General features: G+C 47.0%; 3 protein-coding genes across 7 annotated transcripts in view; 2 read left to right on the top strand and 1 right to left on the bottom strand.

Moving 5' to 3' along the window:
- Positions 1 to 17,921: 17,921 nt before the first annotated feature.
- On the bottom strand, positions 17,922 to 39,992 carry FUT10 (fucosyltransferase 10). Of its 5 annotated transcripts, XM_037374466.1 has the most exons (8): positions 39,864 to 39,992; positions 36,482 to 38,703; positions 35,976 to 36,261; positions 34,524 to 34,727; positions 34,229 to 34,432; positions 31,502 to 31,787; positions 26,513 to 27,348; positions 17,922 to 23,358 (listed from the first exon to the last, which is right to left on the bottom strand). In XM_037374466.1, exons 5-8 carry the CDS (start codon positions 34,304 to 34,306, stop codon positions 23,134 to 23,136), a joined length of 1,425 nt encoding a protein of 474 aa, XP_037230363.1. In that variant the 5' UTR covers positions 34,307 to 34,432; positions 34,524 to 34,727; positions 35,976 to 36,261; positions 36,482 to 38,703; positions 39,864 to 39,992; the 3' UTR covers positions 17,922 to 23,133. The 5 variants fall into 5 exon arrangements, with proteins under 5 accessions (XP_037230363.1, XP_037230361.1, XP_037230362.1 ...); XM_037374464.1 differs by having other exon boundaries at positions 36,482 to 39,992; XM_037374465.1 differs by having other exon boundaries at positions 34,229 to 34,429; positions 36,482 to 39,992.
- Positions 39,993 to 40,593: 601 nt separating this feature from the next.
- FNTA (farnesyltransferase, CAAX box, alpha) lies at positions 40,594 to 59,420 on the top strand. The gene is made up of 9 exons (XM_037374469.1): positions 40,594 to 40,843; positions 41,909 to 41,994; positions 42,597 to 42,711; positions 43,551 to 43,655; positions 44,394 to 44,520; positions 44,934 to 45,082; positions 47,046 to 47,108; positions 47,615 to 47,786; positions 49,311 to 59,420. Exons 1-9 carry the CDS (start codon positions 40,620 to 40,622, stop codon positions 49,437 to 49,439), a joined length of 1,170 nt encoding a protein of 389 aa, XP_037230366.1. The 5' UTR covers positions 40,594 to 40,619; the 3' UTR covers positions 49,440 to 59,420.
- A 9,220-nt stretch (positions 59,421 to 68,640) lies between these two features.
- The window catches only part of KCMF1 (potassium channel modulatory factor 1), a 50,284-nt gene continuing 48,407 nt past the window's right edge, over positions 68,641 to 70,517 (top strand). The window contains exon 1 of the mRNA XM_037373054.1: positions 68,641 to 69,426. Coding sequence (XP_037228951.1) covers positions 69,411 to 69,426 — 16 coding nt within the window. The 5' untranslated portion in view covers positions 68,641 to 69,410. The remainder of the gene's footprint in view (positions 69,427 to 70,517) is intronic.

Below are 70,517 nucleotides of genomic sequence, written 5' to 3'. Positions count from 1 at the left end.
CCAGGTTGTCGGGGCTGTTATTTATTGCAACTAGTAAAAATGATTCTCAGCTGTCGTAAGTCAGAGACATTCGAATGACTTTGGTGGAGCTGCACTCGCTTGCATTGGCGACCTGATGAATACCCTGTAATAAGAACTAACAATGTTGACATATCAGCTACTGTTGCAGCTGTTATCAGTGGATTTTTAGTTACTCAAGGGAGGAAAGGCAAAAAGGAGAAAGAAACCTTACAAAGACACTGAGCTAGCTGCCTGGCTCAAGACTCCAACACTGTAAATCTCCATTTCCATGCACCTTCATGTTCACATACTCCCTTTTTTTTATTTTTTCATGTAATCCATTAAGCAACCTGTGGCCACCAGTACTGACTAAACCCATCTTCCGTCACTATAGGGACCTAAGTCCCCTCCTTGGGTCTTCACAAAGAAGAACTAAAGCAAAGCCATGAGGCAGTTACCCAAGAGAGAAGCTGCAGTCAATGAAGGGGAAAGGGACAGTGATGTTAACAAGCCTCAGCAAACAGTGACCACTGTTAAGAATTGTCAGTGGCTTGATGCACAGAAGGGGCAGTCTATCACGTCCTGCTGTACAAATGCTTCAGGCTACTGTAAAGGTGACTGTTATCTGACATGTGAATTCATGAAAATTCAGGCTTTTCAGCAAAAGGTATCTGTTCTACTATATGCACTGCCAAAGAGAAGCAGAAACCTCTGAAAAAGGTTGAAATCGTGGCCAGGTTCTTCCCAAACCAATCAGCTCTTCATCTCAAACATTGTCTGCTTGTAGCAGGAGTACATAATATTCACACTGTGCCTAGAGAAACATGAGCTAAGGGGTGACCTAAGCTGTGACCTTCAGCTCCTTTGCTGCATGGAGCATTTGTTCATAGGATGTCGGCTGGCTGGCAGACCCTGAGCCCTACTGCTCAACCTACACCTGAGGTGCACAAGCCTGGGAGATAGAACTTTCCTGCACGTGTGCTTCATTCCTGGTCTAAGCAAAGACAAGCTGGCACTGTGTCTTTCTTTCTAGCTGTTGTGGGGGAGGTGGCTGATTCCATGCCTTTGCTGCAATGATTTCTCTTCACATAAAACGTTTCTCACTGAAAGAGCTAGACAATGACGTCATTCTTCCCCTTAAATAACAGAGTTCCCAGCTCTTCAAATCAAAGGCAATCTTTTGTGATACTCCCCCTGGGGTAGATCCCAATGTCTTCTTAGGCTTCATGTTTGTGCCTGTTGTTATTTCTGATTGATTTTTAATGCATTGCATTTAATTTATGTTTCCACATTCATCCTGGCAACCTGATTAGCCTGTTAAATAATACAAAACTTGAGGTGACACACCCCAGCAGCAAGTCAGGCCTGTTAATACTACACAAATATTTTTGTGCTCTACATTTTCTGACCCCAAGACTCTGCAGTGGCTGTGAAGTTTGGCAGTTGATCAGGCCATTTATTGCTTTTGAGATCTCTGCAGCCCTTGTGGACCAAAGCTTGACTGGTGTAGTTCAGTGTGGCTCCATTGACTTCAGTTAGGCAGCACAGGTTTCTGCCTACTGAAAATCTGGTCCTGCATCTTCCTCTCTCTCTCTTCTGCCTTCTGCTCAGAATCTCTGTAATGATCAGGGAGGCCAAGCCTGTTGAAGGGCATTAATGGGAGTAAGACAGAAAAATGTCTGATCTGTTTTGTAGATTTCAACTTTAATGTTTAGCAAGTGAAGTGGATTAGTTCCTTCAGTGCAGCAACAAGGACTTACCCAAAACCATCTTAAGTCAGGACAGTTTTGCATTGATTGGGCAAGTTTCATAACCATTGTGACAAGCTCCTCCCAGTCCAATGACTTCTGCAGGTCTTTGTGCAGCACGCACAGAACTGCCGGGCCTCTATCTCTTTAGTATGGATCTGACATGCTGGGTGTTAATAGACCTGACTCAGCAGACATCAAGCATTTTACTGTCTTTCTTTTTTTAATGTTAAAAAAAATTTCAATTGATTGTAGCTCATATTTCCACCTTTTATTTCACTCCTTGTGGTTAATACCACTGTTATTGGAAGAGCACATTACAGAGCCTGGTGTTATTTTTATATACCACATTTGATCTCAGGAAACCTTTTTATCCTTGCTCCACTGGTGTTTAGTAAAAAAAATTATACTAAGGCTTCAGTGCCCATGATGCCAGTATAGCCTTATGCACAGGCTGTCCATATGAAAAGAGGGGAGTGAAGTAAGTGACAGTGGAGAGGCCATGCCTCAGAGATCAGGATCTGAGGTGGCCATCATCTGTGTAATGGCACAGCCTGCAAAATGGACAGAATCATAGGCAGGTGACAAGAAACAAGTAAAAACAGAGCATAAAGCCATCAGGTTTTCAGAAATTCATATGGATAACAAGTAAATTAACTTTCCTGCTGCTCCCATAGTCCCACTAGTTGAGGATCGCCTCTGCTGGCTGAAGAGATACTGTCAGAGTCATCCCAGAGAGTCCTATTACACCTTGTGCCTCTGATTGCCCCTGAGGTTACGGCCAAGGTGCTCTCTTGTTCCAGATGTTACTAAATTAATTCAGAATGATAGAATCTTTTAGGCTGCAAAAGACCTTTAATGTCATCAGTTCCAAGTCTAACCTAGCACTGCCAAGTCCACCACTAAACTATGTCCCTAAGTGCCACATATACGTGTCTTTTAAATACCTGCAGGGGTAGTGACTCAACCACTTCCCTGAGCAGCCTGTTCCAGCTCTTTTGATGATTTTTTTTTTCCTAATGTCCAATCTAAACCTTCCCTGGTGCAACTTGAGGCCACTTCCTCTTGTCCTGTTGCTTGCTACCTGGGAGAAGAGACCGACCCCCACCTGCATACAGCCTCCTCTCAGGCAGTTGTAGAGATTAAAGTCCCTCAGAGCCTCCTTTTCTCCAGGCTAAACAACCCCAGTTCCCTCAGCTGCTCCTCATAAGACTTGTGCTCCAGACCCTTCACCAGCTTCGTTGCCCTTCTCTGGACATGTTTCAGCACCTCAACAACTTTCTTGTAGTGAGAGACCCAAAAATGAACACTGTATTTGAGGTGCAGCCTTGCCAGTGCCGAGTACAGGGGGACAAGCATGCCAACAAAACAGATGACATTGCTCTTGGGCTCTGAAAGCAATGCATCACTTCCTGGGGCATCTCTGAGCAGCAAAATTGCCAGCAAGGTGGGCCTGCCAAACACAGGCATAAAATGTGCCACCTGTGGTTGGAGATGCTGGTTCAGTATGGTTGGATGTGCACCAGGGAGTGGGACAAAGGACCCTTTCTATTTCCACTCCAGCAGCCTCGGGGCTGAGAAGTGATTCCTTGTAGCCGATGATGGTAGGGGGACAAAAAATGCCGCGGTGACATGAGGCAGCCAGCTGGCTTGCTGAGGGGATGTTCATCTTGTTAACCCTGGCTCAGCCTTGAGCAGCAGGAAGAAACAGTGACACCATTTCCCAGAAGTTTAGCTGGCAACAGCAGTGATTGCAAATGCTTAGCTAAGTGCTTTTTGTCACATTTTGCTAACAAAGCAGGGGGTCAGGTCCCTTCTGTCTGTTGGGATATAAATATCTTAATTAGATCTTTGAAAAAGAGAGAGAAGAAAAAAATCTAGAATCCTGGGAGGTTTTTTTTTTTGTATTAAAAGTATAACTCAAGTAGTGCTGGCACCAGGATGCATAATCCACTTACCAGGATGGAGAGGGCTCTGGAGCTGCACCACAAATGTATCATTTGATAACAGTAATGAAAAAGACACAAATCTATATCTGCAAATAGCATTAGAGCAGACTTGGTTTGGGGGACCAAAGGAAGTTGATGCTGAATTTATAAGGCAGAGATCTCAAACATTTAAGGCCTGTGCTTTTTTTCCTCCTTCATTTTGTTTCATTCTCCCTTACTTTTTTACTTTTTAATAACTTGACCCTTGGTTTGATTCAGCTCTTAGCCCTACAATCAAAACAACTTAGTCAAGAAAAGTCGTAGAGTGAAGTGGGCCTGCCTGGCCTCATGGGCTGAGCTGAACCAGCCAGCTCCTGCTTGTTCACCCTGCCCTGCAGGCTTTGCACATGGTCTGAGACACACACATCACATCGTGGTGTCTGCCACTGAGCTGGGGCTGGAAAAGCTACAGGGCCGGACAGGAGAGACCACATCCAGCTAACCACCAGACAGGATCTTCTCCAACAGGGATGTCCCAACTTTCTCCATCCCATGTCACACTGTCTGTCACTTTTAGGAGCCTCCTAAAGAAGAAGCAAGCATGTTGGAGGAAACATGAGATCTGGAGGGAACAGACATGGATAAAAGAGCACAATAAATGCTCTTCTATTGATGCCCAGCAGACCTCTTGACCAGTGCCCTGTCTCCAGTTGTGGCCATAGGAAATGTTCCTTAGGGAAAGACATAAGCCCATCCACTTACATGAGTTTCTTCAGTTCCTTTGTGAGACAGTCTGCTGTCACAACCTCCCAGGTCAGTAAGTTCCAAAAATTCCTTTTCCCTCTGTAGAAACAGTCTCTTTCTTTTCTGTTTTAAACCAGTCCCCTTGGCTCCAATACTGCAGGACTTGATGAGCTACACATCCACTTTAAGCTTGTCCTCCACTTCACTGATTTTGCATGTGCCTGTCTCATACTCTTCAGCCCAGTCCCAGATAAAAAACTCTTAGCTTCTTTACTGTCCTTGAAAGCCGCTTCCCCTTCTCTACTGGATTTTTTTTTTTTATTTGCTCTTTTCTTTCCATTCCCTGCATCTAGCATGTCTTTCTTGGATTCAAGAGGGACAAGACCTGCACTCTTTGCTCACAATGTAGGTGCATCAAGATTTTCCTATTCACACCTTTTACCAGGTCTTTGATGGATATGCTGATACCCACCAAATCTGGTACCAGCACTGATCTCTGAAGGATCTTCCATTGAACCCAATCAGGCAAATGGGGCAGTATACAACTCTAAAACCATACTGGTTTTTACTCAGTATACTGTTTACCCATGTGCTCTGTGACCTTAGTCTTGACTGTAGATTTTTATCATCTTCTCAGGAGTATAAGTCACCCATAGATTGGTAGTTGCTGCAGCCATCTCACACCCTTGCTGTTTGCAATGACAGGTTCTGCACCTCTTGCAGCAGATATGGAGGCTCACACCTACGTTCCCACTCAGCCTTCTAGTTAATGCCACCTGGTCATAGGAACTTGTTAACATCTTATTAACTGTGGAGCCAGACTTTTTTTTTTTTTCAGGCTTTCAGACTCCTGGCATTAGTGCAGACTGGCACTTGTACATTTTGCCCTCACTCTGTCTCCTGGCACGTGTCAAGCAGCCAGAATTGCAAGTAACCGAATTTTCTGTGTGGCTGTGCTCTCTATTTCTTTACTGATCCTTTTTTAGACACACCAAATGTTAGTCAAATACACCCCATAGGCCATGCCAGTCTGAACAAGGTGCTTTTGCCAGCTCAGAGCTGACAACTCCTCTATGACCTTTTTCCTTTCCTGTACCAGCAGGCAAGCTCTGTTAGGAAGAGGGATAGCCAGTCCTTTCTGCGTGGGTTCCTCTTCTCCTGAAAGGTTTCCAAAATCCTTACTATCTACCTCTCCACACCCTCACCTACTTCATCCACAATTCAAGGCTCTAAATTCCTCCTCTGGCTCCTCGGCCTCACACGAGACAGGGAATTTCAGACAGTGCTACCATCAAGATCACAGCTCCAGTCTCCAGTTTCGGCATTGAGACAGTAAAGTTTACCTCCCAAGGTGAGAGTGGCTTAGAGAAACAACGGTTCAAAGGAAAGACCCACTGCAGTGCTGCAGAGGGGTCTCCCTCATGATGAATGGGTGTTAGTAATGGCCCAGGTACCCAGGGACCTCCTGATAGTTCTTGATCCAACCCTGCTGATGGAAGTCTGGCCTCACAGATACTCTTTGCATTCAGTGTTTTGCATCTCCTAGCAGATTTCCTTAATTTCTTCAAGCATGCCCCTGAGCCATGCTGTCTGAGATGTTTCTGATAGGAGCTGGATGGGCACCTTGAGCTTTTTTATGCTGTGTGAAATCTCCCAGAAGAACAGCTTCTGGCCTCTTCAGCTCTGTAGCTCTTAACATCATGGATCACTTTAACAGGCTTTCTGGCAAACCTTAGGAGGACAGCTGTGCTCTGAATGGGCTCAGACAGTGGAGCAGGGCTTAGCTCCATGTCCCTCTTTTAAGGAACACAGGGTGCTGGCAGGACCCTCAAGGCTCTTGAAAAGTACGGGAATTGGGAGGAGGTAATTTTTCGAAAAACACACCTAAATGCCAAGCCTGTCACTTGCATTTATTTCTGTGATTCTTCCTCAGACTCCCATAATAAGCTATAGGAGGAAACTGCATCTCCAGGAAGCTGTCTGAGCTGTGCATGCTGCACAGTGCAACTAAGGAACCCCAGGGGTTACAGAGAATGAATTCCAACAGCAGGGTAGTGACATGGGGATACAGGAGAGCTTGCAGGGACAGAAGATGGGGCAATCCTGAAGAAACAAGGAAAAATACTGCCTCCAGGACAGCAAGGCAACTGCAGCAGCAGAAGTAACTTACCAGCCTTACGCTCCTACCTTGCTAAGGTACTGGCACAGGAAAGGAGTACAGACTTTCATGTTTAAAATAATCTAAAGCTGTGGGTTTGGGTTTTTTTTATTTCTGGTGTGTTTTATTTTTTCTGTTTTATTGATGGAAAGCTTATTTGATACTCTTGCTGAACTGAAACCAATTTTTTCTGCTAAGCAGCTGCAGTCTCTTGCACACAGGAGGGCTGCCTGTGGTCTTGCAGGAGGCACAAGCTGATCCAACTGTGGAGCTACAGAGCTACAAGCCAGAAACCATCAGAGAGGAAGAGGAGAGCTGGAGCACCTAGCAGGAACAGCTGAAGAAGTGCAAGTCAGCTAGAGCAAGCAGCAGCATTTACTTGCCTGGGAAGACAGTAAGCCAGTCCTAAGCTGTTACTGTTGAGAAAGAAGCAATCTGGTGGTTTATTGGCTGTGCTAAAAATATATATCCATACACACTGGTAAAGGAGTGACTGGTCTCTACAGTACCTCATTTTCTCTGTGCTGTCTTCCTTTTTTCTGCCTTTGATAAACTCATGTTTGTTAATCCATGCCCTTAAAGGGGAAAAGTTAGGTCATTAAGCACCAAACAGTTCAACACTTTTTTGTGTTTCAGTCTCACATTCTTTTATTGTGACCACTAACATCTAAAACCAGACATTGCTGCTGCAGTGAAGTCCTAGTGAAAAGACTCCATATGCTCTACACAGGAAGCTCAGCTGAAGTAAAGCTACGTGTTTCTGTTAAAGGAAATGGAAAAAATATTTTTCACATCCTCAGCTGCTGAAAAAAACTCATTACATTTTTCAAATTGCAGTACGTGTGTTCTCCCTCTGCCTGGGAGAAGGAAAGACTGTACCACAGGGGAGGTCAGGTTTTCTCTCCAACCTGATGTTCTCAAAACTTGTGCTTAAAAAAAAATATAAATGAAAGAAAACCTGGTGTTCTCCCATCATCCTGTGACTCCAGGGGCTGGAACACTGGCTCACATCTTGTGGCAGTACTGAGACAGATCATGAACTCCCCACCTATCAGCCCAGAAACAGGCCATGGTAGACAGTCTTTATCACCTCACATTTCAGTAAGGTTTGGGCCAGGAAGGTGTGATCTCTGTCACAAAAGCATATTACTTGTGGCCAGCACATCAAATGCCCAGGCTTTACAGCAATGTTGCTGCTGTCCTTGCCACACTGCTACTATGCCTTCCTCAAGCATCACTCCCACTGCACCAGCTCTCACAAGTGCAGTGAACATGGCCACGGGATTTTGATGACTTGGAGCATATCTTCAGCTTTGCCATTTATTGGGCTTGCTTCACCCAAAGCATCTCCAGGGTGATCAGGCCTGAAGATGGCTCAATGCCACATGCCACTGTCACCATCTCAGGATGCTTTGCTTGCTGCCTTGAGGGCAGCAGAGCTGTCTGCAGGCATCAGCTGTGTGTATTGCTCAGGTCCCTCAGTGGCTCAAAGGAAAAACATACCTGCCTTTCTGGGAGAGCACAGTTAGAGGGAACACCATCTTTCCTTCTTTTTTACCAGCAAGTAGAAAATAAATCAACTGCTTACCTTTTTTCATTTATGTACATGAAAACATAAGTAATTTTTCTTTATAATTCAAAATGGCTTAAAATCAAATCAGGTGAGCCAAGTTTAAAAATCTAGAGCTGCCTTTTGAAGGGAAAAGGAAACACTCAACCTGTGGAAATCCTTACTTGAGCCGTGGGAAAGAGGGTATTTTTGAAAAAGTGAAGTCAGATTGGGAGAACAGTCACTTCCAAAAGAGCAGAAAGAATATTTTCCTCATTCTGGAGCACTTACTTGGCTGTTCAGAGCTGAGAACTGGAAGGTAAAAGGAAGGGCAGAGAAGTTTAATTTTCCTTTTCTAATCTATGAATATAAACAAGATGTAATATGAGATTTATTACTGTTAAAATCTTGAAGGTAATTATGACCACGAGCTAAATTCAAATCACTGGCTAAGGATCGTATTACTTTTGTTTAATAAATCACTTAGTTTAAAATGTTGTATATGTTTTGATAAACCTTCTCTTTTGCAGTATGCAAAATATATAATTCTATATAATTACAAAGGAAAAAAGTAGAAATGTGATACCTCTATCCACACATACAAAACCCTAGCTGAAATGCTGTTTTGCAGCTAACTGAATCCCAGTTCTCTTCCAGAAGCTGTTTAACCGAGATCACTAGAACCACTAAGTAGAAAAGCAAATGGGTCTTCATCAGCCTCCAGCATCATAAAGAAAGTAAAAATTATTAATCTGAAGGAACATGTTAAACCTTCTGACCGAGCGAAGAATAGCTGTGGGTCCTGACTGTACCCCCAGCTCAGCCAAAAGATATGTTGCATTTTATCAGCAAATGAGAATCAGACTTTCTTGGAGAAGAAAAAAACCTGAAAGCCACCACATAGCAAAATGTAAGCAATAATTTAAATTGAAGCTTCCTGGGTTTTTTACTTAAATCATGATTAAACATGATGTTTTAAATCATTGTGATAAATTAATTTCCCCTCCTGTCAGGACTCTCCTTATTAAACTGACACATCTAAATTCTCAGTCAGAAAGGCTCAGCTATTAGTCAACACAGGTCTTCTGGAGGGATTTAAAAAAAAAACGCTTTAATCCTGCTTCCCCATCCCCCTTTTTCTCATCTAATTCAATTTTCTTCTATTGATTCTGGTTTTATGACATATACCCAGCTTCTATGTCATAAGGAATGTCATCTGTACTTAAAATCATGGTAATGAAAACCGAGATTACCCAGAGCACATGCTAAAGATGTATATTAAGAAAACGCAGATGAAGGCCATACTTCGCCTCAGTTTTTTAGGATCTGTGTCCATATGCAGTCTCCCTCCCACCAGGCCTCACTTTTCTGGTTGCTGTTTTGTGGTGCTCAGCGCAAACAAGCCTTGATATACCTGCCCAAGCCAACCATGAGACTTGTGGCAGAAAGTTCCCCTACAGCCTCCTTCCTCCCAGTGCCACCAGCAGGTCCCCGGTGTGGCAGCAGAGGATGGGTCCTTCCTGACTCATCTCATCATTGCCTGCACGCCCATATCTTTGAGCAGATGCTCTGCCAATTCCTTGTGTGTCAGGGGGGCAAGCAGATTTACTTTCTCCAGCAGTGACCTCAGAAGTCAAGCTTGTCTCAACCCTTTGTGCCTGATTTTGGGCACCACAGTGCCTGGGCACAGAGAGCCAGCTTACAGCACAGCACAACACACCAGCCCACCTGGAGACCCAGGTCCAGCTGCACAGCAGCAACAAAACCTGACTTCCCATGAAAGGGGGGACAGCTGCAGAGACGTTCCAATGCCCACTAGCTGTTAATGTCTGTAGGTGGGTTGCCAAACCTATAGGAATTTTTACCTTCATGCAATATCAGCCCAGTCCATGAGGGGCCATTGCAGAAAGCTCTTCTTCACCCCTGACTCCGGTTTATTCTAATACAATGCACTTCTAACAAGGTGCTTGTAAACACTGTTAAGTGTGCTTTAGTCATCTTTGTATCTTTTGAATGATTTTATACATGTCTGTCAGCAACCACACAAGGAGGTAATTCTCTAAGTTTTTTCTAAAACACCTTTTCCTTTAGTAACCTCTAATTGTCCATTTCTTAGAGGCTTTTTGTCATGCAGCTTCTGGCATGTTCCTTTTTTAGCTGAGGGTCCAGTACACTGTGTTGTTAATGCTTTTAAGTAACAAATAAGAAAACCCAAATTAGGAAACCCTGGTACAGAGCAGGCATCTTTGTTGCACATGGAGTGTTGATACAGTGGGGAGGAAGAAGAGTGATTGCTGGGGAGAACTGTGCAGATGACAATGACAGGCAAACGACTCCGGCAGCTGATGACTGAATTGATTATATGAAGGCAAAACTGGGGGTTTTGTCATTAACGAAGGCATGACCAGAAATGGGAGTGTTCTTCCCTGTGTAGATCAGGAAAGATGGGCCAGATCTTACTGCTTTAACTGCACAGTCCTATCTGCTGCCATAGGAAGTACTTTACTGCAAATCAAACTTCAGAAATGTAGAACAAGGATCAATCACGTTTCAGTTTGATCCTGGGTGGGATACCAATACAAATATCATAACATTAATAATGAGCTGTGGACTCCTGTTATAAAAAGGGAAGAAAAGTTACATAACATTAAATGTTTGCAAAGCAACATTTACCCATTTTCTTAATTTGTTTAAATAAACTGTAGTGTTAATATACTATTCATTTAGTAGTATAGTACTACTGACGTAGTATTATTAAACTGATCAATAAGCTGCAGATAACCGCTGCTGGGGAGTAAGCCTAGATGTTTGCAAATACAGCCTCTCACAATGGGGTGCATTAATAACATTGTACAAATTCGACATATCCCTTCTCCCCCTTTTTGTGTTTTCCTGCTGTCACTGACACTGTCATTTCGCAGTTAGTTTACTATGTAGTCAACCCAAAGAACCTGCAGTGGACTGAAAGTGAATATTACCATTAGTTGCTATTTCTTGGAGCATAATGCTTTTTAGGATGGTAAGAGAAGGGCCACATTCATAGGATCTTGGGTGCCAACAGCGCTGTTGAATTCAGTCCCCTGTTGTGTCAAGCAGTGCAGAGCAGATGTGTATCACAGACAGGACAGCAGGCTGCCTATGCACATACCCTCTACATGCTCCAAAAAGCTTCCAGACACAGCCTAAAGGACATGCAGGCTGAGGCACAAGCCAGAGCCCTGGGACAAGAGAAACAGTAGCTTCAGGTGATCCTAAAAGCAGATCACGCTCCACTGTACAGAGCAGAGCAGAAAGAACACCAACTTTGCACCACAAATCTGTCCTGAAGGGAAAACTGTCTTCTCAGCCCACTCTGAAGATCGGTGTTCTGTCTGGTTGTGTTGCAGGGATGCACTAGAAGCAACCCCCGCAACAAAAGGCTCATGCCTCACAGCACGAGGGCTCATGCTCATACCTGTCTCGACTGGTCAGCTCCAGGAGCAGTGTTGGGGAATGGTAACATTCTTCTTCCGTAATAATAATATTAAATAACACACAGTTTGTTGTGAGTTTGTAAGTAAACTATAAAATTGTTCAGGCGCTAACAATTCAAGATTCCTTGAACCTAACACAATGGCCATTTTCTCCTTCGCTGTACAAAGACCTCGAAGAGAGAGAAAGCCATCCACAAATGAAGTACACTAAAAGCCGTTCACTCATGCCCGCATTTGCCTGGGCTGCTTGCCAGTGGGGTACCAGTGAAGTTCAGTTCCTTCAGTCCAGAAGTCTGAACACTTGATTGACTTCTCATCCTCATAAGTATTTGGGCATATCATTCCCATGACTACATGTCACAGAAAATTAAACAGAGCTTTGAGTACCTCCTTTAAAGCATACTGGAGAATGCTTGTGCTTCATGCAAGGAAGCATGAAGGACTCCCTGGGCTGACAGGGCAGGAAATACAAGTGGCCGTGCCATAAGCTTTCTCACATGAAGGATCACGCTATTTTCGTTTTCCTGCCCAAGCACTCAGCCGAGATAGCCCCCTCAGCAAGGGCCAGCCCCTCTCTCTTCGCAGCCGAACGAGATGCAGAGCTCGAACCCCGCCGTGTGGGATGTCCACCCTTTTCCACAGGGGTGCGAGATCCCAGAGCGACCGACACCTCGAGGGAAAAGCTCCCCGGGGGCGGAGCGGCGGCGGTGCCCTGCCTTGCAGTGGCACCTGGTGGCCCCGCGGGACACGGCAGCCCGGCGCGGGCGCTGCCGCCCCCCGCCCCCGCACGGGCAGCGCCGGGGGCACCGCGGGGCTTTTGCCGGAACAGTGGGTTTTGCTCCTCGGGGAGGGGTGGGGGATGTTAAATATTGATATGGGTTCTGAGGATGCGGTTGGCTGAGGCATCATGGATGTGAATCCAGGCTAATCGACACAGGATGTATTGACCATGAAATGCATCCGCAGGGCTGAGTCAGTCCCGTCATCTCTCAAGGTTATGTTGCCCCATCTGTTAACAAGTATCTGGGACAACTTCACAGCCAGTCTCGCTGCTGCCTGGGGCACTGGGATGCTGATGCACAGAACAGTATTTTGGGTACCCACAGTCACCCTCACTACCTGTGGCAGACCAAAGGACAGACCTCAAATCTCCCAAAATTAGGCTACATCCACCCACCCACCATGGCTCATGAACTACAGCTGCCATCCAGCCCACACTGGGGCAGACCTCAGGGCCTCCTCTGAGCACAGCAGGTCTGTCACATACCGGGGGACACATCTGTCCCTGCCTGGCAGCAGGGAGGGGAGCCAGCTGCGGGTGTGTGGCCCTGCTCCATCCTGCTCCATCACATCCACTGGTTGCAGCATGGTGCCTGAATCTCTCCAGCACTCAGGAGCTGGGGTGCCAGAGAGCAAATCGAAGTTTTCACCAAGCAGTGTTCCCACCTACAGCAAGAAAGAGCTCAAGTGGGCTGCAACCATTTGAGGCATCCCTGACTCAAACGGTTTGAGGTGGGAGCTAAGTGGGTCAGGTCTTCCAGTCCCCCAGCAGCAAGTGGTGCCTGAGAAAAGAGGGAGCATTGCTCATGGTCCTGGGCTCAGCATTCAGTGCCTTTTTTGGGAAGACACAGTTCTGCCTCTACTTTCCTCTCCACTAGCAGCCTGGCACTTGCTCCTGATCCCTCTGCTCAGCCCTCAAAGACGCAATGTTTACGTTCCATGGGGAAATGCTGCAAAATCCCATGTTGCACTGTGACAGTCTGAGTCACTTCTGTGCAGAGCCACAGGTGACAGAGGGAAAGAAGGCATCGTCAGAGGACTGAGATTTGACCTCACACTGCCAACAGCTCCCTCTGAGGAAATAGTGTAACACCTTTGACCCTGCAAACCTGCATATCTGGGCCAAGCAAAAAAACCCAACCAACCAATGAATTAAACAAACAAAACAACAAAAAAACCCACCAAAATAACAACAATCACATGCAAGAAATGTACTGTTTGGTCCCCTTACAGAGAAACTCAGGGTCTCAGAAGTGGACTTCCAAAGTAGCAAAGTATTCAGAAGTTTCCATTGCAGGTGTGGAATTGCGCAGCCTCCTTTCCAAAGAAGATGTCCTTAGCAAGGGCTACTCCAGCAGGACATCTGCTTGAGTCTACAAAGAGCCTGAAAAGAAGCTACCAAAGATAATATTCTCTGGCTCCTTAGGATCTGGCCACAGACAGAGGAAATGTCCTCAGGAAGCTGAGCCCCTCCACTCAAATGAGAAATGCCTTTCTGGTGGCCTTTCCGTGAGTACAGGTATGAGTACCTTTACACAGCAGCTCATGACAAGGTATAAAACAGGTGCAGTACAGCCTCTGGATGCTCTCCACTGATTCTAGAGTGGACTTCAAAGGCAAAATACTGCCCTCAAGAGTGAAGAGGCAAGGAGTCATCTCTCTAGCCTGACTTCACAGCCGTATCTACTTCTCCATAAGAGTAAAAATTTCTATAGCCCTGCAGCTTTCCATAGTGCCTAAATCACTGTTGCTGCTCCTATAGGAAAAACTCCGGATATCTCCCCTGTGACCTTACCAGCAGCTGCAGAGCTGTTTTCCTGACCAGCTAGGAATTTTTCACTCTAGAGCAGAGCCCTGGTGTCAGGTAGCAGGCATGCATTTTGGACAAGTGGGAGACAGGATGCTGGAACAGCTGTAGCATAGGGCACAGATATACCCCCAGTAACCCTGCCTAACAAAAGTGGTTGGCTCTGCAGCCACCACCATCCTCCCACCATGCCACCCAGCATAACAATTATTTACAGTCTTCTGTGTCCTGGTACTCCCACCAGCTCCCACACTATGGGCCAGTGTTCCAAGCATTAAAGAGCCCTTACCCTGAATTTACATTTATACTATTCTGATGATATACAGCAACTTCTGAGTAGGATTAAATGCCCTAGCAGTATGCACAGGGGTTTAGGATCCAGTGACTCATGATTCCTTCACGCTTTATTTTCTGTTACCAGGTTACTGGACAAATTTCCCTGTGCTGCTGGATGTAGCTTTAATTAGGTTTGATTAGCAGATCTACCACAGATGGCACAACCTGGGTCACAGCTGCACAAGTGAGTTTTGGTATTTGTGTGAACAAAGTAACATCGCTACATACAGAGGTGGCGACAATGTGTATGTATGTAGCCTCCTACCCAGTGCAGGGCTGGTGTGGCAGCAGTTTGCACCACACCTGGTGAGTTTCAACAGCCTTTCCTGTGGCAGTGGGAAAAGACTGATCATTTCATTAAAAAAGGATTCTTAAATATCCAGTAATAATAGCAAAGTGTGTGGACATCACTGTCCATCATCTCTGAGCTGGGCACACTCCAAAAAGGTGAGTTCTTCTTCAGGAGCATCTGCATCTATTTGTTTCCTTGATTCTCTAAACCTAGGTTTAGGTGATGTATTTAACAGCATTTCCTACCTTAATAACTACCACTGACCTCCTTGTGTAGGATGCAAGAGGTCTGTTTTTCCACATGCCAGCCACAAGCCGTATGGCAAAGTGTGTGACAGGGGTAACCCTGACTGCAACTGAACTACACACACTCTAGTCACAACAGCTCCTTGCCTTCACTTGCATGTTTCCAGCTCTGTGGTAATCTCAGTTTTCAACCTCTATGGTAGTGCAATATCCCTCATAACAGGAGTTGGCACTCCAGACAGACCATGTCACAGGGGTTGCAGACATGGCCACAGCTGACTCCTAAGCAGGATTACTTCCTTCTGATGCCATAGGCACCTGAGCAGCAACCCCGCCGCAGACAGGTTCACGTCAGCATGTCCAACCCAACTTGGCCTACCTGAAGAACAGCTCAAAGCTGTCTTCCAGAAGTTTTCAGGTGTGTTATCAGCAAGTTTAGCTCAGCCTTCACACCTCTTGGTCACTAACTTCTCTGCCTGTACCAAACAAACCCCAAAAAGCAATACCGATTTACTTCCAAGCCACCACTGACAGTCACAGCAATGAGGCTGTCCCTGGGGAGCATCTTTGCCTAGTAGGAGCCAGCACACAAAGTTGCTCTGCCTCTCCTGGGGGACTTCTCCCCTTCTTGGGCAAGCTGACCCTGCCAAAACAAGAGCAAGTCTTAATGCTGCATGCCATGGGGCATCTTAAAAACAGCTCTGTGGTGACAACCAGTGTCCTTTAGGGCATGGGGCTAGCTCCTCTGCCATACAGGCTATACCTCTCCAACCTCACCTCTTTCAATCCTCCCTTCATCTTCTTTCCCACTTTCTTCAGTGACCATCTCATCCCACCAGAAGAAGCACCCTGTCAGACAGGCTGACCTCCTGCAGGAGTCTGAGGAGCAGGGAAGGAGGTCTATCAATGAAAGGGGGCAGAACTTCCCTTTCCTTTGGACCTGCCCTGACTGTCACAGGTGGTGTTTCAAGCCTTTGCTTCCTATTTTTAAAGAGTGGAGCCCAGTGAGCAAGAAGCACTACTGAGCACAGAGAGGGACCCTCCCTCAGTGACAACGATCCCCACAAAGCTGTCTTGCACACCTGTCCCCATGCCTCGAGAGCCCAAAGGTCTGGGACCAGTTTCTCTGTGGGGGCCACTCATTTGAAGCAGAGCAAGGCTTTTCAGCAAGCCAGAAGTGCCGTCGCTCTGTCACACCACCCTCTGAGTGACCCACAACTTGCAGTGAGAGTCAAGATGTCCCTGTGGCTGCTGCCTGCTGCCTGGATTCCTGGTCAGGCTTTGGCTGTGGGCTTTGACTCTAGTCATTAGGTCAGACAGCCTAATTCTGACCTCTCAGACAGAAGAAGAATGGGTTTCCTTTAATTCTACGATGAAGCTTTTTTAGGCAATGAAGGGGCCTTTTCTGATGAGAGTTTGAATCTACTTCCATTATTACAGGGGAGTTTGTGTCTACTGCTCCCATCCCTGGAATGGATCTTTTTGGGTTTCTGTGGTCTTTCCACAAAATACACAGCATGGGGGAGAAAGGATGTGTTTTTGCTGACTCCGGGAAAATGGCAAACAACCAAATGCATCAGTCAGGAACAGTGAGTAATAGCTTTAAATGCACACAACTGTTAGCAGCACATTTTAGTGCATTAATAATTTACACTCCACGGAAAGTTTAATTTATGCAAAGTGAGAGTTTTGTGGCATAGTTACAAAAGGCACACATGATCCTGGAGATAACAGATCTATAGTGAGTCTATGATTCCTCCTGGGGAGCTATACCTTGACTGCAAAGTCTCTTGGGTTTGTCACAGGTCTTGCTGGACGGTTTGTACAGTGCCTTTCTCAACACGCCAACAGCTGGGACAGGAGTGCAGTACAAAAGCATTTCTTCATCCATAAAGAAGAAAGGTATTCTTGAGGCCTACCCATGCTAAAGAAACACCTGGAACTGCAAAACATGCACACCAAAACATTCAGAAAGATTGCCAGCAAAGGGGAAAAGAATACAATTATCTTCCAAGTCTCATGACCCTGGAAGGCTTGCTGGATTGTTGCTGATGCACTGTCACTTCCACCTCCAGGCTGTAGCTGCTGCACCTCTAACTGCCTCCTGGGACCCTGCCCTGCCCTGAGGATTGCAGCAGCCAGTGTCCACCAGAGGTCCAAGGAGACACCCCCCCCCCATCCAAAAGACACTTGCTGTTTGGCCAGAAGGAGCCAGGCAGCACACAGCACTGAAAGGGAGATTGACAAAGCTGCCAAGCAGCCCTGAAGCCTGCAGCAAAGCCCACCAAACAGCAATGGCTTTGCTTAATCTTCCCCAGACCTGCTGCACCTAGCATGTTTTAGTCTTCTGAGCCTACTGCCCCACTTACTCCTCCTAGCCTGGGGAGCGTGGGACCACAGGCCTGCATACACAGGTGACCCAGAGCCCAAGAAAGGTGGCACTCAGAGCCCAGGAAGGTTGCTCTGTCTGAAGCCATCAAAAAGCAACATACAGCCTCCTGCTGTTTAATGGGGGGGGTTGCGTAGAGAAGACTAACAGAGTGGCAAGTCAAATGCCCCACAGGTTAGAGATGCCAGGTGTTTCCCCTGTGCCTGGGCAGAAGGATACTGCTTCTGGCTACATCTCTTTCAATGGTCCTTTTCCAGGTTCTCACCTCACTCCAGGTTCAGGATGGACAGCAAGTGAAAGGAAGCAGGAGGAGAAGGTAAGTAATTTGTGTGTGTGTGTGTCTGTGTCTGTGGTTTTGGGATGGGACTGAGAATCCAAAGTGGACTTGGTTTCATTGGCTTGGTGGTGCCCCAACTTCCCATAATATTTCAGCACAAACCCCCAGTTTTTAAAAAGACCAGTTACACAACTGTTCTGCACTCTGCTTTATTTTGCAACCTTAGCAATCTTCAGGGACTTTTTTCCCTGCAGAATATATGTACATATATTAAACAAGAATGCTTTCAAGACATTTGATTGATTAGATGCAAAATAGCTGTCTCCATGACCTATCTTTTTCCAAAGCCAGGGAGTTAAGAGATCAGCAAATGGCTGCAGGTTTTTAATAATTAATTCATTAACCCTGAATTTAAAAGACACACTAAAAACAAGGTCTGCACATGAGGGTTCTGTAACAATAGTTTAAAAAGACTTAGGGGGGAATATCAGACAAGCAAGACACAGCAGCACACCACTCCACACTACCTGGCCTTCCATCCTTGCTGCTGCTGGAGAAAGTGCTCCTGTGAAAAGCAATTCAGACAAGCTTTCCTTTTCCGTTAATTACACAAAAAGCGCCTGGCTTTAACCTCTCTTAACTGCCTGAGCAGTCTCCACAGAGCTGTGCAGTGCGTGGTTCTACTCTGCTGGCCATATGAAACCTCCCCACCCCTCATCTCATGCATACACAGCAGTGACATGCTTTTCTACAGAAGCACACAGCCACCCTCACTGTATTTCATGTCAGCCTACAGCCGTGCTGCTGACAAAGCAGAACATCACGTGCTTTGCAAATGTTTGTTACCAGCGTTGAGATCTTCAGCTTTCCTTAATGCCTTCCACAAGCAAGTGTTTGGCTTTGTTTCTCTGTAAAATGCTGAAAGCGGTAGGAAACCTAGGATCTGACCTCTGAAGCCCACAACGCACAGTTGTGCACCCACAGCATAGGATCGAGGCTTGTCTTGCATTGAAGTGAACACAGTCAAAGTCCTCCTTACATTTCTTTTCTTTAACCACTTCCCCAGTCATTGGCTTGCTGTTCATTTTCTGGGGTAAATACTGCATTGTGACACTAATGTATGCCGAGCACAGCAACCTCATATGATCTGCTTCCACCTGTGCTAACACCCCCACCCCACCAGGCCCTCCTAAAGAAAATGAAGCAAGACAAGTGTGTTTTGAAGCAAACAAATATGCAAAAATGAAACAGTCTGGGATAAATGGATCAAGTGGCCAGAGGAGGAATGAAATTTTGAACCTGAAGTCTGTGCACACTGGGGAACAAAGTGATGTACCAGGAGAGCTGCCATCACTGGAGTGATGCAGGAAGGCAAGGAGGAGGCAGGGCATGGCAGGTGCAGGACAGCCCAACTGCACAGCACTCTGCCATGACACAGGGGATGTGGCTGTCGAGGGTTTGCGGGTACAGTCAGGGAATGGGCCAACACCAGGGGTCGGGTGGGGGCATCTGCTGTGGACCAGCTCACCAAGAGATGAAGCAACTCTTAGACAGTTGGAGGAAGCCTCGTGATGGCAGGGCCAGATATTGCCAGGGGACTTTTCCCATCAGCAAAACCTTCTGGAAGGGCCCCTGACTGGCACAAAAAGTCCGCTGGGAGTGGAGCCAATTGTGCAGCATCCCCACAGGGGTGGAGAGGATGTTGCACCACAGGCTAGGCATGCAGGCAGGGCAGGCGTGGTGACAGACAGCAGGGCCAGCCACAGTTCAGCAATTGCCCAGCAGGTTCACAGGGACGAAGAAGGTCAGGATTGAGACAGAAGTCCAGAACATTGGTCAGAGTCAGCACCGTGGCCAGTCAGAACATGGCACAGCACAGCACAGACAAGGATCAAGACCTCAAAAGTAGCCCTGGTGTGACAGGGGAGGCCCCAGGTGAGGCTTCTGCCAGCTCCTTCTCACACTCACCTTAGTGGCTTCCCTGCAGCCTGATCCCAGGTATCACTGCACTGGTTAAGAGATGGCCTCAGGGACAGGCAGCCAGAACCCAAGGAGGACAGGAGGAGGATCAGGCCTCTGACACAGCAAAAATAAAGTGGAGAAGTGTGAGCAGACATTTGCAGTGAAAAAACAACCCCCTTGTGTTTTGTTTCCCTACACAACCAGATGCCATGGAGGATGGGAGGCACAAGGGCACAGGTATGTCAGGGGGAGCTGGTGGAAGGTAGTGAAAATAGAGAGGCCAGGGGATTGTAGTAAGAAGGATAAAAGCAACTCCTGTTCTCCTTTTTCCATGCCCCAGTCCTGATTTTCCTCGAGGAAAAATCAGGGAGAGGAAGAAGGAGGACTATGTCCATGGCTGGCCTCCAGAGCCTATTTCCCCAGGCTCTTCCAGCCCCATCAGCACTGCTGCAAATTCCCAGAGACACCTCCAAGCTGAACACAGGCATCTTCTGAAGGGGCAGACTGATCCTAAGGTTTTGTATTTCAGATGCAAATGCCATTGCAGGCTCAGAGGCCACTAATACGTATGAATTCCAGCAGAGCTGATAGATATGGGTTCAGAGGAATAAATGCAAGCCCTGTATGAGCTGTCTACGTTATAACCCACAACAGAGGAAATCAGAACAGCTTGTTACCACTATGCAAGAGGTTAGGAAGCATGCATTTACTCATCCAGAATCAGCTCTTGTTGCTGGAAATACAGAAATTTTCTCAACTGTTTTGCTATTGTCTTTCTAAGGCAAAAAGAAAACAAAAAAGAAAGGGCTGTGCCATCCAGGATATACATAAGCCTGCCAAACAAACTGGATTCCTCTCTTGGCTAGAATTACAAACCTGTACACGGCAGGAAGGCTAGTACATCAACTAACAACAACAACAAGAGAGGCTCGTCAACTGCTTCTGCTTATTCCTTTCCGGAGCAGTAGGGGGAGAAGAGAGATCAACTTAAAAGTTCACGACGGTCAGTCTTTCTTACACTTTATTAGACTGCACAAAATCTTGCCATAAGTCTCCCAGAGTATTGTTCACTAAGACTTCCTCCACCCAAAACAGGAGAAAAGGCTCTAGAGGGTGATTAAATACCAAGAGGCCAAATTTAGGTTGCTCTGGACTCTAGCCTGTGGGAGCCAGGAGCTTAATGTTCTAGAAAGGATGCATTGTGAGAAGATCTTGTAAGGCTGAGTGACAACTAGAGCACTTCAGCCAGCTGCTTTGGGGACTCATCTTTCTACTGTGTATAGCAGTGGATGAAGATGTTACTTCTGAAACGCCTGCTGCTGACCACTTGAAATTTCAGAATGTGGGTTGTAAACCAGTTACTTCAATCTTCCTTTCCCTCCTGCTCCACCAAAGTAAAATGAAGGATAATAACATGCCATAAACTGAGATAAATATGCCTCATCCCTTTGGATATCACTCTACCAGATTGCTCAGGAAGCTCAGGATCTGACAGATTCCACCCTGGAATCAAAATAAAAAAAAAATCTTCAGTTGTGCAGCTCCTGAGGTCTTCAAACAACACGGCTTGAGATTTTTGCCAAAGGAGGCAGCAGAATATCACCAAGAAAAAGAGGCAGTCTTCCATGCTGCAGTTATTAAGTGCCATCCTGGGGCAACAGGTGGGGATTCAGCAGTTCCCTTTGCAAATGTTGGGTTTATGTCCAGCTCTCAATTCCGTTTTGGTAAAGCCTGTAAGTCTAGTGTTAATGCCACTTTCTGGAAGGGTTTCATTTGTGGAGCTTAGTTATCATTTGCACTGTAGACCACTGGGGAAATAGCTTAAGACATGTCCAAGAGATGCTGTGTGCCACACTGGCGAAACACTAGTGGTGAGATATTTCAGTGGGACTGTTTTGCTTAATCAAAACTAAGTATGTGCTCATAGAGGCAATGACCAATACTACGTGGTTTATGGCCACAAAACTGCTCTTTCTCTTGCTAAACTTAAAAGTAATAAAAAAATTCACCATCTATTTGGTGAGAAAATTACTGGTGAGAAAACTTTTCCAAGGTAAGTAAATTTTGCAGCTGAATTTCGTCGTGTAAATGCTATTCACATCCTTCCCCATGGCTACTAATTCATAAAACAGCCAGATGGTTGACAGCAGTCTTAAAATAGCCTACTACAAGGAACAATTGCATGGAAATTATCAGACAGGTGAAAATCTGCCTTTCCAGCCATGTGAAGAACTCCATATTAGTAGTTATAACTGCCTGTGTATCTGCACATACATGGGCATGTGTATGAATGACAGTCTCTCGTCCTAATAGTTCCACCCAAATAATGCCATTTGGTGGACCCTGTGGAAGTTGACTCCTCCATAGACTGAGGATGCAAGATTTTGGGATGAGAACTGCAACAATCTGCAAGCCAGGCAAAGGTTGTGCCCTTTGGCAAGTGATGACCAGGATCACCAAGTTTTTTCTTTGTCAGTCAAAGTAAATTAGGGTTTTCTGTGTTGAAATAGGAAGGGTGCTTGCCTACCGCTCCTTGTGCCTATTGAAGACTCTTCAGCATCAGTGGACCCTCCATTTTATCCCTGCCCTTTCAAGCATGTAATTCCCTGTTCACACATGGTCCATCCATAACACTAGTCCACCATCAGAAAGGCAAGAAGGTAAATCAGATTAAGGCCAGTCCCACTTCTGGGGAGTGGAGATATTCATGTGCTATGCTTATTTTTAGCAAAAGATGGTGGGTAAGTCTGAGCCAGCACGTTTTTCATTCAATCTGTCCCTGGACACTAACAGATGGTGCTTTCTTGTGCCAAGCACTAATGCACTTTACATTGGCACTCGTGTCAGGACACAAAGCCTGCCAAGTCCCTGCTAAATCTGCTGATGCCAGGAAAATTGATAATAAACAGCTAGCCAGGGACACAGTCCCAAGGTTTTCCACTACCTCCAAAGCAGTACAGAAGCTGTACCAGTGCAATGGTGTCAGCTGCTCTCCAGCTCATGACTATCAATGCAGCAAAGGAGGGTCGTCGAGCACTGGGGAAAAAAGGGTCCTGAGGCTATCGACATAGCTGCATACTTAAAGATGGAGGGAGATCCATCTGTTTCATGGGAATTAGCTGTGCGCTTAAAACAGGGCTTTGAGAACCTTGACTTGTGCGTTAATGCTCAAACATCTGAGCTAATGACAATTAATATAAATGTACATATTACTGAACATATATATATATACACACACTCACACATATATATACACACATATCACCTGATAGGGTGATTCTATTGTTTAGCCTTCCTTAGTACCCCTTGAGTACTGAACAGACTACATTCAGTCTTACAGGTCTACTTCCTGTGGCTACCAATCCCACATATGATAAGGTGACCTACAAAAGAAAATTCTACAGACTCCTCTGAGGAGCTCACACTGTTGTGCAGGTGATTGTGTTCATTCTTTGAATACAAGCATCCAAAATTCTTGAGCTGTAAAATTCCTGTTCCTTTCCACCAGATGCCTCAGCGCCCAGGCTTCTTTCTTAGATTGCTCAAAGCTTGGTATCCACATCTCTTGGAGAGAAGTCCAACCAGGGTCTGAAGATGAGAACCTGAAAGCCTCTGGTTTGGGGCAGCTCAGATGGTTAATCTGAGCATTCCATCTCTGGGGCAGCCATCCCTGGCAATGGAGAGAAAATAAAAGGGGTTATTCAGGGATGCTGGCAGACAGAGAAGAAAGCTGCTATGCCATTAGTAAACTATCAAAGCATGTCAATGGCATTTTCCTTCCCGCTACAGGCTCTAGCCATGTCCCTGTGGGTGTCAGAAGGGAAGCTCCCTCCAGTGTCTGGGATGAGGCCAGTTACGCTGACAAAAGCCTGAATCTCAGATCAGGTTTGGCTGCGAATGAGCAGCACCAGCCCACCCAAAATGAAATGCTAATGCAAGGAGTTCTATTTCCATCATATTATTCTGTTTTCATCTTAAATACGCACACACTTAATGAGATAATTTTTTTAGGAGAAAAAACAAGGGATGCATAGACCAGGAGACCAAACTCGTCTTCATAATCTTCTTGACTAGAGAGCCACAAAAGCATGTGGAAGGGGTATCTGTATCTAACCTACTCTACACCTTTCCATGGTTGTATTCCTAACTCAAAGAGAGGACATCTGTCCAGATTTGCACCAGACTCAAACAGAAAAGCCTAGTTAAATGTATTAGCAGTTTGCTTTCCCCAGCACTTCAGCTCACCTTAGCAACTTCAAATGCTTTCTTCATCTCCCTGCTACTGGCTGACCATATGGTGTATTGCTCAGACTCTGACCAGCTGAAAGATGGCCTAATGGATATAGGACAGCTGTAGGATACTAGAGCCACTGACCAGTTTCATTACTGGAAAGGTGTTTTTTTTATTCATGCTGATAACTGAGCTCATGGAGAGTTTAAAAAATGGCTACTGACTCTTGGTATGTAAACCTGGAAACCTTATAGGAACGTAGCAATTAAAATGAGTATCCACCAGTTCAGAAATGTATGTGGTGAGAGCTTTTAGCTTCAGTTTAATTCCAAGTAATGCTCTGTTTATACCAGCCAAATCACAGAATCACAGAATGGTCAGGGTTGGAAGGGACCTCTGGAGACCATCTAGTCCAAACCCCTGCTAAAGCAGGTTCACCTAGGGCAGGTTGCACAGAACTGTGTCCAGGTTGTTTTTTAGTATCTCCACAACAAGCAGGCTCCACAACCTCTCTGGGCAGCCTGTTCCAGTGCCCTGTCACACTCAAAGTACTGAATTTTTTCCTCATATTCAGAAGGAACTTCTTGTGTTTCAGTTTGTCCCTGCTGCCCCTTGTCCTGTCACTGGTCACCACTGAAAAGAGCCTGGCCCTGTCCTCTTGACATTCACCCTTAAGATATCTGTAGACATTGATAAGATCCCCCCTCAGTCTTCCCTTCTCCAGGCTAAACAGGCCCAGCTCTCTCAGCCTTTCCTCACAAGGGAGATGCTCCAGTCCCCTCATCATCTTCACAGCCCTCTGCTGGACCCTCTCCAGCAGTTCCCTGTCTCTCTCGAACTGGGGAGCCCAGCACTGGACACAGCACTCCCGATGTGACCTCACCAGGGCAGAGCAGAGGGGGAGGATCACCTCCCTATACCTGCCGGCTACACTCTTCCTAATGTACCCTAGGGTCCCATGGGCCTTGGCCACCAGGGCACACCGCTGGCTCTTGGACAACTTGCTGTCCACCAGCACTCCCAGGTCCTTCCCCGCAGAGCTGCCTTCCAGCAGGTCATCCCCAGCCTGTGCTGGTGCCTGGGGCTGTCCCTTCCCAGGTGCAGGGCCTTACACTTGCCTTTGCTGGACTTCATGAGGTCCCTCTCCACCCAGCTCTCTGGCCTGTCCAGGTCTCGCTGAATGGCAGCGCAGCTTTCTGGTGTGTCAGCCACTGCTCCCAGTTTGTGTCACCAGCAAACTTGCTGAGGGTACACTCGGTCCCTTCATCCAGGTCACTGATGAGTCAGGTGAGCCAAACCAGACCCAGCACTGACCCCTGGGGAACACCGCAAGCTACGAGGCTCCAGCTGGACTCTGCACCACGGATCCCAACCCTCTGAGCTCTGCCATTCAGCCAGTTCTCAATCCACCTCACTGTCCACCACCCAACCCACACTGCCTGAGCTCACCTATGAGGATGTTGTGGGAGACAGTGTCAAAAGCCTTGCTGAGGTCAAGGTAGACAACATCCACTGCATTCCTCTCATCTACCCAGCTGGTCATTCCACCACAGAAGGCTGGTCAGGCATGATTTCCCCTTAGTGAATCCATGTTGACTACTGATAACCTTCTTTTCCTTTACATGCTTAGAGATGACATCCAGGATGAGCTGTTCCGTCACCTTTCGACAGGTGGAGGTGAGGCTGACTGCCCTGTAGTTTCCTGGGTCCTCCTTCTTGCCCTTTTTGAAGCCTGGAGTGACATCAGCTTTCCTCCACAGTTAGTAGCCTCAGGAGACTGAACAGCTCATGGTGCCTTTGAAATGGCCTTCTGGTGTCATGTCTGGCATCCTTGCAAGACTGCTGGGATCTCAGTGCTGGGCTTCCTGGTAAGACAGCCATTTCTAGCTAGTCTCTATCAGCATAATTTCAAGAGAATTAGACTGGGAGGAACAGGTCCAGTTCTGCTCACAAATGCACAACCTCAATGTTGTGCAAAAAAGGTGCAAACATCAATGTTTCAATGTTTAGTCACCAAGTGTGGCCACAGGCACTGGCATGTTGTCACTACAGGTTTGAATGTACCCAAACACATATGTAGACCCAGACAGTCATAGAGTATTTAAGTCAGGAGGGACCTCCAGGGATCATCTAGTCGAGTTGCCTCTTCCAAACAGGTCTAATCATATCTAATTGCCTAGGGCAGCACTGAGTTGAGTCTTAAGACATCTCCAAGGACAGAGATCCCACAACCCCTCTGGGCAACCTGTTGCCAACTGTTCCAGGTCATCTAAAGCATGTCAGCAAGTTAGGCTACTTTCTGTAGCCTGATAAAAACCTTCTCCCTGAATAAATCAAGCGTTCTGCTGAAATGACTACCAGCTCAACAGTCAATGTGTATGAGCTCAAGCACTGCAGCAGCATGAGGAACATGCTCTGGCTGAGCAGCTGTATCTTCTGCCAACACCTTTTGACAGGGAATGCACAACCCAGTGGCACCAATACCAGTGGTTGTAGGCTGCCCAGAAATCTGGTAACCAAACCTCCTGGGACAAATCTGAGCCTAGTGCCATTTTAAAGCCTCTCTGAGACACAAGGACAAAGACACACGTACCTTTTCTTCCCTTCTGATATTTTCCCACACTCTGTTACACACCATGCACTCAAAGGCATCTATGTAATTGTCCTGGGTGACATCTTGCACTCCCCACTTGCGTTCCTTCATTGCTGTAAGCAGTCTTGGGTTGGAAATGTCCCCTTTCAGCTTCCATTGTAGGTAGGACTCATATTCTTGATCGTTTGTATCCAGTGTTTTGATATAGTGGGCCAGATCCCGAGGGTGTGAAAAACTGGATACCAGGATTGCGCTCCTGTTACTAGGAAGCCAGTCTACAATGCTGGGAGACCCAAAGTATACTGGTACCACTCCCAACTTCAGCGGCCGCCAGAGTTTTTCAGTGATGTAATCTTCACAGATAGCATTTTCAAAAGCAAGAATGAACTTGTACTGTGCCAGTATTTTAGAGAAATTCCCATCATCCATGGCAGTTGGACTTCTGAGATGCTGGGGAAGGTCTCTGTTATGCAGACATTCCCCGTAAGAGTCTACTTCAATGTGGCACATTAGCTCACGCACATAGCTGTCCCGATCAGAAGGAGGGTTGCAGTCAGACTGCACATATACAAGTGGTGCAAGCCTCTTCCTCAGGCTGTTCTTCATCTGCACTGGGATCATGTACCTCAATGACTTCAGAACCTCTACACCCTCAAGGTACTGAGTGGTCAGCGGTAGGTGGGAATGGCGGCTAAAGGTTGCAGTGTGGTTGAACAAGGTGATGGTCGGTTCATGGAAGAGTTTGTAGTTGTTTTTTGGTGACTCTTCATGGAAAAGGGCCCAATCATGATAGTCTTTACGAGGGAGGGGTAGACTGTCTATACTCAAGTCAGTACCTAGACAAAAGCAGATTGTGTTTAGCCTACGCCTATCTATCATGCAACACTAACTACAATAACACAGAAGTCTAGTTTTAATTTAGTACCAACCCTACAACCATTGCATTTATGACATTATAAGGCATTATTGCAAAGAGAGCAATTCATGCAAAGACAGAGGAGTGTTACAACAGATAAAACTGAATTTTGGCAGCACAAGAATCTAGAGAATAGGGATCAGGAGTTAATATGAGAAATGGTTTACTTTCAGGTTGCATCAGTTTAAAGGCCTCTCATTCCAAAGGCTCACCAGGAATTCTAAATTTTAATGTACTGCAATGAGACTAATAAGATGCTTAATAATCCCCTGGTTCTGTAAATAGGGGAACAGATGGTATTGTCTCTATCTGTGATGTGAGGGAAATGGCTACTGCAGGGTTCAATTTCACTCTAGTAGCAAAACAACAAAAAGGATGCTAAAATATTGGATAGGGTTAAGGAGAAAAATTACAAGAATGACTTCAAGTCTTGGGAAGACATCGGACTATAGAGACTTTGGAAGGCCATCTATTTAGTTTATCAAAGAGAGAATTAAGAGGTAAAGTATCACAGCTGCCTACCAGATACACAAAGAAGTAGCTTCTGTCAGAAGAACGAATGCCAATAGTAGAAAAATGATCATGTCTGAACTCTAAAAACAGACACTACAGCTGCTTGCACCTCCCTGCAAGGAAAGGGAGCCTCCAGAACCACTTAGGAAAGCTGTGGTGGAAGCTTTAGTACAAATCTAGAAGCCTTTTCTCAAAGGCTGGTCTGTGCAAAACTGAATTCAAAATATGAGCTCATGAACCTGACCCTTGCTCACCTTTTATTACTGCTGAGCTACGCTCACAAGACTAGCCTTATTGCAGATTAAACGAAAAGCTGGTGAATCTCTGTCAAGATGCTTCCTCACTGTCTTATAATTGTATCTGGTTTTTACTTAAGTACAAGCACTGAATATACAAAACTTTTAACTGGTATTGTCAAGCAAAGGAGGTTCATAAACTGAAACAGTGATCAGCTGGTTTAGAAAACATCACAGATCCCTTCATTTTGGACAACATATTCTACCGTCCCAGTCACACTCATAAGTTTTCACTTTCTGCTCTACCCTTGACCTCAAACTACTGACAGGAAAAAAGAGGCGCTAGCAGAAGTCTAACACAGAATTTTGATATAAAACTAATATATAAAGAAAGGGGGGAAAAATGTCCAGTCTTTGTGGCTGCACAAGCTTGCCAAGGTGACTCCAAGGGTGACCTTATAACTGCTGCAGTGAATACAGGTGTTAGCTCTCAGTAACATAAAAACCTCCTATAGAGCAAGACCCTTCAAGAGTACCAGGTGGGTTTTTTAAAGGCTGCTAGGTATGTGACCTTCCATTTTCCACTGAAGGGTGGTCCCAAGCCCTCAACACTAAAAGGATGAAGGGCTGTGCCACCCACTGAAAAATGCTATTTGCTGCCTCTGTTTTTGATGTGTTTGTTATAGGGATACAAGAAGGTGAGGAAAACTGAAAGTCAATCAAATTCTCACAGGGAAGCTTATAAGGTCCATCTGGTTTTGAAAACACTTTGTTCTAAGTGATGCCCAGAAGAGAAGCAGCAGTGCGTACAGACAATAATGAAACACTTTTAATTGAAACCATAGCATAGCTCTGCCACTCACAAGGGTGCTCTCTCTTCAAAGTAGTATTGCAGGGAAGAGGGAAGGGCAGTGCAGGAAAGAATGAGACAAGGAAAGGGATAAGAGAGAGACAAAAATCTAACCTGTAAAACTTACTAAACAAGGACAGAATTAGGCAAACAGAAACAAAGAAAAATGTACTATAGATCACAGCACATCAGAATGACTGATTCTAATATCGCACTTAATCAATCTCAGTCCAGCAAGAAGACAAAAAGCTTTTAAGGAATAAAGGGGAGGTAACATCAGCATGTTCCCCACACCATAAGATGAAGGAAACAAAAGAGGTTTATGAGGGGATAAAGCACAACATGACTAAAATTATGAGCAATTTCAACTTCCAAACTATTAATTAGGAAATCTTAGATATGTGGCAAAGTGCAGAAGGGAAAGACAGATGCTGTCAGGAGAAGTTCTGCAGCTTAGGAGACATCTTTCATTCAGGATTCATACTCCAAGGACTCAACACTCCAGCACAGAAAAGTTGGACATCCTCCTCCCTTAGGAACAACATCCCTGAGGCTCTGACAACATAGCATCAGATCCAACTCATGCTGACTCAGTTGCATTGATAGCTCAGGCTACACACAAAACTCTGTGAAGTATGTGACACTGGAAAGGTGGAGCTGAGAACCCCTCCCAAAAGCAGAGACAAAATCTAGCAAAGTGGATGCCACATCTCACTTCCAGACAGGAGATGGTGGCACTTGACAAAGTAATCACCTACAGCTAAGGGCTTCCCAGGCCAGCCAGGACAGTAAGTCAGGACAAGCCACAGAAAAGAATATGTTCCTAGCAAAGCAGTTCTGCTAGAAACCATCTGTATCCCATATTTTTGCATAATATCTTTCCTAAGCTTTGGATTGTTCTTCTCTTGACTAGCTCACTGACCAAAGTTTCAGGGAAAATTAATGCAGTTTCTCTGGAAGGTAAAACGGTGCCCTGATCCAACCTTAGCAAGGAAATGCAGATGTTCAAATTTTCACTCAGCACTGTTTAGGGGAAATACTGGAACACCAAAATCTGCCTTTTTACAGGCCCGCAACTCAGTTCATCAAGGCCAGTGCATGTCTGTATGAAGCTTTTTCTGTGCTGATGCAGCATTTTTCCTCACCTTCCACATCATGTACCACCTTTGTCTTTGCAGGTTTTAGCATTGTGGGATCACTTATTGTGGTTTAAAAATAAGTAACATTTTTGCATATTTTGACACTTGTCTTTACACAGTCATAGCCAGCATCACCAGAAAAAGAAAAAAAAAACTACAGGAAGAGTCTTTTGCCTAATATAAATATTGCTTTAAAAACAAGTAAGTATACCACGTCCACAAACCTGCTAAAAAAGATCAATAATAGTCCTTCTAATCCTGAAACAAATACAATTACTATCAGAGACCAAAACCACCACACTTTACAGCTTTCATGTGATGCAAACCCAGCTTTCCTTGTCTTTAATTGGGTCAGCTTCTCATTCATTTGCTGTTATTCCTTCTCTTTCATGCTTGACCACTATATTATCAACTGAGAAAGCTGACCTACTTGGAGCTCTGAAAAGATTAGCCGCTACAAGTTTTTGGTTCACTGTTAACAACCAAGCTAAAGGCCCTTCTTTCCTATATTTCCAGTTCACACGTATCCGGACTGAGTGAATGAGATTCAGGATTCTTTTACTTTGTTTTCAGACAAAGCAGCTGAACCCACCAGTCACAGAAAAGCATTTGGCTTTATTTTTCCACCTAATATTCCACACATTTTTTTCTCTGAAAAGCAACCATGTGGGGGAAAAGAATAAAATTAACAAAATAAGGCCTACTTTTAAAAGTTGCATCTTTTGTTTTGTAGACTCACTTTACAGTACATGTAGCGGGAAGTTTCTGAGGCGGCAAAGCCAGAGCAGCTCAAAAGGTTGCACTAGCTGCTGCTCTCTGTGCAGAATCAATAGGTTTCTTTCACCACTTTCCATTTACAGTCTGCTAGCAATCTCTCAGCGCATGAGGAAAGGGAGCTGCACAGTTACCAGTGAGGGCATTATTTTAAGACAAAAGACTTGCACAGTGCAACAAAGGCCTTGCAGAACCTCTGCTATGGGTGACAAGCCAGAAGACTGTAAAAAGCTGGCTTGATCTCAGGCTGTCTTTTCATAACTTGGCAACTGTGGGAAATTATCTTTTTTTCCCATAAACTGGGAGCACTTGTGATTGGAAAGCAGCATGAGACAAGGCAACAGTCATACCACAGATGTGAACAGTCACTTTTCAGAGTACTTGTACAGAGTGTGCATCTCTGGATCTCTACTGATTGTATTCAGCACCAGGTTAAGTTTAGCACAATTTTTTGCACAAGTTTCCTGCTCTCAGTGATTGCCACCTAGAATACTTAACTTCTAAAGGAAAGTAACTGGGCAGGAGAGAAAGTTACTCCTTTAAAAAGAAACAGATTCTTACCATAGAACAGAAATGCTCTTGTCATCTGATTGTGCTGGTAGGTCTTGTTGATGGTAAAGAAGCAAACATCCTCTCCGCACTGACCCAATCTCCCTGTCTCACCAGTCAGGGGAGACCACCAGAGCAGGACAGGATAGTGATTTACATCAGACTGTGTCTTGAAGCTGCTGTGAAGTTCCTGCTTCTTAAACTGAAAACTGTGTCTCTCCACAGGTTTTAATGGGCCACTGCGTAAACTGGAGATTACTGCCACCTTATTCTCTGAACTGCCCAGTTCAGTGATAACCTTCAGGGAAATAAACATACATATCACAGTGCATCACTGTCATTAGCCGGGACATCTGCTTGACAAATCAGAGTTTAAGCATCAAGCACTAAGTCTGCATATGAAGTTTCTGTCAATCCAAGTGGATGCATTTCACTGACTGCAGCCACATCCGGGTGATCTTATGTCAGAACAGCAAAAATTTTAATGTGAATTTGTAAGGACATGGTGAGAAACACATTTCTATACTGAGATATGGCCACATCACATATGATTAACAACACAACTTCTGCTTTCTTCCTGGAAAAAGCACAAAACTGAGGATAGCCTGTCTGTAGCCAGGTTTCTTCTAGAAATCAGCTGTAAAAAAAACGCCACAAAGTTTTCAGTGTGGCCATCTGTCCTCACTCCTACTAATTTTTAAACCACTGACCAAATAAATTAGGTGCAGACAGGTCTTACAGACAATGTAACTACAACTTCATGGCTAGCTAGAGGAAAAAAATCCCATCTGTATGCAGAGAAGTAAAAGACCTACCAGTATGAACCATCATTTACAGATCTGAAACTCTATGAGGAACCTTAAAAACTCGCCCCTAACACTGCTCTCCATCTGCCATGAGACAGAAGTTCCCAGAAAACCTAGGGTATTTCTGGTGCCCGTGAAGCCACCACTCATCTACAGCTAGTACCTGCCATAAGTGTCCTGGGACAGAGCAGTCTGTTGAGTGAAGTGACAAGAGATGGTGCCAGCAGGTACTGCCACAGGATACATAGATCCTGCTCTTCGCTTTAGTGGAGCAAAGACCTTTCTGCTACAATGCACATGGGGGTTTTGTGTGCATCTTCACAGGCAGTGTATAATGCCAGGAACAGCTGCAAGAATGACAGGGGAACTCAAACTCACCAGACAGCTTTGACCATAGCACTTCCCCTTGTCAGGTGGCTCTGAAGGAGGATGTTGGAAAGTGGGAAAGCATTGTTTATATCAAGTTGTTTGAAAATATTTATCTTTCCCGATAACTTTACTGTACGCATCCATTTTGCTGATTTCTGTGTCATTCCCTCTCACTGTGTAGCAAAATACATTGATTGTAGCTGGACTAAATAGGCTGTGTGCAGCATGGGACACTGGGACAGCACACACAGGAGGCTGTGCAAAGTGCAGCTGTACAGAAAAGTGCAGAAAACACTCCTGTGTTGGCAAGTGGATAAGATACTAGCTGGGGAAAAGATGCATATGTCTAATACTATATAACTGCAGCAATGTAACTGAAATAAGTCTACAACTACCTCATAGTCAGGTTTCTCCAGGAACATGTTCTTTCTTACCCTGGCAGAATTTAAGGAGCCTCTATATTTGCACAGAATTTCTAGTAGCTCTTGTTGAATTCCTGGGGGTTGGTACACCCCAACTATACTGACAGCTCATGTGCTAAAGCAGTCCCAGCACCATTAAGTGTCACTATTCAGTGAATACTCCGAGATAAGAACCCCAGCTAGGCACAGGGAACCTCTAATCAACTCCAAACCTGCTAAGCTGTGGAGGTGCAGCAAACTCACGAACTCTCCCAATAAAGGTCCTAAAAGACTTGCTAGCAATGCTCCTGTGCAAGGGCAGCCATATCACCTTTGTTTGCCTTGTTCGGGGGAACAGAACTGAAAGTGACCATCCAGTGTCAGTGACCGCCCCCAAGAAACCACACCAATTTGGAGCAGGAAGCTTGCATGGGAGAGCTTCACAGGGTCTCCTCCTCCTGCTGGCTCCATGGTAGTGATCTGAGGTACCAGTCTGAACCAGAGCCTCAGTTCAGAGCACAGGCCAAGAAGAAAGACAACTCTAGGGCAGATCCTGGCCCTCTCACAGCTGAAGTCTCCTAAAGGCTCATGACTGCCAACCAAGGCTGATTTGATTTGTCTAAAAGTTGTTCTAACAAAAATCTAGGGTAATCAGCCACAAATTAATATGCCTCCACATTGATTTTTCTCTCATGCATTTTTTTAATGACCAGTTACCGGATTTCCTAAGAATAGCCTTTGAGCCAGCACTGATGGACAGATTTCCATCACAGCTGCTGATGTGTTCAGATTTCCCTGGTCCATCTGCCACTTTAGAACGAAATGGGTCCAACCTTGCCTCCCTGCCTGATGAATTCAAACACATGAACAGAGGAGGCAATGCTGGATGGAGGCAACACAACATGACATGGTATTATACACTACTCCTGAGAAACAACTCCAGGAGCTGAGGAGCCACGCAAGAAAGGTGTTCACTGTATAATGTCGCTTCAGGAGACAGCTATTACCACCAGGCCAATGCTGCTGATAGTTTCTTTAACTCCTCTTACAGCACTTACTTCTACAGAAAATGTCTGTTGCCTCCAATGCTCTCTCTCACCTGCCAGAATTACATCATTCTTTGAAAGTGATCTCATGCATACCCCACACCCTTGCCCCTGTACCTGGAGTGTCACCATAAGGAAAAAGGCAGCTGCAAAGCAGAAGCAAGACGCCCACAGTTTCTTCTTCATCTTAATCATGCTGCACTGCTAGGCCTGCCAGAGCGGTCAGCTCTAGGCATCAGGAAGGCCAGCTTGGCTAAAGTCTTCAGCCTTTGCTGCAGGACTTCCCCACTCTATTCTTACTCCTCTTCATGGTGACTGCTGCTGAAAAAGGGCACAGCATCAATACAGAACACTCCTCTGTATTTACTCAAGCTCTGTGTTATTTAGGCTCTGTATTTAGTTTGATGTCTACCTGTAGCTTTCTGTAGGTGCCAGAGCCACATTTTGAGCCAGGTATCCAGAGAGCAGCCTGCACAGAACAGCAGGCTCATGCACAGCCCCAGGCATCTACTCTCTTTCTGGTCATCCTGGGCTTGGGCATCCTCTCTAAGCAGGGTCACACATCCTCTCATCCTTGTAGTCAGCATAGAGAGACGCTGATTGGCCTGGCTCCGTCCTGTGTGGGAAGGGGAAGACGTTTTCCTGAGTTTCAAATGGAAAACTGTGCTGCTTTTCAGCAGACTTACAAATAGGTGACCAGTAAAGGACTGTCCTTCTCTGGGCAGCCCTGAAAATGCTCATGGGGGAGGCACACAACTATCTGCTCTTGGGACTTAATATATTGCAGTCTTCTGGGACTTCTGTTCACCAGTGTATCTAGCCCAATGCATAGAGAAAGTAACATAATATAGCACAAAAACACAGCACAAACACAAACTCTCTCCACACCTTAAAACATTTAAATCTACCAAGTTCCCCTTCCCCTGTAATGTGTATCAGCGTTGGTCTGCCTCTCCTCAAATAACACTTCCCCATCCCTGATGGTTTTTTTTTTTAGCTTTCACGGTGTTTTGCTACATGCTGGATGTTGCTGTGTGAAAATCCTAACTCCTGGCAACAGGAGTAGGTGCAAATTCCAGCTTTGTCATAAAAAAAAAAAAAAAAAGTTGGGAGAAAGATAAGACTTTATTTCTCAATGTAGAGGAGTAAAGGTTGAAAATGTGGGTATTCTGAAAGCTCAGAAAGCAGAAAGACACACACAAAAAATGCTTAATAAACTGTTATTTTATAACTCATCTCTTTCAGAGACATGCCTCATGTAGTTCAGGCTGGGTTTCTATGAAAATCAGTTGGATATCATTGTATTGTCCCCATGTGTGTGCACCTGCCAGCTTTCCCCCCATCCTAATCCCACTCACAAATTTCCAAAAACCTGACAAAATGGGACAGGTCCCAAAACTACTGCCTGCCAAGGTACTACCTCTGTGGTGCTGGCAGCCAGAGGGAAAAAAAAAAGATCCTCTTTCTGTCTCCACCACAATGTGAGTTCATATCTTCCCATCAACCGCCAGAAAAGCCTTTTAGTAAAACCTCACACAAAACTATGCTGGGAGAGTTCTGCTCTGCACAGGACAGAGTTTTTGAAGGTTTTGTGTGGGCATGAAAGTGCGCAGCTGCCAGCTGAGCGCTTTTCACGTCAGGTGGGATCTTTTATAAACCCCTTGTATCTTCTGTGCCTCCTGCATTATAGCTAAAATGGGGCACCAGGAGGGGAAGGGGCTGAATTCTGTGCACAACTGTGTTGGCAAGATCTACTCAAGGCACACCCTGGAGCAGAACAGTATCTCTAATACCACATGTCCTACCCTGCACACGGCAAAAAGTAAGACTCCGATGACCCACTGAACGCTCCCCTACAGCCTACCCTGTGGAAAAAAGTTGTAGCGATCATTCCATTTTCAGGTATTCCTCCAGAAGGGGAACTGCCCACGCCATGGGTATGCTGTACCAGCCGCCCCAGGGTATTGCGCTGTGTCACGGCTTCATTCTTGCACTTGCGGTGCCCAACACTCGGTACTTTTAACCAGCGGGCCGATGCGCTCCGTGCTTGGGATGGGCCACACAAGGCTCCGTCCTGTCCCAGCTCTGCTGGCAAAGGTGAGTTCACAGCGCTCTCCCACCTCGGCCAGGCCGAGCGGACGCCTTGTGGGCTGGAGGGAAGAAGCATAAATCACCGCTCCCGCCTGTCCTGCGGAAGCAGCAGCTCCCCTCAAGTCCTGCCGAACTTCCCACCAGCTCTCCCCGCCGCCTCTCCTGCCAGCCCCGCTCGCTGCATCCCTGCGGGCTCAGCATCCCAGCCGGGGCTGCGCCTGCCCCCCACGCCGCCCCTCCCGCCCCGCCGGCCCCGGCCGGGCACCCCGCTGTACTCACCCCGCCGAACTCCTCCCGCCTCGCCGCCGTCCCGCCCCGGCTGGGTTTGAGGGGCTTTGGGGTAGTTCTTGGCTTGTTTTTTTACTTTCGGTTGGTGCACCCACCCGGTGCGGGGCGGGCGGCGGGGCGGGGGCTGGGCGAGCGCGAAGCGGGGCCCCGCGGCGGGGCGGCGCGGACCTGCGGCTCCCTCCGCCCACCGCGCTGCCAGCCGGGGGCGGGGGGAGCGGCTCTTTCGGGGGCCCTCAGGGCCCTGAACACGGAACGCAGAGGGCTAATCGGCCTGGGAGCGCCATCGCCTCCACCCCGCCCGACTGCTCCTGCTGCGCGTCTCGCGCTGCATGACCCCTCTGTCACACACACACACACGAAATAAACCCGGCATTCTCTGGGGCCTGTCGCTGTCAGCGTAACTGTTCTTCCTGCGGTTTTATGGTTTTCGCATCGGTGCCGTTATCTTAGCTGGTGCTACCCTGACAAGGGCTTCCACTGCATCGAGCCAGGGGGCTGTCAAAAAAAGAAATGAGTCATGGCAGCCAGGAAGACCCCCTAGCGCCTGGAGAGCCGGCTCCGGCTGCCGGGAGGAAGCGCATCCTTCATCCCTCGGGCGCGGAGCTGCGGCGGGCATCCCGTCCGAGACCAGAGACCATGCCTCGCTCCCTGCCTTGCCGAGGCATCTCCGCAGGGCAGTACGCAGCGATCAGGAAACAGTCCTGTCAGCCAGCCCGGCGCTTCCAGAGGTTGGGCCCTCTTTATGCAGGTTTTGACGTTTGCTATCAGTGGTGAAGGGTACTGACTCTGAAAGGGTGGTGCTGCTGGCTGACAGCAGAGCCAATATTCTTCCACCCAGTACAGACGCAAGAACCAAAGGTTTGTATTTATAACGCGCGTATGTCATTCAGAGACAACTGTATCAACACAGAGATATTTGATACCTCCACGGTTCTTCACATGTACTTGTATTTACACACAATCACTGGAAAGCACCAGATCTGCTGCTTCTAACCCAGATGCGGTGGGCAGGGGGGTGCAAGGTGGTGCTCACCCGGGGGAGCGGAGGGAGGAAGAATCCCAGAGGAGGCAGAGGGAACACCCGATGTGCCTCAGTTGAAACGCATGAGTGATAGAAATCACGAAGACGTTGTGCACACAACTCATCTCCTTACTCTACAGCAGGTCATGCCTGCAGCCTTCCTGAGAGGCTCAGCAGGGTACCCACTAGACAGCCTGAATCCAGTCCTCTGCGGCAGTTTAAGTGACCCCTGCCATGCTGGCTCTGTGCCCTTTCCTCCATAGCTACGCTTGCCTGCAGCCCATTTGGAGCAGTGCCCACCTATTGCTGCACATACTGCACCACAGAGCTCCGATTTCTCCCTGAGCTATCAGGCTCCTCCCAAGGCACAAACTAGTAACTGACACTGCAGTGCTGGGACATGACGGATTTATTTATCCTCCGCTCTTTGTGCTTCATCACAGGTCTCATCCGATTTGTTGCCTCTTCTCAAAGGTCCCAGCTGCTGGAGACGGTTTTAAGTAGAAGCTTGGTGTGGGGTGTTAATATTCTCTGTGAAGTGTCGTCACAGATACTAGACCTGTAACATGAACACTTTCCACTGATTACGAACCAGCCGTATGTTGTCAAGCAGATCCGGGCTAAGGCAAGAATCCTGCCTTTGCAGGCCTGACTAAGGCTTTCAGTGTGCCTTGAGGCTGAGAGGACTGACGCTGGCATGCCACAACGAGAGTGTAGTTCAGTAAATTGAATGGAGTGGTTGGAGGCAGATCAGAAGCCTGGTACAGCTTATGGGAGGATATGCTGTGATCCCAAATGGGTTTTTTGGTCTGGTCCGTCATTTTAAAACTCAGTTACACTCATGGGTTTCAAGCTTCCCGAGTTGGCAGACTCCCAAGTTGCTCTCATTAATGACACGACTTGTTTGGAATATGCTTCAGCTTCCTCAGATAGCTTGCTTTTTCTCAGTTACCATTCCTCAAGCCTTTAGAAGGAGTCCACAGACCCAACAACACACAGGTTCAGACAGAATGCAGAACCTAGTCCCGAGGGCAGAGGGATAGCTTTCCTATCTGCTGCACTACCCATGCCGTCAGCAAGCTATTCTTGGACCAGCTCCATCCAGTGGTGGGCATCGCAGAAGCCCACTGCTGTTTCTTGTCCTGCTATGCCACTCTGAGGAAATAAGCCGATACCGCAGGGTCTGGCTTGCCTGTAACGCATGTTAAATAGCTGGTAAAGATGATAAGCAACGGCGATGGCAGGTCATTCGTTACATGTTAGTTCTGGGCAAAACTTGACCAAAAAGTCCAAATCGTTGCTCAAACAGCAGAGCTGATAAACCAGATTTCTTCAAGACCTGTGTCTCAAGTGCCCTTTGCCCCTGGAGAGCTTTCGGTATCTAATGAACTCGCAATGCAACCTTTGACTCTGCAGGTCAGCAACAGTGACTTTCTCATCTGCTCTGCCTCTTACAAAACAGTATTTACTCTTTTGAGGTTTCTGTCATTCGTATGTGCACATTTTTAATACACCTTGTTTCTTATTAGGCCCATCTTGGTTCTTTCTCTTTTTTTTTTTAGAATGTTCTGCATTTTCTAACTTTTTTCTTTCACCTAGGTACTGCTGGATATCCTCTCTGCCTCTAGGTACGTCTTTCTCCATTTCGTTTCTGTTCTATTCATAGTCTTACAGCCCAAAGCAACCTTCCACTAGGTTGTTCTGGGTTTTCCCCTCCATTATGATGTTACTGTAGTCTCTATTACTGTAATACCCAGAGGCACCAACCAAACTAGGCACTCCAGTTACTGGATGAACATCCTGGCAGAAACAAATGAAGTCTCCAACTGCGCCATTAAAACAGAAAGGGCAGGAAAAAAGGCAGAGAGGCGAGGAAAGCGCAGAGGCCAAGCAACTTCCCAAAGGAAACAACACCGCTCAAGTGACAGAATAACCACCCGCGGGCCCAACTCTTCCTCGCCCCGCACCTTGCCTTTCAACTTGCAGCCATGCCTCCGCACTCCCTCACTGCTGCTCTGGCACCAGTCTTCTTTCCACAGAGTCACTGCAATGCGTGGACACACCTACCGCCCTTTCAATTTAAGCACCCCAAAATTAAAGACTTTAACCCTTCCCACCACACACGGAACAGTTTCCCACCTCCCTGAACATACAGCACTGATGCAGATGTGCACATGGCCCTTACTACACATGTGCTCTGGCTGTCGTTAACCCTCCCCTCTCTAAAGCGTCTCAGCAGGCCCTGGATTATGAACCTGCAACACTGGGTCAGCTGCTTTTCCTAACCAGTAGCTTCAGTTCGGCTACTTTGCCCTGGGGACCAACAGCACTTTAGGAGATCTCCTGCCTTACCCCATCTCACGCGCCAGTTACAACTGGCTGTTTCAAAGCCTCCTCTTACTGCCACCTGTTACGGAGACCAGATCCCCCGGTTCAACTCTGAAACGGTGCTGCTGTGTGCGTTTCCACGGGGCGGGGAGGAAACACCGATCACTATGCCCGCAGCACCTGCGCAGCAGCAGTGCCGGGGACGTGCTGTTCGCGGCTCCAAGTCCCCACCTCAGCAACTGCAGCAGCGTCACCCCGAGCTCCCACCGCGCCCGCCCGGCGCCGCTGGCCCCAGGGCCTAGTCTGGGCCTTGCGCCGGCAGGCCCCGGTGCTGCGGTGGGGTGGGGTCTCACAGGAAATACGCTGCTGCGGGCAGGGGGAACGCCTCCACTGCTGGCGTCGCAGGTTCTAGCTTACAGCAGCGACTGCCAAGCACGCAGCGCCGTAGCACAGCCAGCCGCCACCCGAACAACCGGTCAGCGTTACCCCGCGCTGGGGCGCCGCCAGCGCTGGCCCCGCCGGTCCCTCACGTTTCCGCCAGGGGACGGTGGAAGGGGAGGAGCAAACTGGAGCACGCCAGACCCGGGCGCCGGCTCGCCTCCCGCCGCCTCCTCCGGTACGTTCCCGGCGATTAATGAGCAGAGCCGCGAATTAATACTCTCGGCGCGGCCCCCGGGCGCTGCCGGTACCGGTTACTGGTCGGGGGGCAGCCGTCCCGCCCGCCCGGCGCGCCGCGGTCCCGGCCGCGCAGCCCCCTGCCCTCCATCCCAGGCGGGGGCGATGGAGAGCCACGCGGCCGCTCTGCCCTCCGCCGCGGCGCCCGCCTCTCTGGTTTCACCAGGCCCCGGAAGCGGCAGCGGGGCGATGGCGGCAGCGGGCCCGGCGGCAAGGCCGGCGGCGGCGGAGCTGCAGCCGGAGAAGAACGGCGGGGAGCCGGAGGGCGGCTTCGGGCAGCTGCTGGAGGAAGCGGATGCGAGGGAGGACGCCGGCTACGTGCCCTACAGGTACGGCCGCGACAGCGCAGCCCTCGACCGGCCGGGATGGGGCTGCGGCGGCGCGGAGCCTCGCTCTCGCCACGGCCGTGGCAGCCGCCCCCGCTGCTGGGGCGGCGGGAGGAGAGGGCCGGCTACTGTCCGTGCAGGGCCGGCCCCGCGGGCGGAGGAGGGGGAGGAGAGGCTGAGCGGGACGGCGGCGGGCAGGGCAGGGCCGGGCCGGGCCGGGCCGGGGCGGCGGGCAGGGCAGGGCAGGGCAGGGCAGGGCAGGGCTGGATGGTGATTTGAAGAATCGGTCCCCAATATTCGAGCGAGCGAGGTGATCTTTATTCGGCAGCGCTGGGTGCGTGGGGGATCGCTCCACCAAAGGCATGCACACCGAGGGAACCTTTCAGCCCCCTCTTTATGCAAGTCACTCGTGTCTATTCATTAACTTTCCGGGAACACCTTAACATCTCTCACACCTGGACGATTGGCACATTCCATTCAAGGGCCTAGTATATCTTCACGTTAACAACGTGAACATATCTCGTGCCTGCGCGATGGCCTGGAGGAGTTGTCTCTACGCAGACTCTGTTCCTTAGCGGCCATGTTCGAAGCCTCCATCTTCGCCGCGTTGCATGTACAACAGGAATCTAAGACTTAGCAGTCTGTGCATCCGTCATGTGGCAGTAAGGGTCCTTGGACATCTCCCGACTTTAACTAAACATAGTTGCGTCATCCTTGAGATAAGCGGTACAGCATGCACTGTTCAGGCGGCGGTGCCGGCGGCTGGAGCGGGAAGCCTCGGCCGCCGCTCGGCGCTGCGAGCGCCGCGATCCGCTCCTACCCGAGGCACCGCGGGGCAGCTGGGGCCGTCCTCCGCCAGGCGACCTTGTGACTGAATTTTCATGTGGTCGCCTGTGTCGGTGCCTCCTTTCCTCGAGTTCGCGCTGGTCTGTGCTACAGGCAATAATACAGTGGCAATAATGGGGACCGGTGGGAACAGGGGTGTGTTACTGGACGTAGATCTCTGCATGTAGCTTTGCATTTTTTGCTTCTTGGAAGCACTGAAAAGACAAAAACATGTGTTTACAGGGTCAGGAAGGAATGGGCGGATATTGAACCTATCCCTCAGAACGACGGGCCAAATCCTGTTGTTCAGATCATCTACAGTAAAAAATGTAAGTTTTAAATACATTCCGCTTTGAAAACCAAAGGCGGTTGAATTGATATCGGTCCTTGGTGGTGTGAAAGCGAAACTTCATGTTTTGGGTAATATGTTTTCTAGAGGAGTACACTGGAAAAATCAATATTCATCCTGTTACGGTGGTTGTGTGTGCTGTTTTCACCAAGCATCTCTAAAGCTGAATCTTCATCTGAGATGTGAATAGCCAAGGTTTTATTTTAAAATCATATGGCTTAAGAGGCAATACAGCAGATTGGCTGGTTCACATAATAAGGCATTTCTAGCCCACAAGTGGAAGACAGACAGACATATGAAGGTCCTGCATCTGGGGAAGTAATGTGAGTAAGCAGCAAGGCGTTTTTCTGATGGCTTTGCATATGGTTTGGATGGTGTATTTTTAAGAAATTTTGGTAGGCTTTGGGTATGCTGGTATCGTTTAGAACTTTCCACCCATAGTGCTGTCAGACCAATCTGTAGCTGTCATTTTAACATTTATAAAGTCCACAAAATAGGAAGTAGTATCAAAGGATTATTAACCTTACACGCTAATCAGGCAGTTGTCTTATGGCCTTCAATAAGATGCTGTTATCTATTTAGTTCAAGACGTCTATGATTACTTCCGGGCGGTTCTGCAGCGGGATGAGAGAAGCGAAAGAGCTTTCAAGTTAACAGCAGATGCCATTGAGTTAAATGCTGCAAACTACACAGCATGGTAACTGACAATCTTGGGATTATTTCTGTTGTCGTTTGATTGCTGACCTCTTACGTGTTTTATAATTTTGTTAGTCTGATCAGCGTATGACTAGTTGAGTTTATGCAGAGGACTAGTGTAGACTTCCAGTGAGCTTCTGAAGAAAGTCTTTGTTCAGTATTTTCCATGTCTTATTTTGATTTAGTGGTTTTCTTTCATTTGGCTTAGAGGATATTATCGATCAAGGTCACGATTAGGCACAAAAAGAACTTTGATGTTTAACATTAGGTTGCTTACCTGATGACGCAGCCTTGGCAAAATGCTGAAGATGGCCTCTGTTGACTCCAAGAAGAGGCATAAAAGCATGATAGCTGCCGTTTCCTGCGAAATAACTGCATACTTACTAAATGGTGCATTTTAGGTTAGTGTTCATTTAGATAATGAATAAACAGTGAATTTCTGATGTTCAGAGCAGGGCCCTGTAACATGTTTATGCCAACAACTACCTCTTTGTATGTCTTTATTTGACTAACTTGCATGGGGTCAGAAAGTTTACATTTCTTTAGCGCATAATTCATGGTTTCCGTGATGATAAGTACTCCTGTGGCTTGGCAGAGGTTCATTTGAAACAGGATCGCTGTGAACTTAGATAACATGCTGGTTTAACCAGCTGTATTCCAGTTCTCCCCTGTTTGATAATTGAATGGCCTTCAGCAGACCTGGATATGTGGTTTAGTTTTTTGCAGTCTTTTTAACTCATTATTTGTTAGAAAAACCGTGAACAAAGGTTATTCTGTGTTCCTCTCTGTGAATTTTAGGAGAGCCCTGTTGCAGTGTCTGAATGCTTGACTTTTGCACAGGCATTTCCGGAGAGTCCTCCTGCGGTCTTTGGGAAAGGATCTTCATGAGGAACTGAAGTACATTACAGCTATCATTGAAGATCAGCCAAAGAACTACCAAGTCTGGTAAAATCATGTTTTACTCTCAGTTCTTAACACTTTTGCGGGTAACTTTTGCTTTGTAAATTGGCTAGAGTAATTTGTGATCATTGATGCTAAAAGTTATTGAAAGTTGCTGCCTGCATCTACTGCAGTGGCGGTAGCGGAGGAGTTACATGGAGTTGCATCAGCATCACTGCCAAAGGCCTCTTTAGCAGTTTGTTCTAAAAGTGATTATGACATGCAAAAAAGGCCTTGTTTTCATTTCGATTTTTAAGCTGTCAAAATAAGCCTGACAGACCAAAAAAATGACTGATGAAAAGGCAAACAAAAAGACAAATAGAAAAAACTATTTTTTTCTTTTATTGGCTCTTGGGGTTTGCTTACCTGTTGTTTTTTGGGGGGAATAGGAAAAGCAGCAGGGTTGTTATTGCTAGAGAAATAACATAGTAGTAGAAAATTTTACTCTGCTGAAGGCTTTGGCCAGGAGTGTTAAAAGTGGGAATGTTACTTCAAGTAAACATCACTTGTCTAAAAGGAGGTGATTGGCCAATGTGTATGCGTAGTTAGAATTTGTTATAGGATAGGTATGCGTCAAATATATCTCAGGCACAAGTGAAATGTTTCGGTATGTTTGATTTGAAGTGTTTAACTAGTGTTTTGTTCCTGAGTAGTACGGTTGTTGCGTGCTGTTTGAATACAGACCACACATCATAAAAATTTTTATAGACTATTCTAAAAATAGTTTTCTCCTCTTGTCCTTAGGCATCACAGACGGATGTTGGTGGAGTGGCTGCAGGATCCATCCGAAGAGCTTGAGTTCGTAGCTGACATTCTTAAGCAAGATGCCAAAAATTACCATGCATGGCAACACAGACAGTGGGTTATTCGGGTATCGTATCCAACATTGTATTCAGAATTACTGAGACTCACTAAAGAACCTGCTCAGGCTGTAGAGTTTGGTTTCTTAAATACAATCGGAATTCCATTTGGCACTTTGTTTCTTAAGGCTGAGGGGGGAAAACCAGTTGTATTTTAACGTGTGGTAGAGGTTAGCTATAAACTTGCCTTTTAAGAAGCAAGTTCAAAAAGGTCTTTTCTTGTTTGCTTGCTGTTCCGTGTGTGAATTTAATGAAGAGCTAATACCCTTGTGTGCAGCTGAATAGCGTATCGTGTTCCTCGTTCACCCATCCTTAATTTATTTCTTTTAAAAAGTCTCTGTATCTAACGTTCAGAGACCTCAGGAGCAAGGAGAATATATAAAACTTTGCATTGTGACATTGTCTCTTCCTTCCCTTGCCACAGGAGTTCAAATTATGGGACAATGAACTAGAATATGTAGACCAGCTTTTGAGGGAAGATGTGAGAAACAACTCGGTTTGGAACCAACGACACTTCGTAATTTTCAGCACCATCGGCTATGATGACCCAGTAGTCCTAGACACAGAAGTCCAGTTAGTAATGCTTTTCATGCTCGCATTCAGCATTCTCCATTATATGGAAGCAAAGGAATATTTTGACAGTCCCTGTGGGCTTGTCTTTCCTGGTTTTATTGCGGTTTCTGGGCTCACTCTCGTGGATGGCAGATCAAGTGTTGGTGCATATATAGCTTGCTTCAGTACTACTGACTTGTTGAGCAGTACAGAAGCAATAGCTTACCTGCTTACCCTGGGCAAGGCGTTCTCGTGAGTCTGTGTTCCGACCCAGTTTATTGTGCAAACAAAACTTTTGGCTTTTTGTAGTCAGCTAGCTGTAGTGGAACAACCTGCAGATGTGTGGCACTGGAAACGTCGTGAGCGGTGCTGTTCAGTAGTGTCTTACGTCCTACCCCTAGAAAGCTTGGAAGGAGAGGCACTCTGTGTTGTGATAAACTGCTGTTTCAGTACTACAGTAGCCACAATGATTTAAAGATAAGATGGGCGTGGCTTGTAGGAAGAGGAATTGCCTTTTGTGAGGAGTTTGATACAGCTGGAAAAAGAAAGGAGCTTTCAGGGGTTTGTGGTCAGTGCAACAACAAATGTCTCTGTGAGTTGGCCAGTTTGGAGGACAGTGAGCTTTGGAAACTGTTTCAGAGCTGCACGTTTGTAACTGAAGACAAACTGGGCTTCTAGACATTTATTTTAGAGCTGATGGTGGTAAAGGAATCTTCCTGGTATGGTTTTCTTATCTCAGACCGCTGGCCAGGATTGATGGTTAGGAGAAGCTGTTTGTCTAAAGCGAAGGAGCAATGAGGAGAAGTTCCTGCAATTATTTGGAGTTACTCTTCAGAAGAAATACTGGGTCTCTGAATAGGTCCATTGGTACGTTGTTCGTAGAGGATCCCAACCCTCATCGCCTTCTGTGGTTGTCTTTGCAAACTGCTCTAAGTTGTACTTCTCTTCCAGTCTATAACTTCTCTGCAGATTAATAAATCTGAGCTATTTCTATGACTTAGGCTCGGATATTTACAGCTTTTTCTCTCCAGAGGTTGCATCTAAACATCCTCCCTTGATCTGTTTATACATGGTGCTGTGTTCAAGTTAATTAGATACCATCTAAAGAATCAGACTGTCTAAGGTTAAGACTTCAGGGATGTCATTATAGAACTGTAGCTGGGCTGCTTGTTGCTTGATAAACTCGGTCTTGGCCATAGTGACTGCAGAAAGTTAAAAAAGGTTGAGAGTTGTGGGTTTGTGGGGGTTTTTTTCTTCAGTATTGCTTATAGAACTTTTTGTCAGTATTTGTTGTCTCTGAAAATCAGGTGAATGATTACGCTGGTGAAGGGCAGAAGGTAAAGTCTGTTTTGTGAAGATGAAATGTGGCTTTGCAAAAGTATGGCAGATGTCTCTTGTTGCTTTGCTTTCAGAGGAGTTGCCTAATTGTTACTTTCAAAGAGCTGCTGCAGAAGGCTGTGTGAGCTGAAAGCTCAAGCTTTGCCTTTCTGCAGTTTGCTCAAATACAGCCTCGTGAAAAAGGTTTTGCAAATAGGTACAGAACATTTTGAATAGGTACATAGTTGAGATGATCTGGCACTCATATGAACATAGCTCAACCTGGGCTTCAGTTACTCTAGCCCTTTTCAGCCCCTTGCCATTTCTGAGCATTAAGGCACAAGTTATTCCTTTAGCATACCAGGACAGTGTATCGTGTTTTTTCTTAGTGCAGTTGCTCATAATTTCAAGAACTGTTTCATTATTGTATAAAATGCAGCAAATGGAAGACTTCAGAGTCTAAAACAGTTCTGTCAGTGTCTGTTGGTCTGGGACTGGCGGTGATTGTATTGCAAGGCATTTTTGATCTGTGACCCAGATGAGATGATCTGCAAAAAGTCTCTGAATCAGAGTAGAGGATGTGTTTGGGAGTGTCTGAGCACATGCCAGTAATTTCTGACTGCATTGTTAGTGGCTGCGTTCCTGACCTATTGTCTTTTTCTCACAGATACACTCTTGAGATGATCACGGCAGTGCCACATAATGAGAGCGCTTGGAACTATTTAAAAGGGTGAGGTATTCTTCTCTGTGGGGCAAAGAGAGTATCTGTAGAAAGTGTCTTACGCCTAGCTCTTAACTAGAAGGAGCTCGTTGCTGTTCATTCTAGTGTTGTGGGCTTAAGCAGGGAGGCGAAAGCTTGCTCAAAGGCTTAATACATCAACCTAATTTCTCTGTAACTGTCCGCTAAGTTTCTGGCCCTGTAGTTCTTGTGGGAGATTGCAAGTGCTTCGCATGCTTTTAAAAACTTGGCCTGTGATGTTACTGGGTTCAAGAGCCTAGAGTAGGAAGCAGTGAGCATGCTTTCAGTCTTAGTTTCTGCTCAGTTGAGCATGCCTGTATTTAGCCTACTGCCACATTAAGCTGTATTACTGCTGCATGCTGCTTACTTTCTGCCTTACTTGAGTTTGCACCCTTGTTTCAAAACCGATCTCTAAATAAAGGAGTCATAACCAAAATTGAATTTTTCACACCGTATTTCCCAGCATTACGTTTCAAGCCTATTAACCTCTGTTCTAGGATTCTACAGGATCGTGGTCTTTCTGAGTATCCAAATCTGTTAGAGCAGCTGTTGAATTTGCAGCCTAGCCACAGTTCACCCTATCTGATTGCCTTTCTTGTGGACATATATGAAGATATGCTTGAGAACCAGTGTGATAACAAGGAAGAAACACTAAACAAGGCATTGGAGGTACGTTTTGAGAGGTTGGGTTTGCTTCTCAGGAATGCTATCTGTTGCTCTCTTGGTTTATATCCCGACAAAATGAGATTGATTTTCATAACTAGAGCAGGTTATTTGTCAATCTCAGGAGCTCTGTGGGGAGTTGAACTTGAAAGCCAGATAACCCCAAGAGTCTCATGAACTTTTCTGTAAATAGTAATTTGCCAGTTACAAAATCACTGTAAGTTTTCTTCACCTGGTGGCGAAGGAAGGTTCCTAACACTGCCTGCGGAAGAAAGGAGATACTTGAACAATCAAGGAGGTTCTGATGCTAACTTTGTAGTCCAAAATCACTTACCTGCAGGCTAGTGAATCTTGCCTCAAGTATCTGTATCTAAACTCCCTTTGCACTTCTTAGGTCTTTCCAAGAAAGCTGGCAGAATTAGCTTAAAGGCTAGTAGGCACTGGGGACATTGTGAGGAATGTCAGGCACCATTTCCTACAGAGAATAAATGACTCGCAGCAATGTTGTGTATTCCCTGACCTGCACATTTGGGGAGATCCGTGTGGTTTGCAGTGTAGTTTTTACATTACTTTTTTACTTTTTTACTTTTACTTTTCATTCACTGTGGAACAGACTGGAACACAGTGTAAGTAGAGCTGCCGTTCTCACATGGAGTCTGTATTCCAAAGTTTGTCAACACTTTTCCTTTGTTGTGTTCTACAACCAGAGTATAAATAAGTGCAGTTGTACCTCACAGCTTGGTGTCCCTTTATACTGTCTCTCTGAGTTTGACTTCTTCATCTATTTAGGCATGGAATCTCCTGTTTCGCAACTCTCATTCACTGACCAGGGCAATGCCCTCTGCATTATCAAAGGGAATTGACTAGAAGACTTGCACAGTGTTCATAGCATATACCTTTTACACAGCACATCCTGTGAGTGGGGTTGACTTCTGTGCCTCGCTGCTTACCCAAGTCGAAATAAAACAAATCAGAATGTGTAGAAATAGCGTGCGGCACCAGCTTTAACATGTCGTGAGAGAAGGTTACTGACTTGCATGGAGAATCCTTTTGGGACAGTATGCTGAGGGAAAAACCATAAACAAAATACCTCCTGTCAGTCCACTGGCAGTACTGGAGATTTAAGAGCAGGATGTTCCCCCGCTGTTTTGAATGAAGTGGTTTACAGCTACTGGACCACTGAAAGACAGTCAGGTTTGTCAGGAAGTCCCAAGTACGCTGTAGTGTACTGCAGGCTGAATAGCCTGGGATAGATGACAAGTGGTGGGCACAGAAAGGAGTCATGGGGAAGCAGTTGCAACTGAAGTAGGACTGGGGAGGTTTGTGCAGTGTCAGACTGGTTGACTATCAATTGGAATTGATACCGGTTTGAGGTCACTGGACAGTTGCAACTGGTGAATAAAACAAGTGTTGCTAAGAAAGGTGTTTTAATACTAGCTTAATCCTATATTGCCTGTGTTTTTATAAAGATAATTAAGAATTCCATCAGCTTTTGGTGTAACACTCCAATGTCTCAATTGTCTTTCGTAGTTGTGTGAAATTCTAGCTAAAGAAAAAGACACCATCCGGAAGGAATACTGGAGATATATTGGAAGGTCCCTTAAGGACAAGCACGGCTCAGGCACTGAACAGAGCATGCTGACAGACAAACGGCAGTAACTGAACTTGGAAGAAAACTGCTCACCACCTGCTGACTGATGCCTGGCCAGCCCCCAAGGAATGATCAGCAGGTGCCGGCCAACCCCCAGTCCCCAGTTTGTATACTGAGCGTGACATCCCATGGTATGGAATACCTCTTTGGCTAGCTCAGGTCAGCTGTCCTAGCTGTGCCCCCTCCCAGTTTCTTGTGTCCCTCCAGCCCTCTGGCTGGCAAGGCCTGAGAAACTGTGAAGTCCTGGAATTAACATAAACATTACCCAGCAACAATTAAAAACCATCAGTGTTCTGTCGACATTGTTCTCGCATCGTAGCCAAAACACAACACTTTACTACTTACTAAGAAGAAAATTAACCTTATCCCAGCCAAAACCAGGACAGTATCCACCCCTTATTCTATACCATTTATGTCATGCAGCATTTTCCAATACGTAACCACATCTCCTGTCTTTTAATATAAATACACGGATATCATTCCCTTAGTCTGTGGACCATCCTTCTGAAGTCCGCTGCGTTCATTCAGTCCGTGACATTGGGCTTCATCTGTTACAACAGTCTGTCCAGGTGGGAAAGATGGTGTGAGTTGTTGGATTGTTGTGTCTTGGAGGCAGTTCTAATTCTATTAGAGCTGCCCTGATCTGGTTTCACCAAAGTCATTCTTCATTGGTGTGGCAGTTGAAAAGGACTCGGGTTCAAATCCAAAGTGGTAGAGATGGCACCACAAGGCACTCAGTGTACTAATAGGCATATAGAAATGACAATATACAATACTGTGTAACAATTAACATCACACAACTTAATTAATTGGCTGTTTTCACCCAAAATCAAATCCCCTTGAGGCACACATCAAACTTCCCCATCCTTCCGTATTACCTAGTAAGTGCTCCCGGGTCCATTAGCAAAAGCGGTCCCACAAGTGTGTTTGCCTTTGCCTGAGGCAGGAATGACCCAGACTGTGTTCCCAGACATAATGTTAAGGTGGACTACTGGAACTGTGTCCCTTTCTACAGCATGTAGAAGCTTTGGTTGGGCGGGTCCAGCTTGTCTGATAGGTCCTGTGGTGTTGACTAACCAGGTGGCCTTTGCTGAGTGTGTATGCCAGTGTTTGAAAGCTCCACCACCCTTTGCTTTCAGTGTAGTCTTTTAACAGTCCGTTACATCACTCAGTTTTCCCAGAGGCTGGTGCATGGTAGGGAATGTGATGCACACGCTCGATGCCATGCTCTTTGGCCCAGGTGTTTACGAGACTGTTTCAGAACAGTCTCTGTTGTCTGATTCTGTTCTGTTCTGCTCTTTCTGGGGTGCCGTGTCATCACAAGACCTGCCTTTCAAGGCCCAGGATAGCGCCTTTTCAACCTGTGGCATGGGGCACAGGGTATGTTTCCAGCCATCTGGTGGTTGCTTCCACCATTGTAAACACAGGGCGTTTGTCTGGGTGAGTCTGGGGGAGTGCAATATAGTCAGTCTGCCAGGCCTCCCCGTACTGTTATTTCAGCCATCATCCTCCATACCACAGAGGCTTTTAACTGCTTGGCTTGCTTAATTGCAGCACATGTGTCACATTTGTGGATTACCTGTGCAGTAGCGTCCGTGGTTAAGTCCACCCCTCGATCCTGGGCCCACCTATATTTTGCATCTCTTCTTTGATGGCCTGAGGTGTCATGGGTCCACCGAGCTATAAGTAACTCACCCTTACGTTGCCAATCCATATCCACCTGAGCCACTTCAGTCTCAGCTTCTTGATCTACCTGCTGGTTGTTTCGGTGTTCTTCAGTGGCCTAGCTCTTGGGTACGCGAGCATTTACGTGACGTACTTTTACAACCAGGTTCTACCCCCCTCCCCGAGCAGCAATATCTTGCTGCAGTGTGGCAGCCCAGATGGGTTCACCTCTCTGTTGCCAATTACTTCGCTTCCATTGCTGCAGCCGCCCCCACAGGGCATTTGCCACCATCCATGAGTCAGGATAGAGTTAAAGCATCAGCCACCTTCCTCATTCAGCAACCTCTAAAGCCAGCTGGGTAGCTTTCACCTCTGCAAACTGACTTGATTCCCCTTCAGCAGATTCTGCATCATGTCACAGGGGTCTCCATACAGCCGCCTTCCACCTCTGTTGCTTTCCTACCAATACCACAGGACCCATCGGTAAATAAGGCATACTTCTTTGCGGTCAGGCAGTTCATGGTACGATGGGGCTTCTTCAGCACGTGTCACCTTTTCTTCTGGTGACATCCTGAAGTCTTTGCCTTTTGGCCAGTCCGTAAGAATTTCCAAGATTCCTGGATGATTGGGATTGCCTATCTGAGCTCGTTGTGTAATCAGCGTGACCCACGTACTCCACCTAGCAGCAGTTGCATGATGTGTAGAGGAGGCCCTCCCTTGAAACCTCCATCCCAGCACTGGTAACCGGGGCGCCAGAAGGAGCTGTGCTTCACTACTGATCATTTCCAAGGCAACTCGAACCCCTTCATAAGCTGCCAGTATCTCTTTTTCAGTTGGAGTCTGGTGGGCATCAGATCCTCTCTATCACCGACGCCAGAAGCCCAAGGACTGACCTTGAGTGTCCCCTGGTGCTTTCTGCTAGGTGCTCCAGGCAGGGCCATTCTCCCCGGCTGTGGTGTAGAGCACATTCTTTACGTCTTGCGCAGTCCAAACTGGCATAAGGCCTTGCTCGAACTATCTCTCGTTTAATTTATTCAGAGGCTTGTTGCTCAGGGCCCCATTTAAAATAGTTTTCCTTTCACATCACGCGATAAAGAGGGTTTACAATCGTACTGTAACTTGGTATGTTCATTCTCCAAAAGCCCAAAACGCCTAAGAAAGCGTGAGTTTCTTTCTTACTAGTTGGTGGAGACATCCCTGCTGTTTTGTTGATCGCATCTGTTGGGATCTCACAACATACATCCTGCCATTTCGTCTCTAAAAACTGGATCTCCTGTGCAGGTCCTTTGACTTTACTTTGTTTTATGGCAAAACCGGCTTTCAGATGGATTTGGGTGATTTTCTCCCCTTTCTCGAAAAGTTCTTCTGCTGTATTGCCCCGTACGATGATGTCATCAATGTCTTGCAGGTGTTTTGGACCTTCACCCCGTTCCAGTGCAGCGTGGATCAGTCCATGGCAGATGGTAGGGATGTGTTTCCAGTTTCCGCCCCTGGGGCAGTCGATTCCAGATGCATTGGACACCTTTCAAGTGAAGGCAAACTGTGGCCTGCACTCTGCAGCCAAAGGGATTGAGAAAAGTGCATTTGCAGTATCAGTGGCGGCGTACAACTTGGCTGCCTTTGATTCCAGTTCATGTTGAAGTTCTAGCATGTCTGGCACGGCAGCACTCAGTGGCGGCACTAACTTCATTCAGGCCACGATAGTCCATTGTTAGTCTCCATTCTCCATTAGGTTGTCACAGTGGCCGTATGGGGGGCTATTAAAGGGTGAATGGGTTCTGCTGAGATCGCTCCTTAGTTCTCTGGTTGGCGAACCAGCTCCTGGGTGGGAATCGGTGAGTCTCGGTTGGTGCGGTATTGCCCCCGGTGCACCGTGGTAGAGGTGATCAGCGCCTGCTGTTCCTCAGCTTTCGGTAATCCCCACCACAGAAGGTTCTTCTGAAAGACCAGGCAAGGTAGAAAGCTGCTCGATTTCCTCTGTTTCCAGAGCAGCTATACCACAAGCCCACTGATACCCTTTCGGATCCTTGAAACACCCTCTCCTAAGAGAGTCTATGCCAAGGATACGAGAGGCTTCTGGGCCAGTCCCGATGGGATGTTTTTGTCACTCCTTCCCAGTTCAGCCTCCAATACAGTTAGCTGTTGAGATTCCCCCTGTCACTCCAGAAATACTGGTTGGCTCGGCCCCTTCATAGCTTGATGGCGTTAAAGTACACTGTGCACCTCTATCTACTAAAGCTTTATGTTCCTGTGGGTCTGATGTGCCTGGCCGGCAGATCCACATGGTCTGGTAAACGCAGCTATCCGTGTCCTCCGCCTGGCTGCAGGCAGGGTCGCTGTAATCCTGCTTGTAGGATTCTCCACCAGGGTGGCAAGTGGTGCGAAGCGGATGTAGCGTGGAGTAGTTCTGGTCACTTATGTCTTGGCAGAATGGATTAGAATTCCTTTTCACAGGATTGTGGGTAAAGCCAGCTGTATCAGTCTGTCTGGAAAGCTGCCCTCTGGAGACTGGAGCAGCAACCTTCTTGGAAGACTCTTTATTTGTGATTATTTTTCCTTGTAATTAATGCGCCTGTGCCTCCAGGACTGAGGTGGCTTTTCCATCCCACCTCCTCATGTTCTCTCCGTGGTCCCACAGGTAAAACCACAGGGTACCCTGTGGTATCTCCTGTGTTCTCCCTCCCAAACAGAAGGGCATCTCTGGTTGATGGCTGAGATGCAGGTCCATACAGGTGAGGAACAGGATATCCTCATCAAGTTGCTGGACCGGTCTCTCCACAGCTGAGGTGATGGAGGTAGAGCCGCTATCTTCATAACTTCATCCACCGTTGGTGCATCGTCTTTTCAACTCATTGTTGCCAGTGAGTTGGCACATGATGATGGTCTGCTCTGTACCAGTTTCTGTCACATGGGCTGTGTGCATAAGGACTTTGCCAGGATCCATGGGTGACCATGGATCATCCTGGTTATAAGAAGTCATGTCTTTCACAGCTAATTCCCTTGAGTGTCCGGTTCTCTGTTGCGGTCCGCTTGCCTGCGTGACGTGTGGTACCCTCCTTGTAGGGGTACCTTAACATTTGACAGGAGTCCCTTCCAGAGGCTGAGGGCTTGCATTCCTTTTGCATGCCCTGTCAACGTCTCCTTCTTTAGAAAGTGATCCCAGCTGCTTGGCTTCCCTACCCTCCAATTCTATAGTATTAGCCCTGTTATTCTAGCATCGAAGTAACCAGGCGATAAGGTGTTCACCTGATTGACAGGCATAATCTTTCTGCATTATCCCACTGTTCATTCAGAAACAGAAATCGGGAGGTTAACTGTTGTTCTGTTCGCTGCGTTCATCCTGATCCTGTGATGGCCCTGCTTCATCCTCCCCCTTTACAAAATGAGCTGCTTTCCGTTTCCATTTCTTCTTCATATATAGAATCTATACTTCTCCTTCAGTATAGGCGCCACTGATACTGACACTGCCGCGGGAGCCAGAGCAACCACGCGGGAGCTGGAGTAGCCATGAGGTTAGTAGTTAGAATTAGTTGCTTAAATCTCCACCAGGTCCAGGAGGTGCAAACCCCGTTCAGTGTTCCTAGCCAGCAGGGTCACGACCCGCGCTGTGGTGCATCCGACGGACCAAAGATACTCAGAATTGCCAGAAACCCTAAATTTTTCAGTAATTGGCCCCGGGGGGGAAGGAGGAGGCTGGGATCCCGCCCACAGGCCGGCTCCCAGGAAAAGGGAAGCCAGAGGTGCAGTTGCTGGCATTTGCCGCCAGGGGCCGCCCGACCCACAGGGGCGACACCACCGCCGAGTGCGCAGGGCACGGTGTTACGGCCCACGAGTCCATCGCATGTAAACCAACGCTGCATAGTACTACACTGGGATGACTTTAGCCCAAGTCTCAAGGAGGACAAACAGCACAACACGTACTGCACGTAAATGAAAGCAGCACTAAGTAGGGCCATCAACTAGTTTAAAATCCGGTGTAGTATTCCCCTAGTAAAGAGGTATTGCAATGAAAGAGTGCAGTGGTAATAGTCTCGGGTCACTGCTGCTGCTGCTGGTAGCCAGGTGCAGTCAAGACATGCATTAAGGCTTAATTACAGAAATGCACCAGTAAAGGGTTAATTTCCTGAAATAAATACATAAAGCTATACCTGCAATTTATAAGGCACAAAACCAATTTCTCATGCCTCGGTTTACCCACTTGTGGTTCCTAACACGGTCACATCAGATGCAGCAGTAATGACTGCAGGTAACTTAGCTACTAAAGTAACCTACTTCTGGTTAGTGCAGGCAGGTGCTGCAGTTGTTGCTTTATGTGGGAGCAGCTACACAGCACTGACAGCACATACTATTATTGTATGCAACTATCACCAAGTGTAATTTTGTAATAAAACCAACTTAAAGCATTTGAAATTTTTTAGTGTGTTTCTTTGGGTCTTTAATGTGCATAGTCTGTTCTTCTCAGATGCTAATTGAGATAAAATGCCCCTTTTTAGGGACAATAGATTCTGTCGCATTGAGGTGTCTTGCACTGGAATATTCTCATCCCAGAAACTTTCCGGGCACTTGATGAATTTAGGAGCCTTGAATTCCTATCTGCACAGTTAGGAAAAATGCTTTGAGGACCCTAGAAGATCCGCTTATTTTTTTCTTGGAGTTCTGTTTCCGACAGCTGAAAATCTGAATTATTTTTTTTTTCTTCACCCTTTGTAACCAGACCAAACTGAAGTCATAGGACAGAACAGATTATAGCTAACTGGTAATGTTACGTATCTTCATTGAACTGGAAGGGAAGGAATGGGTTTACTGGGGACCTTTTTGCGTTAAATGTCTTAACCCTGTGGCTCCTGTAGGGTTTTTGTATCTTTTTCCATGCATATATTCAGCCAAAAAGTATTTTTGCTCCCCTTTGTGAAAGAGAGAAGACATCTTCAGTACAGAACTGCAAAGGGTGCGTGTGCCTGTACAAGAAAACTGCTGCATCTGCCCTGATTTCAGTCGATGGCTATTGTAAACTGGGTTCTTAGCATAGAGTGCTTGTGTGATAGGAAATATTTTCTTGGAGATAATCATAAAGGGAATAAATACTAGTATTTATGTCATAATATGAACAGTCTGATACTAAACATTAAAATCTGCTGCTGTAATTAAACTGTAGTGGAGATTATTTTAGACACTTGAAATACATTAATGCAATGCATTCTTTAAATCTAGAACAACTCATGGGGAATGGAATTAATAAATGAAAGCTGCGTAATTTTTCCATGTTTTTTCCACTTCCCCAGCAGTAGAGAAAACACGTGACCACGACCACTTAAAATGGACATGAAGTTCAGACTCTTGGAGATTTGTTATCTGCTTTTTTTTTAAACCACATTTGACGCTCCAGCATAGAACAAAAAGTATACATTCCTACCCCCACGAATTGTTCCTGTTTGAAACTACACTAAATACGGGGTACTGGATGTTCAAGGTCTTCAGGACAAAGTAATATATTTGCCGCAGCCAGTCAAGAAAGCTCAGAGAGAGAAAACAGACAAATGCAATCCTTAAAATAAATGTCACCAATGAAGAGGGAAGAGAGTTGCGCCTCTGCATATAGTGTTATTGAGTTCCTGTATCTTTCGTAAACAAAATTGAGACGGTACGTGGAATAAGGCTGAGTATTCTTTATAGACACTGGCATGAATTTCAGTGAAAATAACTCATCCCAAGGTGAGATGATGAACAGTGTCCACTGGGACAGCGTATTTTGGGACGTGATCTTAGTCACTTGTGGTCTGAGGAAATACCAAGATTTACCCCTGTTGTGGTTCTGTGTCAAGAACGGTGGGCTCTTCTGACAAGACTCAGACTATTTTCTCATGATGTGGCCAGCTTGCAGCCTTCTCGTTCTTGAAAATGTCTAGATGTAGAGAGTCATCTACTGACAAGGTTAATAGCGCTTTATACTGGTTATACAAGCACAGTGATACTTGCAAAGGTATTGGCACTTCTGAGTTTACCAGTGAAGTAATAACCAGATACGTACTCTAGCAGAAAAATATCTTCTGTAAAACAGATGTCTGACCAAACAAATCATGCAAATCCTAAGAAAACATGCTGGAGACTAAAGTTCGGGGGGGGGGGGGGGGGGCGGGGGTTGGGGGGAGGGAAACAAGATGGTCATTATGTTTTAACAGAAATTTTCAGGTTTTCTTTCAAATGTGTATGCTTGCTGTCATCTGGATAGCAAAGAAGCTCTAAGCTCTACAGTTCTCTTCAAAAGGCACCTCAGTTCTGTGATAGTCAGCCACACTCAGCAATACGGTGCTGTCAGAGCTGGGAAGACAGGCTGCCCCGCTAGTTTGCAACTGCGGCTACCAAGATTTTCATTTTAAAATGTGTCTGAGACAGAATCTTTCTCATGGAGGTGGGAGCCTGACAAAATGTATGAGCTACAGAGAGAGGAATCTTACAGTAAGTGTTAGATGACTTTAAGCTGTAAACACTACCTACCTATTACCAGTGGAAACACCTGACAATTTGTCATAAGGGCTCATCTCTACAAGGAAACTTACTGTTGTTACTGATTGTGTGTTAGCAATGTGACTCGTGTACAATTTTATTACTGAAGAGCTGTGCCTAAAGGGGAAAATGTGCTGGCACAACTGTCCCTTGTAAATCAGTATAATTGAAACATTCAGTGGAGTACGGAGCATGGGAAATAATTTCCTATGACTGCTTTCGTCAGAGGCTGATGTACTTGCTTTGGTATAGCTGTGTCTGTGTCTGCCTAAGCTGTTACTGACTTCTATCTTACTGTCTCCGCAACTCAGCTGACAAACAGCATGCAAGTCCTTCCTAATCTACGCAGTGCAAAACCACCTCGGCGAGCACAGAATGCTTCTGTCTGTTGCTGTCTGTGCTGAGGCAGATTAGGAGCATGCTGCTTAGCTGGACCTTCTGTGGGAGCAGTATCCTCCAGCAGGGAAGCAGCAAGGTTTTTAATCACTCACACCACACAAAACATTTCTGTTCGAGTGCTAGCAGGCAATTCATGCAGTCCAGTGGTGACAAGGAGCTTAAGGAGATACGGGCCCCTACAAGAGCACAAAATGCCTTAAAGCCAGCAAAGGGGTAAGGGAACAACATTAAGTGATGGTGTGGAGTCGTCCCTCGTGGGGTCAAACAAAGGCTTTGCAAGTGCTGGTGGACTTGCCTATATGCAAGTTCAAAATAGGCAGGGGAGACACTGCAGCTGTGGTTTTCTTGCCCTGTGCACGTGAATAGGGAGAGAATTTCTTTATGAACACCTTGAGACACGTCTCAGATGTTACCCCAGATATGGCATGGTGGATGCAATAATATCAACAATGCTCCTGAGTCTAGCTCATGCCCTTTTCTGAACACCAGTGCCTTATGCGTGTTCCTGACATTGTGGGATAAGGTGTGTGCTTTGCACTTTCTATTCCAAGTCTGGGTTTAGTCAGTGATTACCCCTGTGTCTTTTGGGTTGGCAGCATGTTTCCCTAGTGTATCTTCTGCTTAAGGCAGATTGAGTTGGAAAACTTGGGTAAGATGATGTTTGGCTGAGTTCTGGCAAGCCTGTTAATTTGGCAGTACAGCATTTTACTTCTGGTTCATAGAAGTCAAATATCCTTCAGTATTTAGTTTTTCCTTTAAATAACCATCTCTATTAAATATCTCCAAGTGAAAACACTTTCTCTCCCTTTAAGGCTGTAAGGTCAAGCTTTTGGCACAATATATTCTAACAGCAAAGGATAAAAAAATTACACTTGAATGTAAAAACTACATTATTTTTGTCCCATAACAGGTCCTTTCCAGAATCCTTGGCAGTCTGACTGTTCTGTGCAATTCTGGACATGAATAACACTGCCATTTTAAAGTACTCTGTGTATGTTTACATGAGTACACTCGGTATGGGTGCCTACTCAACACAGGTGCAAAGTGCATGAAGTCTGATGCAGAGACTAGAAATCTCTGAAGTAGGCAATAATGTGTTTTTCTCCACAATATCTTACCTAATGCTTAAGTGCTCAACTCACAGTATAAAACTGCCAGTTATTTTGTCTGTTCTTCCTTTCTCTGCTCTTAGCATCCTTTCATCTTAATGCACCATTTGGTTTAAAAACATACACTCTTCGGACACAAGATAATGAAAATTAGGATCCTGTTCCTGGATGAGAAGCGATGCTGTTGGCACTGCTGAGAGAAGGACATGTACAAGTTCCGGGCCTCCCTGTGCCCACTCTGAAAATAATACCTTAACTCTGCAGCCAGGGCAGGCCCTGAATTTGCTTAAAAGGAAAAACAAATATGTGTTTTTTTTAAAAAATGTAGCATGTAAAGAGGCTCACAAGTGTGTGCATGTGAAGGGTCAGGACAAAGCTACCAAAATCAAGGGCGTATGCAGTTATTTAGGTTTCTGTAAGTACTTTGCATGAAGAGCTAATAATAGAAGCCTCACCAAATTCAGCTAGGAAACCCACCTCAGGATGTCTAGATGTCCTTGGGGCTAGGACTCTGTGCTCCATTACATGTGTCACCCATCGCTGTTCCTCAAGAAGCCATGGGATGTTAAGTCTACCTAAAATTTCAGCCTTGGGGAATTAAAATCGCTGTGTCATTTTCCTGCTGCTGTGCAGCAGGGGAAGTGGATGTGGATCACTAGATGTGCAAAATTCACCCCAAGCTCCCTGACACTGGCTACCTGGGCAAGCAGAGTTGTCATTAGGACAACTCTTTCTCCATGCAACATCACTAATTTCACACCTGCTGATTAAGCATGGAAGAGCAGCTGCTTGGTAAGTCAATACATAGCACCACAGAGGGTTCAAACACAAGTATCCCGGGAGGGGTTAAATTGTCATGTTCATTAACAGCTGTTGGTGTTAACGGGAAAGCAATTGTTCATTAACTAAAATGATGTCTCCTCTGACCCTGTTGAGTCCTGGTGTTCTAAAATAACTGTGTGACTACACCCCTCTCCTTGGAAGCACGGGTTTTGAGGCCAGTTTACACCTTTTGGAGACATGTCTCCAATCAGAGTACTACACTCATGCACCTTCACAAGTTGGGCAGTTTCGGTCCCCTAAAGCCAGGCGTGTTACGGTAAGTTTCTCTGGTCCCTCTGTAATGAAGTGCCAGCCATTGCAGACTATTTCTGTAAAGATGGGTTGAAGGACTCCTGCTTCTTGGAAGTTAGGGGAGGACTAAGGCCTAACTGGGGAAATCCAGCGTGCTGTTGCAGGTCCAAAAGAGGTTGCATTGCTCATCAGGAAGCAGGACTGAGGACTTCAGTGAAGAAGGGGAAAGATGGAACTCTTCCTTATCCACTGGTTTGTTGAAACTGGGTCTTGCACGTTGTCACCATAGTTTGGGGATTTTAAGTGAAGAGATGCCATGTGTGACTTTAGCCAAGGCAGCCTGAGCAGCCATGGCTACTCAGGTGCAGCTGCTTCCTGTGTGTGTGGTGTATGCACAGAGCTGCCAGGATGTGATACCATTATCCTCTCCTACGGGTATAACACTAGCTCTGGCACCTCTGCCCCTATCTGAAATGGTTGGATGACAGGTCTAATGATGCTGTATAAGTACTGCTCATGAGCAGTGATCTTGCCACTGCAGAAGATGTCTTGCTGTGCTTGGGCTTCTCATTCTTTTGGGTTTGGGTTGCTTTGTATAGGTATATTTGGTTAATTACTTCAGTGGTTTCCTGATGTGTCCTGTCTGTTGTCCAAATCATCTTTCCAACAGACCCAAGAACAGCTAAACAAATGCTGGTGCTGCTACCAAGAAGCTCTGGAAGGAGGAAAAGGAACAGGGAGCTGTGTCTATATTGTTGATATACATCCCCTGTCCTTACCCTTCTGCCAAAACTTGTCACCAGGGGACAGGGTGGCGGATAGACAACCTTCCCCTTTCAGAGCCAAGTTCCTTTTGCACATCCATTCTTGCTCTAGCTTTCAGCTACACCATGAATGTGCGTTTTGTTCCTGGTTTTCCTAATCTTCTAGGAAAGTGAGAGCTTTCTGACTCTAGAGAGTCAGAAGTGAGAGAGTGAGAACACACTCTCCCTGTACATCATAGCATAAGGTGCTTGATGGCTCTGCTGGATGCTTCTTGCACTGACAGTTCCTCTGCTGAAAAATGAGCCACAATGACCATTTGCAGGTACCCACAGCCCGGGTGCATAGCTGGTGTGTGCAGCTCCCAAGCATATAACCCTTTGCAGCACCATGCCAGCACTCTGCTACCAGTTGAGTGGTAGCGCAAATCATCTTGCTAAATTGTTTTAAAGGTCTAAGCCTGCAAAGACCCTGAGCTCAGCTCATGGCTACAATAAAATGAGATAGTGTTCTGTATTTTAAATGGGCAAATGAAAACTAGAAACATCTGTTTTTAAAAACAAATTTTCAAATGTCGATGTTGATCATTCTTTAACTGAAAAATAAAAATCTTGCAAATTGAGAACAGAAAACTGATTGGCTTCTAACATTCAGAAGGAAGATGTATGAGAGAGATTTGTTTTAGGTGAGATCTAATTTTTTGTTAGAAGACAAAACCCCCAAAGCTGAATGAGTTCTGCTTACCTTTAGCAGATCATCCCAGGGGTAGCTGCTAGGTCCCTTTCAGAGCTGAAATTTTCTCATGTGTCATTGCAGAAGAAAGGGGAAGATGAGGGATGCCTGGTCTGGGGTCATCCAAAATCACTACTCATGCATTACTAACAACAGCTAAAAATGTTACAACAAATGCTTTCAGGAGGGGTGCCTGCTGCTGAACCAGACAGAGCCACCCGGCACACCCAGCAGTTCTCTGCATTTGCAGTAAGGGTAGTGCTTTCCCTCCAGGTTACCCTGTACTGACTTTCTCATCTCTTTTTTTAATTGCTAATACATTGGTGGCTCTGCGCTTCTCTGAGCTATGTGGGCTAAAACTTATAGGCAGAGAAGAGGAAGGTAAAGATGAGATATAACCCATCTTAACTCAGCTGCCATGGCCAGGACATGACCCTCATCCCCCAGGCTTTATATCCCATGCTGCCAGCTTTCAGCTGTCACTTCATAGTACAGGCTTTTTACAGCATAAAACACATGTCCTCATATGTTTGAAAATGCCTGGTGTACACAGACATGCTCCCTGACTCCAACAAATGGTAGCAGTCTCTTTGTCACTATAGGAGTTTTCTGTTCCTGAGGTCCACACTCGCATAGCAGATACAAGCAGTGCAGTCCAAGCGCAGTGCTTTCCCATGCTTTCCCAGGCTGCACTTAGCCTGGGTAATGCTGGCGTTCAGATTTTGCAGTGACTTCCAGAGGGCCCCTTTGCTCACAAGCGTCCTTGTGAAAAATGACCCCTGCAACACTCTTCCTGTACTCTTCACCCTGCCCCGCACCAATTCTTGGGCCAGTTATGGAGGCTGGGGTATATGACTCCATTGTAACACCTCATCATAGCATCCCACCCATCACGTCCTCCCAGCAGATGAGTTGAGAGATCTAGGCATAAGGCAGCATTTTGCTTAGATTTTACTGAAATAGAGATGTATAGATCCAAAGATTAACCACTATGCCTTGTAAAGAGCAGCTTGTCTCCTGTATCAGATGGCAGCATCCACTGTAAGAATAAGCACAAAGCAGCACTCAAAAAGGTCAGATAGGGTCATCCAGTGATTTGAATTCATAGGGAACCTGCCTAAGTGCGGATATTGTTTTGAAAGAGGGTGGGGATAGCACAGAAGAAAAGGGCAGAAGAAACCCAATGGTAATAAAAAAACCTAGCTCACAGCCTGAACAAGTATTGTAGCATAAGATAGAGCTGCACAGCAGAGGCAAGAATGTTTACAGTGATGAGCAGATACTGGGTTTATGTGTTTTCTCCTGTTCACAGAAACAGGGCTTTGTAAGCAAACTGCATACATCCCTGATATCTCCTCCTTGCTGGAACAGTGCTTGGGACACTGTGTTTCTGATGCATTCAAGCAGAATGGAGTAAAACCAGCAACACTTGTGGTTATTAAGCAGAAGAGTATCAGTTGGTTCAGCAGTAACCTCCAAAGGAACTGTAATAATAATTTCAAGAAAGAATAAATTCTTTTTTCTTTGTCCTCTTCTGACAGAGAGCAGAGCTGGAATTCGGAGAATTTTTGAAAGCTCTATTTCCTAGTACACTCTGACTTTAGGTCCTGTAAGAACAGTGTGCCTAATGGAACCACGCCACTACAAGGGTATGTGGTCAGTTTGGAATATTTTTGTAAGAGGACAGAATGATTTGATGGATTTTCAGTGTTTGCTTTAGCTCAAATTCTTCATAAAGGTTTGGCCAGAAAAGTAGGAGAGAAAGAGTTAGCTGGGGAACTTTTAGCTTTATATCAACATCTGGTATCTTAACCAGCATCAAAACCTGACTGCTGAGAAGGTTGAAAGTTCTCAGTAGTAAAGGGTAGATCTGAGATAACGTCTGAATGCTCTGACTCCCCTCTGTCTCCAAAGTGGAGTGGTCTGGAAAGGTGAAGAGATTAACAAGACAGTTCCTGGTTTTGCTGAAGTCCAGATACATTTGCTGATAGAAGGAACAGAGCAATGATATATTAGAATTCTGTGCAGTGCCTGCATGCATATGTCTGCCTGTGTACAAGTACCGATCAGCTTAACCTCTTCATGGTACCTATCTGGCTTTCAAAAAGATTTTGGGAATGTGCAAAATCTGTTACAGAGGGCCTGGGGAGAAGGTAATAGTTTCGGGTATGTGCAGGTGAATATGGGGATACCACTGTTCAGGGAAGATGGTAGACATGAGGTCTAAAACTGGACTGCACATCTGAAAAATGGAACAGTTTCTGCAACTGCTGGTTGCGAGTAAAGTATGAGGACAGTAGTGTAGCATTTGCATTGCACATCCTAGTGGTGTCCAGCATTCAAAAGGAGGAATTCTAATAAAAGTTTAAACTGATGATGAGCATTTTATAGCATATTTAGTTGTACTTCGCTCAGTTTAGCTCCAAGGCCAAACAGTTCCCACAAGAGGGATGTCTCTGCTAAAAATTCAAGCCTCACCATCTTCAGTGGGATGCTTGTCCTCCATTGTAAAAGCCCTAAATGAGATCCACTAAGCAAAGCCATCTGATGTTTCTGGTGATTCAAGTTTGCTTGTGCTGTACCTCAGTGCTTTGGACACTTTAAGCTGGATTGTGAGACACCATCAGTAGGCCTGGTAATGTGGAAGGATTCAGTTCACCAGAAGTATTTATGTGGAAATACCATTTCCCATCTAGCACAGGAGTCTGAGAGCCTTTGTGTTTTCTGGTCTATTATGACGGCAGAACACTTGTCCTTGGCACAGACACCAAAATAAAACAGAAAAAGATAAATATATACAGTTCTTTCAGGTCTTTCCTTATAAATTAGAAAGCAGGAACACTGTCTTTCTCTGATTTAAAAGCTTTCTTTACAGATTTCTTTACAGTTGAACACAGCCAGTAAGCAGCCCTGGATCACGTTGAATGACTACTGAGCAAGAAGAGCCAGAAAAGGAGCAATTAGAAAAAAAAGTGTGGAGGCCTTGATGTGTACCAGTGTACAAACGTATTATTTGAGCATGTATGCAATCACAGTTCCCTATTCATCATATGATGACCAGACTGATCCAAGCAACTGATTTATGTAAGTTTTACACCACTGCAGTGACAGCGTATCTCCCATGTTTGAAGCTGAACCATAAAACCAACAAAGAGCTAGTGTGGCATGTAGTGCCCATCCTTGGTACCAAGCAAAGTGCAGCAGAAATCACTTCCTCAAATGGATGAAGCCTGGCAGGGGTAGCACTAGGACAAGTAAGAAGCCTGTTTCCAGGGGCTTCAGTAGCCCACAAAAGGGTGAAAGATTTCAAGGAGATTAATGGACTAAGTGGCTCCTAACATAACAGTTCTATTGCTCAGGAGTGCTGCTGTAGGATATTGCTATTCAGTTTAGTATCCAAACTTGTCCTGCTCCGCTCCAGACACTGAATTCTTTTACAGTGGCAAGGAGAGAAACCACATGATGCCACACAAGCATCTCTTCCCTATTTCAGGGGACTTTATTACTTCAAGGCACAAACTTTATCATATTATTTCATGTTGGGAAAATTCATGAATTTTTGTTTCTTACTGTGGCTTACATAATAGCCTAATTAGCTATGAGATCTGGGTCTCTAATCATTTGCCTGGTTCTGATCTTGAATGACCTTGAGTGGGCAAATTTTCATTTCTCAGCTCATGTTTACCCATCAGGAAAATAATGATGTTGAATTTTTTTTTTCTCATAGAAAGTCTCACCTATGGATTTTTCTGCTGCACAGGAGAAAAAGAACGAGAAAACCAGTCATGGCAGGCTCTTCCCTTAGGGACAGAAGGATCCATCCACACTAGAACTTTATAAACCTCATTAAAATCTTTTTCATTCTGTCTGTGGAATAATAGCATGTGGGTTTGAGAAACAATATTGTGCAACACAAGGACAGTACAGGTTATTAATTATCAGGTTAATGCTAAGAAGGTAATAATGTTTTCTACTGGTGGCCATGACCTTGTAAAGGGCCTTCAAAATATGTTATGCAACTCTTCCCACACTCAGCTGGAGTTGCTACATGCTCATCTCTGGGAACCTGGGCATCTTACATTTGCGGTATTTGCTATATTTGCAGAGAAGATAATCAGCAAAATTCCCACTGAAGGATATAATGCAGGTGTGTTTTACGTATTATTGCACTTGCAGGCATATTCTAATGGGATTCCAAAAGCACTGAGGCTTTTATTTATGCTGCCTCATTGGGTATAGGAACTGGCCTTAAGGCAAGAAAACAGTATATATAACAGGATTACCGTTGTAATTTTGGATTCGAGCCTACAAAGACAGAGAAGAGGCCACAGAATTCTGCTTGGCTGCCATGGGCACCAGGGATGTTTCAAAAAAGTTTGAAAAAACCCTCAAAAGTTTGATGGGCTCACCATCATGTGCAGGACCACGGGCAACCAAGTGTTATTCACAGAGATGTCCCTTAATAGAGGCAGGAAAGGTTATTAAACCATTTTGCAACTGAAGCATGGAGGGACACAACGATTGGCCCAAGGTCTTCCATGACCAAAGACTGAATCTTCCAGGTCGCAGTGAAATGCCTGGGTTGCAGTCTGTATTTTACCAGATGCATGGGGCCAAGCTCCTGTGGGAGGCCACCTCCACCAGAAACAGGGTAAAACTGAGCACAGGCCAACACAGCATCGTAGTGCTCAGAGTGAGGCAGAGTTACATACACAGGGAACCGCAGCTGCACACAGAGCCAAGGTATTGCTAAACCTTGCTAAGCTGAGTTACCAGCTTGCAAGGTAGCTTGCTCTTTAGGGACTGAAAGGTGGTAGCAATAGCCAAGAGCACCTGATGGTCTGTATTTTGCATCTGGGTGAGACAATTTCCATTTGCATTTAAAAATGCCATTGCCAAAATAAGTAATCATAGAATCATTTAGGTTGGAAAAGACCTTTGAGGTCAAGTCCAACCGTTAACCCAGGACTGCCAAGTCCATCACTAAAACACGTCCCTAAGCATCTACGTGTTTTTTAAATACCTCCAGGGATTCCACCACCTCCCTGGGCAGCCTGTTCCAATGCTTCATCACCCTTTCAGTGAAGAAATTTTTCCTAATATCCACTAGAAACGTCCCCTGGTGTAACTTGAGGCTGTTTCCTCTCGTCCTGTTGCTTGTTATCTGGGAGAAGAGACCTACTCCCACCTGCCTACAGCCCCCTTTCAGGCAGTTGCAGAGAGCAATGAAGTCCTTGAGTCGCCTCCTCTCCAGACTAAACAACCCCAGTTCCCTCAGCCGCTCCCCATAACACTCGTACTCCAGACCCTTCACCAGCTTCGTCGCCCTTCTCTGGACACGCTCCAGCACCTCTACATCCCTCCTGCAGTGAGGGGCCCAAAACTGAACAGTGTTCGAGGTGTGGCCTCACCAGTGCCCAGTACAGGGGGATGGTCGCTGCTGCCCTTGCCCTGCTGGCCACGCTCTTTCAGATACAAGCCAGGATGCTGTTGGCTGCCTTGGCCACCTGGGCACACAGCTGGCTCATGTTCAAACAGCTGTTGACCAACACTCCCAGGTCCTTTCCCACCAGGCAGCTTTCCAGCCACTCTTCCCAGGCCTGTAGCCTTCCTTGGGGCTGTTGTGACCCAAGTGCAGGACCCGGCACTTCTCCTTGTTGCACCTCATACAACTGGCCTTGGCTCATTGGTCCAGCCTGTCCAGATCTCCCTGCAGAGCCTGCCTGCCCAGCTTGGTGTTCTCTGCAAACTTACACAGGGTGCACTCGATCCCCTCATCCAGATCATCGATAAAGATATTAAACAGGACTGGCCCCAATACTGAGCCCTGGAGAACATGACTTGTGACTGGCTTCCAGCTGGATGTACAGCCACTTACCACCAGTCTTTGGGCTTGGACGTAAGAGTAGGACATACATGACCCACTGTCCCAGTGCACGCTGTTGCTGTGAAATGCTGACAAGACAGGCACAGCTTCACCTCTAGAACTATCTTGGAAGATGCCACTAGTTTGGTAGTGAGTTTTATGACAGTTGCAGATTTCTCTGGTTTCTTGTCACCTGTGGTGTGCCTCTTGCAGACTCCTTGCACGTTCACTGACTCTTCCCCTGCTTCCAGAAGCAGTGAAGCCATTGGCTTCCATCACTCAAAACAACCTTGAATTTCTCCTACAGCTTATTCAACACACAGGTACTGCTTGCTTCTAGTGAAAATGTCCTCAGCCCGCTGGACTTTTAGACAAACTGTATCTGGGTTACCCTTTCAGTAGGCACTCTGTTTATGAACTGCATGTGGCCAAGGGGAAGATGGAAGTGAAGCAGGTGGCCACAGTGCAGTGGATGGAAGTGTGCACATGTATGTAAAGGGGAGAAGCAGAGGCTATATAATACAATTGGCATGGGAGGGAGGTGGTCAAGGAATGAGGCCGGCACTTCCTCCTTTCAGTGCTTACTGTTCACTCCTACCATTTGCAGGGCTGGGGCAGACTCATGGGAGCTGTGGTGTAAGATAGAGAAGAAGGGACATGTTGAACTGGCAGAGATAAAAGACGGAGGAACGCCAAGAGCAGAGGAGGAGATGAAAATTCAGAACAAAATGAAGGCAGGTGGGAGTAGCACGGACAAAGGAGGTGCAGTGGGTGGTGCTCCTCAGGGTGAAAACTGGGGGAAGGCCGGGAAGTCCGAGTAAGAAAGGCAGCGCCGAAGCCAGGCGCTTGGTGTATGCACCCTGTACATCTGTCCCAGGGAAGGCACGCGGCCATGCCTGGGGTTTGTCACTCATCTCAAGACCAGCCTGCTTTCAAGACAGGGCAGGAAGCAACCATGACGGGACGAAAAGTTCTCATGCTGTGGCGACACGGAAATACTTTGTCTGGACTGTGATGACACACGACACGTGGGACCTCCCTCCTCCTCCTCACCGAGCCGGAGCTTGACTGCAAGACGCTTTTGGCAGGAATACTCCGCAGGCCTGACTAAGAGGAAAGGGGCAAAAATAAGGAAATCAGCGCTGTACCCGCCCGGGAGCCCACCGCCTGCCATTCCCCAGGGCCGGCGGGGCGAGCTGCGCTCCCCGGGATGGAAAAATCGGCTCGGGACACGCGCACCGCCCTCCGCCGCTCTCCCCCCGCCTTTTAAACTAGCAGCTGGTTACCGCGCGTCCCGCAGGCCGGACCGGTCCAGCGGAAGCCCCGCCGCCGGCAGGCTCCGTTACCTTCGCCGCTTCCTCCCCCTCGGCGCCCGCCCCGCCACGTTGGGCCGCTGCCAGCCCCTCTCGGCGAGCCCCGGCGGCGGGGCCCGCTGCCCTCGGCCGCCAGCCCGCGCGGGAGGGCCGCCGCCTCGGCGGGTGTTTCCTCTTCCTCCCGAAGCGCGGCTGGGGCCGCAGGTGGAAGGGGAAGGGGCTGGGAGCGCTCCAGCACGGCGAGCGGCCCCGCCGCCGCTGCGGCAGCGGGCGGAGCGGAGCGGGAGGCGGCGCTACCAGCCGGCGGGGCCCAGAGTCACCGTGTCACGGCGCCCGGGAAGCCGCTGCCGCCGGATCCGCCCCCCCGCAGGGCGAGCCAGGGAGGAGGACGGCTCCTCGCCGCCTCTTGCATTTTTACCCTCTTCCCGGCCCTGCCCGAGGCGCCTCTGCTGTGGCACCGGGGCTCCGTACGCGCGGCGGGGGCCAGGCCGCAGCGGCGCCCGAGCAGCCCGCGGGAGCTCCCGGACGGGTCTGGGCAGCCGCCTCAGAACTAGGATGTCCCGACATGAAGGTGAGCGGCGCGGGGCGCCAGGCCGCGGCGGTGAGGGCGCGTCCCGGGGCCCGGCCCGGCGTTAGGGCCTGGCGCTGCGCCCGCTCGGGCGGATCATCATGGCGCCGCCGCCGCCGAGAGGGGAGCCCGCGGAGCCGGCGGCGGAAGGAGGCCTCGGCGGCGGAGGGCGGCGGCCGGGCCCCGCTCTGCAGTGTCATGGGAGGGGAGGCGGCCGCGGCCGTTCCGTCCCGTCTCCCCGCGCGGCCTGCGGCGGGTCCGGCCGCCTCCCCCGCCGCCCCTCCGAGCGCGGGGCCGGGGCCTGCCGGCGGCGGGCGCGGGCAGGGAGGCGGCAGGCGGCCGTTCCGCCCCTCTCCTCCCGCTCCTCCGTCTGAAGGACGGGCGGAGGGAGGTGGGGCCGGGCGGCCGTGCTGGGCGCCACCAGCCCCCAGCGGGCCCGGCCAGGGGGGGGGCGAGGGCGCGGGGCGGCCTGCCGACGTGTCGGCCGCCGCGGCGGGTCAGGCCGGGCACGACGCCCCGGGGGGGCGGTGCGGCCGGGGGGCGCGCCGGGAGCTCGGCCTGGCACCCCGGGGGAGCGGGGCCCGCTCGGGGCCGGGGGGCGCGCCGGGCGGGCGGGGAGGCGAGCCAGGCCCGGGCGCCGGGGCCGGAGAGAGGCGTGCGTGCAGCCTGCGTGGCCCTGCCGAGGGGCAGCTTGTGTGCGGGGGGCCCCGGAAGCTGCCTGTTCGTGTCTGTTGTGTCTTGTGGCAGAGGAACCAGTGCTGGTACAGTGGCATGTGCGGAGGCATTAGGAGAGGTCATCTGCGTGTTTGGCCTGGTCCCGCTGTGTTTACCGCTGTGCGTGAGTTCGATGGGTAGTTCAGAATTAGACGGAAGGAGCAGGATGGAAAGAAAGCTGGAAGGAAAGAAAGGAATTTATACAGGAAGACGATGGGAGTGTGAAAGCAGGAGGGAAAGTCGCTTGTTTTTTCTGCCCTTCCTTACCAGTGCGTAAGGTGCTTGGACAAGTATTAAAACACTCTGTAAAACCAGGCTTTGTCACTTGCAAGGGTAACTTTCTGCCATGTTGGGAGCTTAATTCAGCACCTGTCTCCATT

The sequence above is a fragment of the Falco rusticolus genome, chromosome Z (assembly GCF_015220075.1).
Source record: "Falco rusticolus isolate bFalRus1 chromosome Z, bFalRus1.pri, whole genome shotgun sequence".
Lineage (NCBI taxonomy): Eukaryota > Metazoa > Chordata > Aves > Falconiformes > Falconidae > Falco > Falco rusticolus.
Note: the sequence above shows the minus strand (reverse complement) of the source record. Positions and strands in the feature narration are given on the sequence as shown.

Bases quoted from the DNA above. Each gene is read 5' to 3' on its own strand.
- FUT10 (XM_037374464.1), bottom strand. From the start codon at position 34,306: ATGATTAAGATGAAGAAGAAACTGTGGGCGTCTTGCTTCTGCTTTGCA. The intron at 31,788-34,228 runs GTACAGGGGCAA...ATTTCCCTGAAG, and splicing joins TCCTTATGGTGACACTCCAG to GTTATCACTGAACTGGGCAG. The intron at 27,349-31,501 runs GTAAGAATCTGT...GCTTTTGTCTAG, and splicing joins AAGAGCATTTCTGTTCTATG to GTACTGACTTGAGTATAGAC.
- FNTA (XM_037374469.1), top strand. From the start codon at position 40,620: ATGGAGAGCCACGCGGCCGCTCTGCCCTCCGCCGCGGCGCCCGCCTCT. The intron at 42,712-43,550 runs GTAACTGACAAT...ACTTTTGCACAG, and splicing joins GCTGCAAACTACACAGCATG to GCATTTCCGGAGAGTCCTCC. The intron at 45,083-47,045 runs GTTAGTAATGCT...TTTTTCTCACAG, and splicing joins GTCCTAGACACAGAAGTCCA to ATACACTCTTGAGATGATCA.